The sequence below is a fragment of the Lottia gigantea genome, assembly GCF_000327385.1.
Source record: "Lottia gigantea unplaced genomic scaffold LOTGIsca_1, whole genome shotgun sequence".
NCBI lineage: Eukaryota > Metazoa > Mollusca > Gastropoda > Lottiidae > Lottia > Lottia gigantea.
Window position 1 is genome coordinate 8,803,835 of NW_008706746.1, and position 68,437 is coordinate 8,872,271.

The 68,437-nt window shown below is 34.1% G+C and overlaps 4 protein-coding genes across 4 annotated transcripts; 2 read left to right on the top strand and 2 right to left on the bottom strand.

Annotated features, from left to right (window-relative positions):
• Positions 1-28,612: 28,612 nt before the first annotated feature.
• On the bottom strand, positions 28,613-43,613 carry LOTGIDRAFT_203016 (hypothetical protein). Its single transcript, XM_009045957.1, has 18 exons — positions 43,570-43,613; positions 42,805-42,879; positions 41,886-42,034; positions 41,051-41,181; positions 40,068-40,203; positions 38,090-38,158; positions 37,153-37,274; positions 36,431-36,512; positions 35,930-36,097; positions 35,359-35,445; positions 34,604-34,698; positions 33,560-33,667; positions 32,873-32,933; positions 31,414-31,521; positions 30,908-30,972; positions 30,346-30,417; positions 29,814-29,983; positions 28,613-29,499 (listed from the first exon to the last, which is right to left on the bottom strand). Exons 2-18 carry the CDS (start codon positions 42,866-42,868, stop codon positions 29,267-29,269), a joined length of 1,920 nt encoding a protein of 639 aa, XP_009044205.1. The 5' UTR covers positions 42,869-42,879; positions 43,570-43,613; the 3' UTR covers positions 28,613-29,266.
• Positions 43,614-47,001: 3,388 nt separating this feature from the next.
• On the top strand, positions 47,002-51,055 carry LOTGIDRAFT_152529 (hypothetical protein; the record flags this gene model as incomplete). Its single annotated transcript, XM_009045958.1, has 3 exons — positions 47,002-47,317; positions 49,452-49,652; positions 50,907-51,055. The coding sequence occupies 3 exons, from the start codon at positions 47,002-47,004 to the stop codon at positions 51,053-51,055; spliced, it is 666 nt and encodes a 221-aa protein (XP_009044206.1).
• A 4,787-nt stretch (positions 51,056-55,842) lies between these two features.
• Positions 55,843-57,975, bottom strand: LOTGIDRAFT_152530 (hypothetical protein; the record flags this gene model as incomplete). Its single annotated transcript, XM_009045959.1, has 3 exons — positions 55,843-55,991; positions 56,871-57,071; positions 57,663-57,975. The coding sequence occupies 3 exons, from the start codon at positions 57,973-57,975 to the stop codon at positions 55,843-55,845; spliced, it is 663 nt and encodes a 220-aa protein (XP_009044207.1).
• A 7,137-nt stretch (positions 57,976-65,112) lies between these two features.
• Positions 65,113-65,982, top strand: LOTGIDRAFT_73468 (hypothetical protein; the record flags this gene model as incomplete). The annotated part of the gene is made up of 1 exon (XM_009045960.1): positions 65,113-65,982. A coding segment is annotated over one exon (870 nt), but the record flags the coding sequence as incomplete, so codon positions are not given.
• Between the last annotated feature and the right edge of the window lie 2,455 nt (positions 65,983-68,437).

A 68,437-nucleotide genomic window follows, 5' to 3' on the forward strand; every position in this document is an offset into this window, starting at 1 on the left:
TACCAGAACCTGATGAACAGTTTGAAGTTATTCTCACTAATCCTGGTAATAAAGTAGAGATTGGTACATCTAGCACTGGTAGGTATCCTTCATATTGGAAATGGTGTTTTTCAGTATTGAATGGTATTATTGAATGGTCCTTGTTATGCACTGCTTTTGTAGATCTTATGAATCAAATAATGTGACAAATAATGATCATTTCAGCACCATATTTGGTTAACGGTTCATTGCTGGTACAGGGTTAACAAGCCATAATGAAATGTTATAAGTTATGTGAACGCAATGCGAATAATACCTGACCAAGATGCTAAGAACATGACTTGCCTCACATTAATTATGTATCAATCATGTATATATATTCTCATTGTTTCAGCCACCATCACAATCCTGGCCAATGATGGAGCCACTGGTATTGTAAGTTTTGACTCTGCAGCAGATGTCACTCTGGTAGAACCAAGTGCAGATGACTCTAGTGGAAGTAAAGCTGAGATCCGGGTTGTGAGGGGCCCTGGTATATTTGGGGTTGTCAAGGTACCCTATGTTATCACCCCAGGGACTGGTGGTACCAAGGATGACCTGTCTGTGATGAATGGAGTCTTGACTTTTCAAGATAAACAGGTAAATTAATGCATCTCAACATCGTCATAGAAAAACAAAATATTTTCCTCATGGTCATTGTCGCGAGGTCAAGTTCATCTTCATGAATTACATATGGTTTAATATCTTTTGAAAATGGCTGTCCAGCTGCTGCTAATGTCCAAGTATTATTTGAAAATACAAGATGAATTAGATACCATGAGATCAAATCTTCCTCAACAGAAGAATAATTCTTCTACCAATGTCAGTAATTGTTAATTTAAATGTACGTTATTTGAAGTGATGTTTTTCAGACAACAGCCATATTGGAAATCTCAGCCTTACCAGACAACATTCCTGAATTGAGTGAAACATTTACTATAGAATTATTAAAACCTGATAATCTGGCTACACTGGGTGCTATCAAACAGATTAAATTGATTATACAAGCTAATGATGCTCCACAAGGCTTGTTTGAAATCTCGCTTGCTAACACTGGGTAAGTATACACAGACACAGAAGAGAAGGGATTTGGTGTATTAGGTTGTATGAGCTTGGGGAGGCAATTCTATGCAAACTGGGGAATACTAATGGATGAGTTTGTTTGAAAGACAAGGCATTTTATTATTTTCTTATCTTTGATATTTCAAACTATACGATGTAATTGTTCAACAATCTAGTAATTCTGTAAGATTCATGCAGAATGTATTAATCTTTTGATGGAAATCCATGTTACAAATTGATGTATTTTCTCCTTTACAGAGATTCAACATTGTCAGTTGAAGAAAACACTAAGGGTTTTATTAGTTTTGACATCAAGAGAACCAGAGGAATGCTGGGAAGGGTAACAGTTGATGTGGAAACAGAACCTCAGACAGCATCAAGTTCTCCAGATCCAAGGGAGATAACTGTAGCTCACTATCAAGAATTAATGGGAGTGAATGTATCAAGCTGGTTCAGCTATCAACATAAAAATGTGACGTATGTTTTGATGTTGACCTCTTTGACCTCTGATCAACAGTTAAAAACTCTGATACCAGAAGCCAATGGGTTTGAATCAGGTCAATCTGTCGTCTGGCGTTGGCAAGGTGAACTCATTTACTTTCAGGTGAGCTTATGTTTTTGTTTACACTGGAAAGTTTTTGTGAGAATTAATAAAAAGAAATTTTCACGGAAACTAGCATCTTATATCCAAATTGTGCCTGTCTCTACGATGCCATATAGTTCTTTCCAAGAATATCAGAATGAAAAGAGAAAGGATAGATACCCAACTTACAAATTTCAGTATTTCTTGTTGAAAAATATCTGGTACCAGTCTAGAATTGGGTTTAACATGCCATTTGGAATTTCTGATATACCACACATGAGTTGGTGCCTCTTTGATTCAGTTCATCATGCCTTTAAGAAACTCTTCTTTACTGATATTGAGTACAAGTTTGTATTGTAATTTCACTGTATATTGCAGACTATTCCTACTAATGGTGCTACAGCTGCTACAGGGTTTGAAAACAATGATAAAGGTTATGTTATAATAGCTAACAGTGGGAAGGAAGGAGCTAGAGAAACTCAATCTTCTTTATTTATTATTCAAGATGATGGAAAGTTACTGTCGGTAAAGACACATATTTTGTGCTTGTTAGATTCCCTTTAAGTCGAGGATTCAATCATGCAATATATTAAGATACAGTAGGTAGCTCATATGGAAAATGTGTCTGGTGAAAGTCAAGAAATTGAAATTGTTTGCATTAGCCCATTCAGAAGCAGAGAAAAGAATTTGGCTGGCATGGAAGATTCTACTCCTTTCCTCTTGTTTCTCATTTGTAGTTCATGTTAAAACAAACATTTATTGTCACAAAAATGCACACTCAAAATCAGTATTTGTATATAGTTTATTTTCTCAATTTCTAATTTCCAGCTTCAACAATTTAACACGAAGGGAGCGTCAGATGTAGAATATTTTATGTATAGCAGTCAGAAGTTAGTGGTGTTTACTAACTCTCTAGATGATAGTAGTTCATCAACATTAACGACAGATATGTATATCTGGGACAATACTAATCTACGATTTAACGCCAACCCTATACAGGCTATAGCCTCATTATACGCTAGATCAGCTGATACTCAAATTATTGATGGAAATCTGTTTTTATTTATCTCGAATTATTATGACAGTACTCAAAACTCTCATCAAACAAGGTATGATATGATATATATATATTTTGTATTAGGGTTCTTGATTAAGTTATATCTTACTTGAAACCCTTGAAGTGATTAAATTTGTAATTCTATAGGATTGGATTTTACTTGCAGGCTATGTCTTAAAATCTCTAGGCTTGTGATTTAGTTGTAAGCCAACTTTTGACTTGTCATGTCTGACTTGAGCTCTGGACTGTTATTAGGCTGCAATTTCAACCATTGATTATATTTACTTATCATATCTGAAATAGATCTTTAGACATTTTGAACTTTTGTCAAGGATGTAAAATCTAATTTTCTCACTTAATAAATAATGTTTCAGATCTGTAATAATGAAGATGTCAACTGACTTGAGATTCTATGAACATCAGAGAATATCAACTGAAGGTGCTGTAGATGGTGTGTTCATTGATGTTGGTTCATTGAAATTGTTAGTGATTGGAAACAATCGTCAGAACACGATAACATCACCCCAGATCTCTCAGGTTTATCGCTGGGATTCATCCATTAAAACTTTCTTACTTCATCAAGATATAGAGACAAGACGAGTTGAAAAAATATCTTCATTTCAAGCCTCTGATGGTGCAGGTAGGTCACGATTTTTACTTGTACTTTTGATGTTCATTTTCATATAATCATGGACTTATATACTTTAAAGTGTAGATAATGTATATTGGCATGGGCCTTTCATGTGCTGTTCATTAGTTCATTGTTCATTCAGTGCAAAAGTCCATTTATTAAAATTTGACCTTTTATTTCAGTGTTTTTGGTATTCGCTAATGATATTGGTAATTCAGAGATGTTCATTTGGAATTCAGAGACTACAAAGTTCTCTAGTGTATGGACTGGATCCGCCTCCCAATATCTTTATCCAATAATAATCAATCAGATATCATCCCAGTTGATTCTATTGGCTAGCACACCTGTCATTCAACAGCAGAAAGCCACAGTTTATGAAGTGTCCAGAATAACTAAAGATAGTGATTATGTTCCAAGGTATGATATAGAAATTATGGATTGAAGTTTCCAATGAACTTACTTAGGTCTTAAGCAAGTTGCTGAGCAAATAACAAATTTCCGGATTCAGAAACTAACTGACTGATCTCAACAGCATTTATATATTTAGTGCTTTTTCAAATTTGTCATGTTTATATAGTAGCAAGCAATTCATAATTCATAAAGCTGAAGCAAAATTAACTCTGCCATGTACCTTCAAATTTTCATCTATTTATTTTTAATCAATTTTCAGAAAAATAACGTTAATATTTGAAGAGAATCAGACCACAATGAGAACAACAGCAGTAGTTTTACAAGATGATAATCCAGAAGATACAGAAACATTTGCTGTGAAGTTATCAAACCCTACGGGGGGCGCTGTAATAGGTCCTCAATCCTCAGTCGTCATCAGTATTCTGTCTAACGATGATGCTCATGGTATTATTGAATTTTCTCAGGTAAATAATTCTTTCAACTTATATAATCATAGTTTGATGTGTTGTTGCTTATAACTTTTGTTTATTGTTTTTTAGCAAAGATTTTGTGAAGGCTCATTTATCAGAGATTAAAGACAAAGTATGCTTCCTCAACCTTTAAGCTAAAATCTTCAGAGTTATAGATCTATTAAGCTTCAAATTTGAAAAACTCGAATCTATGAAGATAATACATGTATTAGATATAATATTCATAATCATAAGACATTATGAGTACATGGAGTCGGCCTTTATTTTGAGTTTTGATAGTTATAGTTATATTTGTTGTAATTCTTCATTACAGGAGTCTCTATTAGTCCGAGCTACAGAACAACCTGATCGTGATTCTTCTGTTCAGTTTACCCTGGAACGTAAACTAGGTATATATGGGCGTGTTGTAGTAAAATGGTCAACCAGTGGTGATAATGATGGAGAAAATGATATCGCACCAACCTCAGGAAATGTAAGTTTCTCACTTCTGAATAATTTACATTTGATTAATGTAAACAATATCTCAGATTCAATTTAGATTTAAACAATATTTTGTGAAATGTACATGTAAATTATATATTTTTTTGATTAATGTAAACTATATATTTTTTTGATTAATGTAAACTATATATTTTTTTGATTAATGTAAACTATATATTTTTTTGATTAATGTAAACTATATATTTTTTTGATTAATGTAAACTATATATTTTTTTGATTAATGTAAACTATATATTTTTTTGATTAATGTAAACTATATATTTTTTTGATTAATGTAAACTATATATTTTTTTGATTAATGTAAACTATATATTTTTTTGATTAATGTAAACTATATATTTTTTTGATTAATGTAAACTATATTTTTTTTGATTAATGTAAAATATATTTTTTTTTGATTAATGTAAAATATATTTTGTCCAATTTCAACAATATTTTTTATTTAATATTTCAGGTTGTGTTTGGTAATGGAGTATCTATAGCAACTATAACACTAACTATCAGAGATGACAGTATTTCTGAGTTTGATGAAACAACGTTTATCAAACTAGATGAAATAATAGAAACTGGCACTAATTTAGATTCCAGAGGAGCCAAAATAGGTGGGTCTTGGAATTGGAAGTGATATATATATGCCATATATCATCTTGAAACTGATGTAAGACATAATCGTTACATACCAATCTGAAATATCTATTGTGTCAGGGTACTTTTGTATCAAAATGAGTCATTTTCTACTCTTTATTATCATGTCCCTAGATATTGGCTTCTTAAAATTTTTACAAAAGTTTGTATCATTTTGGTATTTGAGAAATTGTACTATTTTATTACAGGTGAAAACAATGTAGCAACATTGATTATCCAGGCTAATGATTCTCCATTTGGAGTTGTATCCTGGGAAAAATCACTACAGTCGGTAACAGAACCAGAAGGTACTGATGCTACAGTAACTGTTACTATGATAAGAGAACAAGGAACAACTGGCAGCATTAGAATCTCTTTTGCGTAAGTAAAAATTAATCTACCATATTAGCTAGACTTTTTGGATATCAAAACAAACCACGATATAGAATGAAAATGTTTAGCAATGTAGATATTCAAAAGGGCTGTTGAGTTGACAGACTTTTTCTTCCGAACAGATTATCCATGTGGACTCTCTGAAAGGGATACCAACTGGAAGAAAACCATGAGATTAGAAAAGCTGTTTAATTACAGATATAAAACAAAAGAAAATTTATAAATAATATAAATCTTTATAACTTCAGAACATCCAGTGCTGTAACTCTTGATCCTCGTAACCAAGCAACATCTGGTGAAGATTATGTTTCTAGACTTGGTAAAGTTACAATGGAAGAAGGTGTTACCAGGGCAACTGTAGACATTACTATTAAACATGTTAGTTTATTTTATTTGTAGTGATTTTTTATTTTTGAATTGTGAGGCAAGACACAGGATTCTGTGTGTGTTTTTCACTTTTTTGTTTTACCTTAACAGGAATTTGGTCTAGATCATGGTGGCACATGATAATCTTACCAGTATGAATCATATTGATCATTAAGTGAGGGAGCTGAGTCTACTGAGGCTCGCAGACATTACTTTTCCTTTTTTCTGGTGCCAGCACTGGTTCTTCCGGGAGTTGACCCAGTGTTTGCTTTCATCCCCAGCATTAGTTTTTTCTTAAAAAAAATTGTAGATTTAAATAAATTCTATATTTCTGTGTTGTTAGGATGATATTCCTGAAGCTGATGAAAAGTTCCTAATCAATATAACTGATGCTGAATTACTGGGAGGTAACCCTAACACTGATTCTAAACCCAGTATTAAAATACCAGGAAATGTCATGGAGATCAGAATACCAGAGAATGATAATGCTAGAGGTCTGGTGGAATTTGATGTTGAAACAGTGAGTATTAATAAAGATGTTAGATATTATCTCCCTTTCATTCTGAATTATTGCCCTTAGCTTTGTCAAAGACATAATATTGACTTACATATGTATGATTGATAATATAATTTGATGAATCTCACCTTCTATTTATTTTTATAAATCATTTCAGAATATTGAAGGTAGAGTAGATCTGTATGAAGAATTTGGTAAAAACAACACATTTTCATTGAAATTAAAACGTAGTGTAGGAGTTGTGGGTACAGTCACTGTGACCTGGGAGGCTGACCCAAAAGAAGCCACGATCTTGGATTACTTCCCTTCCAGTGGTACGATACGATTTGAAGATGGTCAAACAGAGGCTATGTTACAGATCACCATTTTAGACGACACCATTCCTGAAGACCTTGAGGTAAATACTCATCAGGGTTATTTTGAAGTTTATATCACATGTTTTTACCTACTTTTCTTATAACATGATCAAATGTTCACTTCTATGCAATGTCAGGTGCCTTTTTTTCGCACAAAAAATTTAGTCATGAAGTAATTCTCAAATATCAACACCTGGCTCATTCTGACAAAACTTTTGTTTTTCTTAAGCTTGGATCCAAAGATCATGAAAGCACAGTCCTTGGCATCAATCAACCATCTTCTATTGAATTCTTAAGAAGCAAGAAATTTTCTGGTTCTAGTTATTAGAAGGGGTTTAACAAACAAGTTGTGGAATTAAATAGAGACACAGATTCACATACCTTCATTAGGATTCGAACCCTTGGCGCCTAGAACTAGTGATAGCTCTCTAATAATGATTTTATATATTTCAGATGTTTGAAGTGAGACTAATTGCTATAAATGGTGGAGCTTCTATTGGTGCAACCAGATCTGTAATTGTGGCCATCTTGAAAAATGATTCACCAAATGGTTTATTTTTGTTTACTACTCCAGAGGTAAGTTTACTTCCTGAATTTAATCTGGCAAACCAACATAGTATAGATTATAGAATGAGTTTTTGAAATGGAAATAAGTGCAATTACGTGATTTCAGTTACTTTTTCAATAGTGAATTTTTTTATTTTTTTTACTTCTTAATGAATATAACTCTTGCAAATTGAGCAATGTTACCAAACCAAAATTACTGTGAAGGATTTTTGTAATTTTTTAAATAAATCCTGTCTCAAGTTAAGTATCTTTGTGTGCCCTTTAGTTATATTTGTGTGTTGTATGTATTCCTATTTTATTTGTAGGTTGAAATGAAAGAATCTAAGTCTGACAATGATCCTGAAGGTCAAGCTACACTACGTGTTGGAAGACAACAAGGTTCAGAAGGATTAGTTGTTGTAAAATGGCAACTCAATGCAGAGGCTGCTCCTGATTTTATGGAACCTCATGGTGGAGAAATACAGTTCAGTGATGTAAGTTTTAAATCGCCTGTTTCCACTTGAGTGTAAGTGGTATTGGATCAAATATGGTGTGGGTATTTTTTGAATCCGCTATATAACTACTGGTGGAAAAAATGTCCTAGGTCCTTTTGCAACCTTGTGGTCAGGTAGTGGATATTATCACTCATTTATGGCCCTTTTATGTTTCCTCAAGTATTTTCTCTTTTCTATGGATCAGATAAATGATAATAGATCATTAACAATTGTAAATGTGTATTTTTCAGGGAGAGACAGAAAAGGCCATCTTGTTAAAATCCAAGCCCGATAAAATCAGAGAGGGTAGAGAAGAGTTCACAGTGTCATTGATCTCAGCCACTAACAATGGGGATATCTCACCAACAATGGGTGATGCTAAGGTAGCTATCCTCCCTGATGCTGGAGCAAGTGGTACAATCTCAATTAAACCTGACTCTCAGACTGTATATATTGGTGAAATGGGAGAGTCCAATCCTGGGTATGATGGTAAGGTAGAGATTGTGTTAACGAGAGGTGATGGTATATTTGGTGAAGTGACAGTCACATGGTCTATATCACCAAGAGAAAATCAAGCCTTTCAACAACTGGAAGGAAGTGTAAAATTTGTTGATCGTCAACCAGAAGCAAAGATCATTGTCCAGGTAGGTTGTTGTTTTCTCAGTTTAATTATCTCAAGAGTGGTATATTGGGTCCTTATCAACAGAATGCTTCTTTAGTTTCTACTCATTTAGTGTGAAAAATGAAAAATTAACAACAATTGTGGATTCAAAGTGACCAATCAAAAATATAATGACCACTTTATGAGTATTTCTCTGAGAACTATTCTAATATCACACCAATACTAAAAATTGTACGTACTTGCTTCCTGCTAAAGTCGATGTATGGTTGTCAGAAATATTCGGCATAACATTATTGTAAGTTTACATTACCAAGATTTCTGATTGATTGATGCTATTGCTGATATATTGACCATTAAAAATCTAGAATTTAACTAGATCCAAGAACTCATGGTTACAGATTTTCTGAGAATAAGAAATATTTTTATTGTATCTTTTGCTTTCAGTCTAAAGATGATCTGAACCCAGAATTAAGAAAGATCTACACCCTCCAGATTAATTCAGCATCAGGTGGCGCTACGATATCCACAGACCCATCAGAGCGCAGTAGTAATATTATCTTCGTAGCCAGCGATTACCCACATGGTGTATTCCAGTTCTCACAGCCTGCTGTTACCACGGTAACAGAAGATACAGGAATGGTAAGAATTGGTTTTGTTTTTTGAGATAAGTAGAGAGAGAGAATCAACAGACTAAAAAGGGACAGAGGAATGACTGGGTGAAGGTATTAGGGCTGAATTTCAAGAAGGGAAAAACTTATTAAGTCTGAAGGCTCAAGAAATCTTTTGATTTTTCCTTCAAATATTGTAAATGTTAAGTTTATTTCATTCCTTTTTATTATTTTAATTTTGAAGACTGCAGATTTCTAATTTTTCATCCAAACGAACAACACACAGCTAAAGTATATTTTCATTGTTGTTTCAGGTTGAAATTCCAGTTTTAAGACAGAATGGTGATAATGGAAGAGTTCTGATTTCCTATACCACGTCTCCTGGTACAGCAGTAGAGAATGAGGATTATTTCCCCACAGCTGGAACCCTGACATTTGAAAATGGAGTCCGCAGTCAGTCTATTGGTGTGAACATCATGCCAGATAATACCCCAGAAGGACCTGAAACTTTCTACATCAATATAACCTCAGTTTCACTAAGTCCAAGGTGAGTCCAAGCATGGTTTGTGCTTTACATACATATTTTCACAGGATGACAGGAAACTGACACATGTCTGATCCACTGTCAAAACCTTTGGCACCCTTCATTTACAGATATTTCTCGTAAATAATGTTAAGGTCACAAGATTGGCATGATCTTATTTTGGAAAACACGAAAATGAACAACTGAGATTTTTTTTTCAAATAACACAGATGTTGCCTGGTCTGGTGCTTAAGTCAAGCTAGCTAACAGATTCCTAGTACAACAGGACATAAGAGTTCTATAATCTGATCATTTTTAGACTTGAAGTAACTTTAAAACTATAATGGTTTATTTCCAGTAACAATGACTATAGTATCAGGAATGGTTTACAGTTGGACATGGAACCAGTTTCAGGCTTGAATAATGTCATGTCTGTTGTCATAGAGAAGAATGATAATGCTGAAGGAACATTAGATTTTGCACCTGAAGCTCTCAATTTTGAAGGTAATATTTATTTTTTGTTGATATGATCTACATTAGATAAATTCTGCTTGCCTTACAAGAATAATTTAGTATTTGAATACGATACAGTGTATGTCATAAAATAAAAATAAAAACAAAGGCTGATATTTCAGAAAATGGTACAATCTATAAAGCTGTAATTTGGTGAAAAGATGCATAATATCTCTAATATAAATTCAAACATCAAAATATTAATATGGTCTTAGCTTTGATACTCTATGAATAATTTTGAAATGAAAAGATGTGTCGCTTTTCTGCAGCACCTGCTATAAATATTATTGAACTGTATTATAGTTGAAGAAGAGAGTGGTATGGCTAGAATACCAGTGATAAGAGTTGGTGGTGACCATGGAAGAGTAAGCATACTGTATCGTACAGTCAATGAGACAGCTACTATAGGGTCTGACTATATCGGGTCAGCTGGTGAAGTGTATTTTGATTCTGGTATAATGAGAAATACTATCAATATTACTATTAGAGATGATACTGAGATGGAATTTGAAGAGAAGTTTAAAGTTATATTAACTGGAGTTACAGGTATAACTTTTATTCTATTTGCTATACTGACTTATGGGTCTGGCAACCCAGATTTAAATAAGTCATTGAAGGGTAAATCAGTATAATGGACTGGGGTTGTGCATGTCTAACATTTACAGAGTCTTCATTGTGAAATATGCTTCAAATATATTTTTCTTGTCATATTATTCATTGTATTGTCGGATCTCACTTGAGTGTTATGGATCTAATTTTGACCGATGTAAAATAAAAAATTTATCATAATTATTATAATGGCAATATATATATATATAAAAAATGGTTATTAAAGTAATTGATATTTGAAGGTAATAGTTTTATATTTTATGGTTTTTTTTTTTTTTACATATTTGTAGGAGGAGCTAAGCTAGGAAGTAACACCCAATCAACAGTCACTATATTAAAATCAGACTATCCCAATGGTAAATTTGGGTTTTTGGGTCAGAGTGAGATTATTATGGCTAACCCTGAACGAGATGCGTCCCAGATGTTTGCTATTGAGAGAACTAATGGTCTACTGGGCCAACAGGAGGTAAGGAAGTTTTAATTTACATATACTTAGCTAAATTGAACAGAATTTATAAGTACATATATAGGTCTAGCTTTGTGTCCTGGGACCGCGCTTTTTCAAACTAAACCAACTTCTATATACCTCTCTCTAAATGATTTACCCGTTAAAAAACTTAATCACTGAGTGGCTTAATCTTTTCTGGACTAATTTCTCATTTTACCTATAAACAATTTTAGGAATTATGATATTATGCTAATACTTTAGTTGTTATTGGGAATTGTGGCATTTTGATCATAATATATAATCTTGTAGGTATTTTGGAGAATTATGGGACCCAACAACCCCAATCTGGTACTGGAAGATTCCAGTGACATCAGTGTGGACATTAATAATATACAGACAACCAGTGGTAGTCTTGTATGGCAAGACGGTGAATCAGGCTCTAAACAGTTTCAACTGGATGTAAAAGCCTACAGTAGTTGGGAGATACAGAAGAAGTATATAATAGAGATCTATAAAGTAACAGGTGCTCCTAGCAGTGTAGGCAATGGTGAAATCAGTAAAGACACTGGTAAAGTCAGTCTTACGGTCAGTAACAATCTTAAATCTGTTTTAAATTCAATTGTGGTCTGCTTTCTTTATTATTTTTCACCTTGTACAACATAATATTGTACTTTTGTATAATGTTTAATTGACATCGAGTTGTTCGAGGAAGATTTTGTCACAAATTGGTGACCAATAAAGTAATTATTATTATAGTCTAGTTTCTATTTCCTTGCCTTACAATATTTTTTATACCAACAGATAGAGAAATTTGGAGATCCGAATGGTGTGGTACGATTTGATACAGCAGCTCAGATAGCTAGAGATGTGGAGGAACCAGACGGCAAGAGTACAGATGTACTGAAACTGACTTTCCCGGTTAAGAGAAGGGAGGGAACTGGTATTGTGGGCACTATAAAGGTTAGAATTTACTTGTGACTGATGTCATTCTACATCTTGAATCATAGTTCCAGTAGTTCTATAGATCCTTGGTCTATCAGCTCAATTCAATTTTGTTCCCAGTTAACCACATGGGTCTAAACTCTTATCCAATCTCCCTTTGATAGGTGCCACATTTTGATATTTCCCTGTCATTTCAATGATATTTCAACTTGTAGAATTGTAGATGCTATTTGAAATTTGAACCACTAATGATTTTGGAGATCAATGTGATTGTAGAATGTCCATTCGAACTATTACTATTACTATTATCTTTTGTAGATCAACTGGGTTGTAGAAGGTCCTGTAGATTCAGAAAGTGATGTGAGACCTCTGAATGGGTCTCTATTATTATCCAATGAACAGAGGTCTGGAGATATAGTGCTAGATATTCTGGCAGACGATGTCCCTGAATTGACAGAATCTTTTACATTGAAACTAGAGAGTGTTGAGGGTGGAGCTGAATTAGATGATGTGTTTACTTCTTCAGCTTTCAGTATCAGGTAAAAAAGATGGTTGTTTTGTGTGCCCTTTCCCAACAAATCTGTATCTAATGATAGACATTGTTAGATCTCATATCATGTATTTAAGCATTCAATTTATGCATGATCTTGTGGTGGCAAAGAACACCCCCAAAAACATGTAGATTATAACCGTCAGATGATAGTAGCCAGTATTGCACAGAAGATTGATGATGAATGTTCATATAGAGAAAATGACTATACATTTATCATTGCAGATATAATGACAATCCTCATGGTTTATTTGGTGTAGTACCTAGTAGACAGGCTGTTACAGTAGACCCTGTTGATCTCTCACGTCATGTTTCCTTAAACTTTACTAGAGATGCTGGTACATTTGGTAGTGTTGTTTTAACATATACCTTGAAATATGACAAGGTAAAGTTCAATATTTTGTCTTAAATTACTGTTTTAAATGAATGTAGTTCTCTAAATATCTAAATTTCAGCTTTCTGTATCAGTTTTGAAAATTAAAACCTGACATGCAGTTGAGATTTGTTGGTACATCCAGACCATTATAGACAATCTCACAAGCAGTTATTATAAATGCAATTATCATAATTGTAATATCTGTACAAAGGAATGTAACTGATGACCCCACAGCCCTCTCAGCCTCCTACGTATGTAACAGGTAAATCTTGTGTAAGTGTATAATGTCAATATTATTTTGGATAGCCCAACTTAACTACTTCTGTTTTTTACAGCAACAAGCTGGAGTAGTGTTATCTAAAAATACTGGTACTGTTACATTTGATGAGGGTTCATCATGGAAAACACAGGTTATTGATATAGAAGGCAATGGTTTCCTAGAGCTCGGTTCAACATTTACTTTGGTCTTGATGGAAGTCAGATTCATTGGTGAAGGTAATATAGACTTCAAATATTACTGGCTAATTATTGTTTTAAAATGATCAAAACTTTAAGTTAAACTGATTTATTCATGTGTTCTATAAAAAGAAAATTAGTTTTTATTTCCACCCAACCGTTTTGATTGATTTTATATCAGAAACACAACGGCATAACAAGAGTTTATATGAGTTTTAATATACAGTTCAATGTGTTAATGTTTGGCTATAATCTTGATGGTGCTTGATTGGTGAGGTCTGCTCACATGGGATTCATGAAATCAACCAGAAGTTTAATAAATGAGTTAGAACTTTCTGTAAAGAATGACTGAGAAAGGAAAGAAGTGTAAGGTTTGAATGTAACAACATATACTGTTCTATTGATGCCCATGATGAGAACAGAAGGCACCAGTTCAGATCTCACCAATCATATGCCACCCTTGGGCCCCTCAGCGCCATAGGTGATAAGCTATTTTGGATTTATTCAGTTACCATAGAACCAGAGTTATTACCAGGACAAACCCAGGTGAAGATTTCAGTACCTGAAGAAGCAGCTAATACTAAGATTGGTTTTGAGGAGATTATAGTCTCAGTTGATGAAGGTTGGTTCTTTGGTGTATAAAATCTCAGTTCCATAAAATGAAATATATTACTTGAATGTGGCAAATATTTTCAGGCAGGCAGTTGATCAGCTGCCAACTTAAGTTATCAAAATGTCTTGGACCCTTGGTTATGCAGGTGGTTGCAATTAAAAATCTCTTCAGTTTCAATTGACCAAAGTAGAATTGAAACTAAAAAAGGCATGAATATTTTGAAATTTAAGACAAGGAGGGAAGTTTTGAATAGTTTGCCTTCATTTTAGAAACTGATATAGCAGAATTGAACGTAACACGAGAAGGGACTTATGGTAGTTTGACTATAGATTGGGAAGGTGGATATCTAGCAAACTCTCTACCAGCAGGAGTACAGAATGGTATTATAACACCTTCAACAGGTGCACTGTCAATTCCACATGGTGATAGATTTAAAACTTTCTCTGTACAGGTATGTGATTACAGATTAAGATTGATTAGGTTGAGAACTAGCACCATGCCCATGTTTCTCAAAGAGATCTTTTGAATGAATGAAATTTTGTGTGTAATTGGTAGATTTGTGAAAAGGACAGCCTTGACTGTTAAAGATACATGTTATTATCAGTCATATATGATTGAAGTATCCAAGATTTCAAGGCACATTTGTTCCAATGAGCCATTTTTTGAATTTTTGTAAATCACTCTGAATTTTGTATTTTTTATAAAGTTGAGGCCAAGTCTTGGAGTTGTGGAAATGTTTGTGATCAGATTACCCAGGCCTCCGGTTCTAACTGTCAGTGGTGGTGGACAACTAATGGCTGGTATGACAGAAGCTAAAATTGAACCAAATGGAGTAATAAGATTTTCTAAAGATTCAACTGTACCAAGTGTCACTGAATTAGACGGAAAGGTAACAAAATACTGTTCTGTTCTCATTTGTATGGTTTCATGTTCCATTCCATGTTCTCTTCTGGTCTGTTTTGTTCTTTTCTGTACTGTTCTGCCATTTTCTGTTCTGTTCTGCTCTAGGCTACTCTGTTCTGTTCTTTTCAGATATGTTTTGTTCTATTCTGCTTGTTCTGTTATTTTCCATTCTGTTCCATTCCCAGAATTTAACTTTATGTATTCCACTGTAGGTTATAATGAAAGTAGATAGAGTGTATGGTTCAGAGGGAAAGATAGAAATAACATATGATACACAGGAGAATACAGCTCAGGAAGGTGTTGATTATAGACCACCTAATGTAGGCATAATTACCCTAGAGCCTAGAGTGGTTTCAGCACAATTTGAAATTGAGGTGAGTCTTCAAACTTTATCAGCTATGTGAGCTCTCCATAAGGATTGTAGAGTATTATAGTAGCTAACACTATTAGCTCTGTGGACTCAGTTGTTATTGTAGTAGATCTCATATTAAATAAATTCATATATTCTGTGATAACTGGGCAGGTTGAGTTTACTAATGATTAATGTATGTATTATATTTAGATTGTACAAGATACCCAAGCAGAGAGAGATGAAGATTTCTTTGTTAATTTAACAAGTGTCATCAAATTTCCTACCACACCAGATAAACGTAAGATACTTTGATAAATCATTGATGTACAATCATATGACAATTATAAGTAACTTTGTTGTAATAAGACAGTTTTTATGCATAATTATTTGTCTCTTGGGTTTCAAAAATAGAATATAGCAACCTGTTTTCTGGAATATTTGACTTTGAATTATGTTTTTTTTAATTATCTTTGCAAACTAATTATGATTATGAAGTTAAGATGCCTGCATTTCATTTTGTTTATGTAAAGCCAGTACTATATAATTTGTATATATATTACAGAGAAATCTCCCAGACTGAGTTCTGTTTATTCCAACTCAGTGGTCACTATAAAACAGAGTAATGATCCCTATGGTATTTTATCATTAAGACCGTTATCTACCACTGTTGAAGAAAAATATGAAGATGTCACTCTTCGTATTGAACGTTCAGGTAAGAAGATATTTGGTGTCATAATTGAAGAATGATAGGTATACATTTTTTTTTTTAAGTAAACAAGCTCCCTTATTGTACTGTCACCATTTAAAAAGTAAGATTTGGAATATTTTAACAAGTGAAAACCTCCTTTGTTGTCTTATCATAGGTAACTTGCAGCATTACAAAAATATTTTCTATAAACTAAGTCACAAGAAATAATTGAGGTGTTCAAAATATCACAAAACAATCAATATTCATTCTCCAAAAATGGTTGTTAAGATACTGAAAAACAAAAACACCATTTTTCTGATACCTAAATACACCAAAAAAAAAGAAAGAAACTTGATGATGAAATCTATTTGATACAGGTGGTCTATATGGTAGTGTTGGTGTAAGAGTAAGAACTATTGGAGGTGGTGAAGCCTGGACAACACAAATCATAGAACGACCAGGTCCAGACAACAATACCATAGCTAATATACTGGGTAATAGAGACAAAACTAGAACAGCCAGAAATGGACGAGATTATCAAGCCATTGATAAAACTTTTGACTTTTTGGTTAGTTTTATTATATGATAACTTGTCTTTGTATTTCTTTTTTACTCTCTTTCTTTTATGGTTATTAACATTTGGTTACACTCAATGTCTGGAAAAAAATAAATTGACCTGCATAAGAAGTTTTTGGTCAGATCTGAAATTGAATGTTAATAGTTTAAACTGTTGTTGTTTTTCAGCCAAATGAAGAGGTAAAAGAATTTAAACTAACTATATTTGATGATGAACAAGCAGAACCTGCTGAAACTGTTTTAGTTTACCTCACAGACCCACTAGGTGGAGCTACTATAGCTCAGGGTCAACAACATGGTGGACGAACTGTAAGTTTTTAAAATTATAAAGTAGATTTGCCCACCCAACGACAGCAATGTTTAATTCAAATTTACAGTTATATATCATATCATGAAATTATGTGTAAAGTTATATTTTCAATTTAGAAACAATTCATAATTAATGTCTTCTAGCTATAGAGAGGGGTGGCCAAATTGTGACCGTGCACATACAAATTTTTTACAGAAAATAGTCTAGTGATATGGATTGGGCAACAGGATATCATCTGTAACCCTTCTCCATATAATTTTACTTCAATACATATGCTGTCTAAGAGTGACAAGTACAATCAAAGAGTGCTTTAATGTTCTGAATGAGAGATTTTTTTATATCCAATTTTCATCCTATTCCAGGGATTCTCTATCATCACTATAGCAGAAAGTGATTTGTTTAATGGTGTCATAGGATTCGCTCCTAAATCAAAGACTGTTACAGCCAATGAAGATACAAACCCCAATATAGAATTGACACTGGCTAGATTAAAAGTCAGTGAATTCTTCAATGAAGTTACTGTAAGTTATTAAAATTTGTTGTGTAGTTGTTGTTGATCAAAATACACATATTGTTAAATTTAAATTGAGTTATAATTGACAAAATTCAAGGTTTAAGTCATAATAAAGATTAGTAATAAAAATAAAATGAAATATAAAAATGTTGAAGGAGAGGGGATGCAATCTTCTAGACATCTAGGTAACTAACTAACAATTTAAATCAAAAACACCAAAGATTTCAATGGATAAATATTGAATTATTTTCTAGGTATCATGGAGAGCAAAGGTCTCTAAAACAAGTGATGAAGCTATGGATTCTACTCTAGCTAATCAACTAGATCAGTTAGCTAACACTATAACTTGTCCACCAAATACAGCTACCTGTACATTTATTGTTCCTTTAAAGAACGACCAGGTTTGTAGAAATATTATTTTGTAAATCAACTTCCTGAAGAAGTCCCTTATTTCCATTCTATTTCTATAGCAAGTTAGCTTAAGTTACAAGAGATGCAATGATGGATTATTGGATGTTGTGCTGTTTGCAGAAACCATTTGTCCACTATTTAAAATGATCAGGGATAGGTATTGGTCATGTTTCATGTCTATTTCGTTCGATTTTAATATCTGATTGATAGATTTGTCAATTCTTTTGTTGGATATTTCTACATTCAGGCTATGAACCTTTTTCTTGATATTTCAGACACCAGAAGAAGCGTTTAGTTTTATAGTTGTATTAACTGATGTTAGTAATGGAGCTACGTTAGATAATAGTAGTTTAATATCAACTGTTAATGTACAACCTAGTGATGATATTAGAGGTGTTATACAATTTACTGAGGCTTCTAGGTAATTAGCTATGTTCTTTACTCTTTTCAAATAACAAATTTTACTTCTACTGTTTTGTATGAGGCGTGATCAGGATATTTGTAGGATAATATATATGCAGATAGGAATATTTGGGGTTTTTTTCACATAGTGTTTATATTTATATTTTGGTGTAAATGGCATATATTGTTAACCTTTTGTCAATATTATTATAGTATTATATTATACTATTTCTTTTGGTTATTGTATAGACTTGTGATAGTATCAGAAGAAGATAGAGATGTAACATTAAGAGTGGAGAGAACACAAGGAAAAGGTTATTTGATACAAGTAGGCTATGAAACAAGACAGCAAAATAACCAAACAACAGAATCGAATATAATCATCTCTCCTGCTTTAGATGGTCAGGATTTCTCTGGAGAATCAGGAACTTTACAATTTTTACCAGGTTCATCAGTAAGTTGCATTTTATCATAAATTTTGCTTTGTAGATTTTATGATATTTTTCAGTTATGAAACATAAGATTTGAACGACATTTAGAAGCAAAGAGCACATGATATATTCCTTGTTTTTGTATTATTATGAAAAATCATCCTTGTCAAATCCTAACAAATTTTAGATGTCATAGGCCATGGAGTCTCTTTAAAGGTGAATTTGTAGTAAACATGCTAAGTTTCAGGATAGCATTACCAGAAGGTGCCCGATTATTAAATTTTTGACAACTGAGTGAACTTTGTATTTGATAGGTATATTTACTATTATTTCAGGAAGTTGGATCAATCAGTTTAATATTAACACCAGTGTTAGCCTCAGATAATCCATTACCAAAACAGTTTAATGTTTACCTTAAATTACCCAGTAATGGAGCAAGGTAGGTTACATAACAAAACAGATGACAGGTACTTTCTAATTTCACTATCCAGTTGAAATAGTATGAAAGCATGATGGATATTCAAGGTTTTGTGTTGACTTTTAAAAAGATAACACATTTTTAATGTGATTTTGAGTGATGTGTTTGTAATGTTCATCAATAAATCTCATGAAAAGCACTGTTCTGTTCAATTTACTACTCTGGACTTCAATGCAGGATATTGTCAATTTACGGATAACTGTTAGTATTGTTACCACTAAGGCATCTTGATTTCCTGTGAATTTGACTTCAAGCCAATTGGTATTAATTTAGGGTATGGATGATAAGAAAGCCAATGTCACTAGATTAAAAGTTAAGGACTTTGTTGCATTATTTATTCATCTTCTTTTAGGTTAAGTCCAGAATATTCAATGGCCACGGTTCGTATAGTGAGTAAAGATGAACTATTTATATGGAGAACTGTAAGTGGAGAGCAGTCTGGTCCTCTAACTGATGCCAATATATTGACGTGAGTAGCCATTTTTTTGAAGTCATTCTTGACATAAGTGTACATTATTGATGTTATGATACCTAATGTGTGTTCTTATTGATTAAAATACCTTCATTTCTTAATCTAATTTTCTTAATTTTTTTATCGTCCCTTTTATCTTGATGATGCCATTATAAATTGTTGAAATGTCATGTAGAATAACATTCAGGAGTAGTACACCATTATGTTTATATTGAAATATTGTTTTTATGTCTATCTTTCTATAGATTTCAATCCTAATGAATTTTTATCTATTACTTTTAGACTTCTAGGCAGTTTGGATAATGTTGCTCAAGGAGATATTTCAGAAAATGAAATGAAACTGATAGAATCAAGTTTACGTAAGATCTTGGATGAGGGTGGAAAAAGAAGGTAAGGAAAATGGTGACATGGCAAGCAAAATAGTCTATGAGTAAAGCTTTCATAGAAACTTTGGTCACAAATCAAGGGATTAACCATTAAAACTGAGAGATTCTACATTTATTTTTAACTTTATTTCAGATTTCCACCTCAAGTAGATAGACCAATGATGAACCTGTTCTGTAAATTATTAGACTCAGAAAAAGAAGATGCCACAAAAGGAAGACATTCTTTGACTAAATTATTCGAGGATTTTGCTTATATTCTAGTCACTGATACTCCTTGTCCAGCTACAGGATTGTAAGTTTATTTCATTGCTGTTAATGATAGATTGAGCTTCAACTCATTAACAAGAAGGGCTGAAAGTCAACTCTCAAAGTTCTGACTCTTTAATCCTAAATCTCTACTTGCCTTGAGGGGCATTCAAATTGCTATTCCACTGGAAACAGACTTATCCATATTATTGACCTAGAATTTATTCTATTGATATTGTTTGGCAAATCTAATGGCAAAATAATTGTCCAATGTACAGAGCAATATTGTGAAAGTATGAACTGGAATCATTAGATGGTGTATTGGTGTTTTGTTCTAATTATTTTGTGTGTATGAAAATGAATGATGGATCTATTACAGACAAACCCGTCAATGTTCATCAGCTGTAATATCAGGAGGAAGATGGACAGCTGATCAGATTGAAAATTATGAATACAAAGCTCAGTAAGTTGTTTATCTTACTTAATCTTGGTTGTAATCTATATATATATATATATATATATAATCTTCATATTTTAAAGGTTTCTTACTTATTTTCATATTTTTGAATACTTATTCCGTACTGAAAAGACTTTTGCACTGTGAAAGCTGTAGATATCATACTTTGTCTTCAATGAATATGGAATATTGATATTTTCAACTGTGCTTTTACCTACTGAATATGAATCAAAAATTAAACTTCGTAAGTAATCATGAATCATATCGACTTTTTTATTTACAGAAGACAAGATACTTTTGTTATAGCTGATGGTTTCTTACCTCCAACTAGTAGTGTGGAACAAAAGGTAATACATGTATTTTGATTCTAAGAACATGAAATTATTTACTTTGACTTACTGGGAAAATGCCAATTTCATTAAACAGAAATTCAAAAATGAAGACAATATTCTTATAGTAAATAAACTTTATTATTGTATACATGTATTTCAGTGTGAAGATTTTCATATGATAGAATATAACAGTATACAGTGGTTTAAAGAAGAAAATCAACCTGAATTACTAAATAATAGGGTGAGAAAACGTTTTAATCAATGTTGCCTGTATATATTATCAACTGACCTAATACATGCTGTGTACTTTGAATCAGTCTTACTATATTATTATGAAAGCCTTTAAGTTTTGTCTTATGAATAGTAATTATCAGCAGTCCATAAAAAAAGATTTCAATTTTTCAATATTTACATCAGAATTTTGCTGATTTAAAATAATAACCAGTATCATTTTCTAGATTTCATGTATATTTTCTTTTGTTGGTTTGAAACTTTTCAATCTGCCAACCAGCTGTGAATTCAGCCACCCCTCTGCACCATGTGATGCTCATGTTTTGTATTTGGAACATAATTCTATCTCCAGGTGGTAGCCTTTGGAATAAAAGGAAGAGATTCACAATCGATTGACAATCCTGTTAAATTTAGAATTCATACTCCTGATAGAAGAATAGCCACCAAGAGAGCTGAGTAAGTTTCAGAGATTTGAAACAATTAAAAGTGATATACATGTCATTACCAGACTTTATGTTTTTAGAAATTTCAGACATCACATTCTAATACATTCACAAGTAACATCAGGAGCCTGTATGCCTTGCTAATGTTATATCACCCTTTACAGTAATTATATCAAAGATATATTGTAGTCTGAATAGGTGCTGTATAAGTTTTGATTTTAGCTGGCCATTACTTCTCAAAGTTATGATCAATTACTGATTATATTTCATCTGTTCAAGTGAAGTTGTTTTTCTTCTAGATGTGCATATTATGATGAAGCAACAAGAAAATGGAGTGGACAATCTGATGTATGTAGTGTAACTAATAATTTAGAGATAGCAGTAGATAGCTATGTTGATTGTTCATGTAATCATATGACTAGTTATGCTGTAATAGGCAAGACCTATGAAGAGGGAATTGTAGGCTATGTTATATGGTTTTATATTGCTTGTTTTATCTGTATGGTAGGTATTCCTTATCACTTTTATGAACGAATTTCGAAACACTTGATTGTACTTATCGTTTGAGGAATCCACTTCTAGACGATCATTACTCCTGATTTTGTCATTCTTTGGAGGGAATTTGTTTTGCTTGTTCCGATTTTTATATAATTCAGACTAAGGGATTGAATACATGGTTATTTCTGTAATGTTTGTAGATTATATCCTTTCAAAATGACATGTAATATTTCATTTACAAGTCGATGGTTTTCTGTTGCACTATTGTGGACTTTATGGATTGAATATCTGTTGTAGTTTCACTGCTTATATTGAGTCAGAAATTGTATGGCTATTCTCCATAGTGTAACTAATATACTTATATATTTATTTCAGACCTGTTTAGCGATTGTTATTTTATGTCATCATGTGTGCTCAGTTCACCCAATGTTTGCAGCTAGTTTGTTGATGCATATGTGTTTTGCTGCCATGATGACTCAGGTTAGTTTTGATTTCTTATACAATTTTTCAATTTGTCCACACACAATTAACAGCTCTGATCTGGATGCAAACCATTTTATTTTGAGACTTTTTAGCATTATCCCCTTGCCTCAATTGTTTAATCTTATTTTCATACCTCTAATCTCTCATATACATAATTTTTTATTTATATTTTTTGAATTATTCTGTGGTATTTTTTCAATATTTTGTATACTGTATATTTGCATGTATAATGCGCAGTATTTGAACCTTATACATGTCTATAATAGTGAGTTCTTTAGATAATTCATATGATGGTACGTTTTCCATGTTTCAGATCTGTATAGTGGTGTCAGCCTATCTCAGTCCTACTGATATCCTGGTACCAAGCCTCACTGATAATAATTATAGATGTATTGTTATGGGTTTATTTTTACACTATTTCTTTCTGTGTCAATTCTCCTGGATTATGACTCAGAGTCTCAATTTCTGGAAGCTACTGGTTCTTAATGATGAACATACACAGAGAAAATATGTGGGATATTTTGTTCTTGGATGGGGTAAGGATAGAAGAAATTTTTGTTTTGTTGTTTTATGTTATGTTTTGACATCTTGCCCCCAACAAATTGGCCAAATAGTGTGTGATAGTCCCATGATGTAGATTACACTTAAATTACAATAAAAATCTATAGAAAGATATTTAGTTAAAAAGTAACTTTTTAAAATTATTTACATCCAGTTGAGAATGTTTCAATAGAAAAGAATTATTTATTAAAAATAGTGAAAACAAATTTATAAAGTTATGATGATTTCAGATGCAATTTCGAAGACAGGAGAATCTTTAAAATCAAATTTGATCTCTGGGAAACAACTTTTAATTAATAATTATATTTTGTAGGTGTACCAATGATATTAGTAGCTATATTCTATGCTGTAGTATATAATGTGTATAAGTATATCTATGACTTACCTTATGATTTTATTTATGGTGATGTCAATAACAATGGAGAAATGTAAGTAGTGACAAAAATTTCCGTTTTTCTACCTCGTGCTTTCTTATGAGTCTAGGTTAGATGTACATTGTGAAATTTGTGTCCCTATGAAGAGTTGTCTGTTTCTATTGTCTTGTATTTGTGTAGTGATATGGCCTGCTGAAGATTTCTATGGAACAATAAACTGAGGCCCTGTGTGCGAGAGGCTGTGCACTTTAAAGATCCCTCGACAGTTGAAAATCAAAAAAGAGCAGGCTAATGCCGCTGTCCTGGCAAAATTTCCCTCATTGTACCCTGCATGGTGTTGCCCGTCTTCATTAGCCCAAAAGATGCAGAAAAGTAGGATGTAAAACTCCATTCATTTCATTTTGCTGAAGATTTCTTATGACTACAGTCTTTCAAGTTTGGTTCTAAAGACAATTTGTATTATTCTATTTGTATTTCTCCACTGTGAGTTTTTCTTTTCCAGCGCAAATTCCATATGAATTCTATGTTACTTTGTTTGTAGGTGTTTTATTACCAATCCATATTCAGCACTGGGTGGTGTAATAATCCCAGTGTTATTAATGTTATTAGTGGTGGCTATAGTGTTTGTCAAGGCGTTCCAGTTAACACCACAATGGCAGTCCTATGATGATATTTATAGAGGAAGATATAACCTTACTGGTATGTACACTCGGTTTTCAATAATTAGTGATTGAAACTAAATTAAATTCAGTTTTAAATAGTGATATTATATATTGTGTCAATGGCTCTTAAAGAAGATAGATATTTGAAATACAGTCATGGGTGTATATCCTATTAAAAATAGAGAGAAAAGTCATGATCCTTATACAAACAAATAGATTAAATATCCTGCCTAATAATTAATTATTTTGTATTGTAGAAGTGAGATTGATGATAGCGTTTTGGATTGTGATCTGTTTAACGTGGTTATGGGGTGGATTACACATGGTGTATGGGCAACTATGGATGCTGATTTTATTCTGTATCTTCAACATAATACAGGTATATTATTCTCGTGAAGTTCAAGAGTGGAGTTTATCTATCAATTTTTTCCCCAAGGACCAAAATAACCTTTGCTTTCTCCAAATTTCCCTGTAACATGTGGATCGTGCTTGATATTAGTGGCTGTTGTCGTGCAAAGCAGACCGTTCTTACTTTTTTCGAAACACCTGAGGATATTCTTGAGGAGTCCACTAATCTCCATTTGTTATTCCCATGTTATGCTTTGGATGAGATTTCTGGTAAACAAATGTTTTGCTTGTACAGATTTTTATCAGTCCCCCTCTCCACTTCTCTCTCCTGGACTTATGATTGATAAATCACTATTGATGAATATTACACTAGTGTATCACCCATGTATTAATTAAAGTCTTGTTTTTGGTATTCAATCATCAATACCTTTTCCTTTCTAGGGTTTGATGGCATTGGTGCTGTATGCCATATTAAGAAACCCCTGCGTTACGTGTCTAGGACCATCTAAGAAAGCTATGTATGGATCCAATCATTTTGCTTCATTGCCACCTCCGTCCGCTGTTAATTATGGTTACCATGGTGATGAGTATGATACAGCACCTTCAATGAAAAACGCCAGAGCTAATCTACTTAATGAGGTATAGTATTCTTCATTGAAATTTTATTAGAAATTATGAAATGACACTATTAGGGATTAAGGATTCTATTTTGCAAAACCCTATGGTAGAGAGAGGCACTAGTGCACTGTAAAACTTGGACATGCTTTCAGCAGATTTGTTGATTTGTAATTATGAAATTTTGATTCCCCTGTAATGAAGTTATTCATTTATGGTTCTGTGTGCTGCACACTTAAAAGATTCCCTGACAATTGGAAAAAGAGTCTTACTCAGTTGTCCAAGTAAAGTTTCCCTCATTGCAAATAGCATTGCATTGTCTAACTTCATTGTCCTAATCAGGAATCAGGGTGAGAAAAGTGGGATGTTAAACTCTATTACATTTCCTTTCCTGTATAATTCTAGAGTTGGGAAAAAGAATCAGTGGGACCAAGAAGTACAATGACAGTCAAAAGAGCTTTACCTACACAAGTTTATATCAATCCACCCATAGCTGTGATCAATCCACCTTCACATCATCAAGATGTTGATGATAAAGACTTTGAAGATCTGCTACATGCGTTAAAGACTGGTGGCAGCATCACTCCGAGTGAACTTTCACGAAGTATAGACAGTACTTCCACCTTATCTGTCAGACTGGACAATTTTGAAACAAAACGAATTAATATCGCAGATACTCATTTATAAAATGAACGCGAGTGTGCTAATCATATTAAGTCTGGTTGTACAAGATCACATGTCTACAAGAAATATTTGGATTCTGGATGTTCAAGATTTTATTTCTTGTATTGGGATAAATCATCTATGTTTGTGAGGAATATGTTGAGCCTAGATGTTCAAGAGAATATATAAAGATCAGCCAATAGTGTGTGCAAGAAAAAGATTGTGACTGGTTGTCCAGAACAAGTGTAGTCTAGTGTAAGGAATATTCACATGTATAAAAATTACAACCACAGCACATGTTCAACTGCAATGTTTAACTTCATCAATAGATGTACATATCTCATGAATAATATAGTAAATATGTGAGCTAGAAGAATGGCGGTTTCATAGTGGTTAATGGTTATAAAAGCCATGTTAACGTTATATTGCTCAATGCAGTCATTAGAACAATTCATTTCAACTTTAGCAGGTTTGAAATTCATGATCCAGATCAGTTCTTGCACTTATAAAGGGCACACTGTAAATTCCATAGTGCTTATGCTATAAATATCATGGAGTTCATTCTAAATACCTGAAAAATCCAGGAAAATCAAGAGCTAGACGAGTCATTGCACAAGTGAAGAAGAATTGAGCTTCATAATGCTAACCTTTAGATGGTTATAATGATTAATTAAAATCATGTTTAGTGTATGTATATTAGATCTCATGATATAGTTATTAGATTAATCCATGTAAAAACCTTAACATCAGGAGTAAGAGCAGTTTTCTTGCACAAGTCAAGACAAAATAGAACAGCTATTATCGAGGTTCATAATGCTAACCTCTAGATGTTTATAATGATTAATTAAAATCATGTTCAGTGTATATTTCACCTCCTGAAATATAGTAATTAGATTAATTCATGTTATAAAGCTTTTTATATTTTATCAATTGTATATAAAATCACATTCCAACATTTCTATTTGAATGTACTTAATTACTTTTATAGTTAATTGTTTTGAATCTTTTAATAATATTGGTTATTTTTGGGTTTTTTTTTATTTTTATTTCCATATATTGCCTGAAATAGATGTTTGTCTGTATCCTGTCATGTTTACAGAGGAACCCAGTATAAATATTGTTGCTATATATTATATAAAACAAATAATTCAAATCAGGACCTCATTTTTATTTACACATAACTCACTCTGACTCTGATAGCTGGTCAGCATTTAGGCAATCATGATATTCTTCGTTTTAGCCATACTTTTAGGCTTGTATCATTGTATTTTTTGTGTTGTTTAAAATAGTTTATTAGTTTTTTGTTTATTTTTTGGTTCTTTACAATTTGAATGTGCAATAATATTAGATTATTATAATAGATCTTTACCTTGTGCAATATTTTTGATATTTTATAAATTAAAGTTATTTAGTTAAAATTTGTGTCAATCAAATCTTACTCAAATCTTCAGATGTCAATCAGATGTAACAGTTATCAATCAGATGTAACAATTGTCAATCAGATGCAACAGTTGTCAATCAGATGCAACAGTTGTCGATCAGATGCAACAGTTGTCAATCAGATGCAACAGTTGTCAATCAGATGCAACAGTTGTCGATCAGATGCAACAGTTGTCAATCAGATACAGCACTAGTCAATCAGATGCAACATTTATCAATCAGATGCAACAATTGTCAATCAGATGCAACAGTTGACAATCAGATGCAACAGTCGTCGATCAGATGCAACAGTTGTCAATCAGATGCAACAGTTGTCGATCAGATGCAACAGTTGTCAATCAGATGCAACAGTTGTCGATCAGATGCAACAGTTGTCAATCAGATGCAGCACTAGTCAATCAGATGCAACAGTTGTCGATTAGATGTTAAAAGTGTTGTCAATCAGATGCATTAGTTGTCAATCAGATGTAACAGTTGTCAGGAGTTGTCAATCAGATACAACAGTTGTCAATCAGGTACAACAGTTTTCAATCAGATGCAACAGTTGTCAATCAGATGCAACAGTTGTCAATCAAGTACAGCAATTGTCAATCAGGTACAATAGTTATCAATCAAGTACAGCAATTGTCAATCAGGTACAATAGTTATCAATCACGTACAACAATTGTCAAACAGGTACAATAGTTGTCAATCAGGTACAATAGTTATCAATCAGATGTAATAGTTATCAATCAGAGTTTATCAAATTTATACAGTTTAGATAATTTTACCATATATATATGTCACAGTAGAAACTAAAATCTAGGAGAATTTAAAATCCCCCTAGGACAAAGTCCAATTTAAAATTGTCCTAGGACAGGCTCCAATTACAATTTGAGTTCACCCTAGGACAAAGTTCAATTTTAGTTTCTCCTAGGACAATTTAAATAGTCCAGATTTTTTGCCATCAAATGGTTTAAGTCTGAGTTTCTCGGATTAATGTCTACTACAACTGAATGTCAGTCTTTTTACAAATGGTCAACATGTGTTTTGAATTCAACAACATAATTTAAGACTATAGAAATTTAACAAGCTTTTAATATATTATATTACATACAAATGTTTGACCTTCTAGGTGCGTGAAATTCATTAAATAAGGCAAATCTCTAAATGGTGAACTGCACCTTGCTTGGGATAAAAGATATCTGCCTAAAAAATTCCAGACCTGTATATTCTAGATCCTTCAAAAATTACCATTGTTTTGCTGCTCGCATGTCATCTTCACATTGTCTGTTACAAACTGCGTCTAATACCTTGACTGCAATAGCCACCTTTGCCGTATCGTGGAAATTTGTAAATTGTAAATACAGCGATATGGTTGGATTGTACGCTAGCGAGCCTGTCAAGGGCTTTGATTGGCTGTATCCCCTAGTATAGCGTAGCGTGTTAGTATTTTTAAACCCGAACAGATTATAACAGAACTTATCAACTACCAAATAGCACAGACTAATTCAATTTGAACTAATACAGCTACCAACTACTATGACAACTACCTAATTGGCGATCAGCGTCCGCTGGAAGCGACTGTAAACCTGTCGTCTAATTACCTACCTTACAATAGAACAGAACATGACGAAAAAACAAAACAATAATGATTATGATATGCGATTATATATAGAATACTATTATAGCACAAAGTAACATGAAATATAAAACACTAGATTAAAACAGAGATAAAATTGAAAGACAGGAAAGGAAAGACACAATGAATAAATGATGAAATGGTAATTGATTCGGTGCTGAACACGTGGGTCCAGGTTCCGGTTTGCCGGGTTTGGTCTCTTCAGCAAGTCGTTTTTTGATCCATTCATTAACATTTCTCTCCAGTAGATTTAAAGGAACTATTCCACCTTCCATTATAAATGTGTGAAAGTCTCGGATATCAAATTTGGCACCTGTAACGATATAACACGAACCTTCGAGTGAAAAAACTACCCTATTAACATCAAAATAGCATTATTATTAATCAATGAGCTTGGAAGTATCTAAACTTATTTTATTCCTTAGAAGAAGATGGTTGAAAGGAAGTGACAACTATGGGAACAACGTTTATTTTTATTGCAGTAATACTGATTAACACTGAAGCCTTACACGCACAAAAGACATTGTCTGTGTAATCTGTTTAAAATGGATTCTCCATTGTCTCACAGTAGACTAAACAGAATGTGTAGCTAATGAAAATGGATCGAAATGGTATGCATGTACCAACCTAGTTCCTTTGTAGCTTTCTCTCTGAGTTCTTTAATCTTCAATTCACCAATTTTGTAAGAACAAGCTTGTCCAGGCCAAGTGACATAACGATCTATTTCCACTTCAAGATCGGCCCTGGCCTGCAGCGTATAATTCAAAAAATACTCTATTGCCTCTTCTTTTGTCCAGCTAAAATAACACAGAAATGCATTTGTCACGTATAAACCACGATTGATCAATCGGATTAGGTATGCTAATACCTTTTTTCCAAGTACCTGTGCTTGTTTCCTGTAACTCGGTAGTCAGTGGCGTTCTATGAATCATTAACTGGACAAACAGCACCAAGCATTTAAGAACTCAATGAAAAGAAATTTGAAATCGGCATGCCCCCATTCCTTACAAACGCCAATGTCGTCAGAGACTCTTACGCAGCTGATATTGAATACCACTCACCCATCTGAATGGGCCAACAGCAACAACCTATCCTACCGGAAGTACATATAATTGTGCGATGATTCCATAGAATTATATGATTCCGATCCCATACTCACTTGTAATAATGTATGCCAGTGTCAACAACCAGTCTACAGGCTCGAAACATCTCAGAACTGTAACGCCCTAATCTGAAAAATTTATTTACTTGCATTAGACTTGATAACTCTGAGTATAAACAATTTTAAATATGTTAGCTTGGTGTAGTTGATTAATACCTTGAGATATATAATGCAGTGAGACCAAATTTAATCAGTTGCTGCTTGTAGAAGTTGTTATCCATGTATAACACCCTTTCCGATTTCAACTGCAAATGCGTTTTTAGTGCGTACAATGTGCATAAGCAAATCACATCCTCGTTTAAAGGTGTAGTATGTCAAATGTTAATTCTTAAAAATGTTGTGCATGTATATACTTCTATGTATCTACTAGATAAATCTGGATTCGTTTTAAAGGGATGAGTGAAAACTAATGTAGTTTCGAACGTGTTGATGAGACGATGGCATGAAGATAGTGTTTGAGGTATAAAATAGTAAGACTTCACTGCCCCTCAAAAGACCACAGAATCTGTTGAAGAGGTAAGATATGAAGGGAAAAAAAACTCTACATTAAAAGACTTACAGTTCAGGATCTGTTTTGTACAGGTCAAGCTCATGTCCTAGTGATTCAGCATATAATGCCCACCCCTCGAAAAGAATTAACAAAAGATAATTATGATGATTATAATAATAGTAATGATAATCAATATTCAATAATAATATCATTATTCGGGAATAAATTAAGACCAGACCTGTTTACAACATTTTAGACTAAATTTTTAAACTATGTATGATTGACACTCACAATGGTCAGTTATGGTTATGGACACGACATTTCTATGAAACTAACTCTATGTCAATTGAATTGAGTTTTGTTGTCTGTATCCATTGTAATAACTAGTGGATCTGATTTTGTGGGTTTCATCTATTTCTTCTTTTTACCTATTGACAGAATGGTTCCATCCTGGGAGACACATGTCTCTGCTGACATTTCAATGTGAAATCATGTTGTCCTACTAGCAACCAAATGAGTTAGAAACTATGGCAGTTATCTGCAATGAGAAATATAACTTGGGTTATAGTATTTACCTCAGTGGATGCTGTATATCTTGGGAAAGCAACTGGAACTTTGTATAAATAACTTGATTCCATTTTACTTCTAAAATCTGGAGAGTCGATAAATTTATTATAACTGAACTGTAAGAAGAAAAGGGTTCAAGACAAACTTATATCTTTGATAAGATTATAAATAATTATAATTTTTTAACTTCACTTAAAGCCAATCCTTATTCCCTAATTTCTATGCAATTTGTGGGGGCCTGATTAAATGGATACATAAGAAATTATGGATATCTTTTTTTTTTATAAACTGTACGCTTGAATTGTGTCGCTTTGGCCTACTTACTCTGTTACATCAGATTTAAACGACATTTAGAAGCGGAAAGCACGTATAACAAAAAACAATACAAGGGAATATATGGTATAACACAATGTACTTTGTTATTAAAAACTGGTGCTATACCATGTTTTTTACAATGATTTATGTTAAGATAAAATACATACTGGATGGTATAATCATATATCTCGAAGTATACGGTTATATAGCTAGGTATATATGGTTATATAGCTTGGAGCATATGGTTATATAGCTTAGAGTATATGGTTATATAGCTTGGAGTACATGGTTGTATAGCTTGGAGTATATGGTTATATAGCTTAGAGTACATGGTTATATAGCTTGGAGTATATGGTTATATAGCTTGGAGTATATGGTTATATAGCTTGGAGTATACGGTTATATAGCTGAGAGTATACGGTTATATCGCTTATGGTAAATGGTTATATAGCGGTTAAATAGTCCTAGAGTATATGTAGCTTTGAGTACACGGTTATGACTATGAGTGTATGGTTATATAGTTTTGACCAAGGTAATATAGCTTGGAGTATATGGTTACATTGCTTGAAGAAAATCGTTATATAGCTTGGAGTACATGGTTGTATAGCTTGGAATACATGGTTATATGGCTTGGAATATATGGTAATATAGCTTGAAGAATATGGTTATATAGCTTGGGGTACATGGTTATATAGCTTAGAGTATATGGTTATATAGCTTTGGGTATATGGTTATATAGTTTAGAGTATATTGTTATATAACTTGCAGTATATGATTATATAGCGTGGGGTATATGGTTATATAGCTTGGAATATATGGTAATTTAGCTAGGAGTATATGGCTATTTAGTTTATGGTTATACAGGTAATCTGGTTATATTGCTTGGAGTATATGGTTATATAGCTTGGGGTATGTGGTTAAATAGCTTGGAGTACATGGTTAAATAGCTTGGAGTATATAGTTATATAGCTTAGAGTATATAGCTTGTAGTGTAAGGTTATATAACTTAGAATAATTTATATAGCTTGGAAATATATTGTTAAATAGCTCGGAGTATATGGTTATATAGCTTTGGGTATGTGGTTAAATAGCTTGGAGTATATTGCTATTTAGCTTGAAATATATGGTAATATTTGATCGGGTAGAATATACCTGTAGATGATGACCGGGAGATGCTTCATGTAAAGCTAGTGGTAACATCGTTATTTTAGGACTAGAAATAGTGCACAAATGCAGAATTGTATATTGGGTAAACGACTAATTATGGCAAAATCGACAATAAAAACACAAGTATTTCACATTCTATTTCAGGATTATTGTAGGTCAATATGTTTCATTTACAGTCAATTTCTATCCTTTGTCTGTGTATTGAAACACTTAAAGCAACATATGCTCCATTTTTTTTAAAACAGACTTAACTTAGACTTGGTGAATTTTTAACTGCACATATCAGTAATAGTGTTCACAGCTCACCGTCGAAATTTGAGCCTTTTAATGCATGTGTATCCAGGATTATTCGCGTTAGAAAAAAGACGAGTCATATATAGAAATACATATTCGATTCTATAGAAATAGAAAAAGAAATCTGAGATATTTTTGAAGGAATTGTGCGATTTTCGTGCATTTCTAGTACTTCTGAAGATTATTTACATATATTCAAGACTTAAATTACAAGAAGAAAATGACGAAACTGTTTCCATTTTGAAGTCAATTGTTTTGTTATCCAAGAGAAAACAATTCAACTTGAATGGTATTTGCGATCTGTACGTCATAATTGTGGTGAAGTTAGATCTGTATTTTAACTATTCTGATTGGATCGATGATTAAAACAAATCTTACAATTCTTGAGGTCGGAGAACATTAGCCCAGAAGATACCAGGATGAGTTCCATCAGCAGACCCAGAAGAATACATTCCTCCCGGACCATCTGACGTCATCGCCTTCACCCTGAAAAAAATATTACACTTAAGTATCCAAATGTACGGAAGTATCTTGAATTTTCAAGTTACTAAATTCAAGATACTAACATGCAAATTCAAGATACTAACTTGAAAATCCAAGATACTAACTTGAAAATCCAAGATACTAACTTGAAAATTCAAGATACTAACTTGAAAATTCAAGATACTAACTTGAAAATTCAAGTTACTAACTTGAAAATTCAACATACTAACTTGAAAATTCAACTTAATAAATTCAACATACTAGCTTGACAATTCAACATACTAGCTTGAAAATTCAAGAAACTAACTTGAAAATTCAAGTAACTAACTTGAAAATTCCAGTTACTAACTTAAAAATTCGAGTTACTAACTTGAAAATTCGAGTTACTAACTTGAAAATTCAACATTCTTACTTGAAAATTCAACATACTAACTTGAAAATTCAAAAAAAAAAAAAAAAAAATGAATGGCCCTAATACGCTTCCGTACAAATGAGTACTGCAAAATAAGATAAGTATTTGATTTAAAATACTGGGACTTTTCAATCTCAAGTTTTCATTTCTAAGAACATGGCGGATTGAATGGTATGCTTATTCTTCTAGACACCTGATATTACTTTTCATTATGAAATACTTACTTAACTTATACGTTCATTCTTACTGACTTATACGTTCATTAGCCTCAACCGATGTTTCGCCAATATGTTGTTTGGGATTTTTGGTTTCGTTAGGACATGGTTTGTTTAGTCATAAATTATATAGAAACAAATAATGGAAATGGAAAATACTTCGCTTGCACAACCAGGGGATCTCTGTGATTTGGGGATTTATTATCGACAGTAGCAACTTATATATACCAGAGTACGAGGAAGTCGAGGTTTTCCACTTTATAAAAATGTATTTCGAATATTCAGATTTTGACCTTAAGACAATTGACTTACACTATAGGAAGATTAGGGAGTTTTTTAAACAGTTTGGGCAACAGTGGATCGATCTGGTTATGAATCATGTCACTGTAAGACTTGAGCATTGCTTCCTGAAAGTAAATATATATAAGATTATTTTCTTGAGATAATTCTTATCTTGTGTGATGTTAGGGAAGGGGAGAAAAGGATTAGGGTCGATGGAAGTATTATGTCAACTGAATTTTAGTTTTACACGAACATGGTAGCTTTAATTATATAAGAAAGGAAATGAACTGAAAATGAATGATGTTTTACGTCCTTCTTTTCTTCACCATGTTGGTTAATGAAGACGGTTTTCCATGAAGGGTGCAATAAGGGAAATTTCGCAGCGGCATTAGCTTGCTCTTAATCGATTCCCAATTGTGGAGGGATATTTAACGTGTTCAGCCTAAGTAAGAAAGGACCATAATGTGATTAAAAAGAGGGACCCAAGCAATGCAATGATTTATAAAGTATTTGGTGGCCGAAAAGGAAAAGTTACATTTAGCAGAACGTTTATCGTTCCCTTGAAACAATAGATTCCAATCTGTAACTTGGTTTGTAATTAGAGGTTTGATTAGAAATATTGCAAAGCGAACACATCTACATTGCACTACAATATTTTGTGCCCCCTTTCGGAAAGCCTGGTTGAGCTAAATCCTCGACTAGGTTTTTCAGTTTAAAGTTTCAACACCTATTCAAGAACGTCATATAAGTATATGAAGTAAAAATTCATCCCAGCAGCTTCTTACCGATGTGTTGAAGAACATGCTGCTGTCATTTTTCAGAAAAAGGAAATATTCAGACACCGTTCCATTGAAATTATTTCTCTCCACAATCTGAAAATAGATAAACTTCAATTAAACATCCATTTATACAGAAAATCTGTTTCGAGTGAATTCAAAGGGGCCTCCCAGGGATCATGATTTGTGTATGGCTGCGAATATGAATAAGAGCGGTAAAAAGTTTCGAACGCAATTCTCATGCAACTGAGTTGTGATTTGGTTTCGGTACTCGTGACCACTTTCATTATTCGCAACCATACGCAAGTGGTAATCGCTATGATGTGAGGGCACCTTTAATTCCAAACGCCGTCATCTTGTGCACTTATCAAACCTGTTTCGGTCGATTTCCAGTGCAAATTCATTACATTCCAAAGTCTTGCTCGATAGGAATCCGTCTTTATCTATCAGATACACATGGTTGATTTCATGTGAGAATTACAACTGTTCTAAAGTCTTCTCGATATGAATACGTCTATGTGACATCAGATCTGATAACCATAGTCATATTTCATTGGTGAATTGAAAACGTTATTCCTACCTTCATCATCTCGCTTTGTATCCTCTCAACCTCTCTCAGACCTAATTGATGAACTTCTTCGGGGGTCAAATCTAATGACAAATACCATTTTAAACAAGCTTGATAATACTCTCTACCATTCTCAAGATTTAATACACCATAATGTTTTCTAGTGTTTGGTAGGTACTCCTGAAAAAAGGGGTAATTGTAGGGATTTTTATCATCTGATTTCATGAGTTCTCAACAAAATGATTGTCATAACATCAAATAATATGTGTTTGATGATAAATCCCTCAATATTGAGAGTAGGTGGGGCATGTAAGTGGTTTTTGTTGTACTTAGTCATTTGCGGACTCCAAGCATGTTCGCCATCTGATTGTTTCGCTTTGCTGGTAGTGTCATGGTTTATCATTCGGCAATCCATGGAATTAAGGCTGTTGCAGAGTGCTAGTTGAATTTTAACGGTAGACCGTTAGATGATTTATCTGCGACGATCTCAGACAAGAAAAGAATCTAACTTACACTTTGTAAGAATGTCTTCACTTCTTGATATTTTGAGACAATGCTATCTATAGCTATCTTAGCTCTCGATATTAAATCTTCTCTATAGAAAGAAAAAGAAATTTAATCATATAATCGAGAAAATCTCGGGGATTTAGGCAAGACATGGTGAAGACGCAGGGCTGTGTGTAAGAGGATTGTTTGGTATATGAGCTCTGTAAAGTTAAGTGACAATAACTTCAATAACTTGACATCCCACTTTTCAGCTTCCATTTAATCTAAGAAAGAGATACAACACAATGCAGTGTGCAGTGAGGAACATCTTGCCTAGTCTACTCAATTCCCAAATGCTCTCACATCCTAGCGGTTCCACATGACATGGAGGAGAGGAAATCAAGATTAAAGCAGTGAAGGGATCGAGTATTCTGAGCAAGAAAGAGGGCGTCTAATTCCTTAAATCGCCATGAAAATGTCCATTGGCTAGTTGTTATGAGTTTGTGTGTTAACCAATGATAACAATGCTTGAACTTTAATATGACATTAATACTTCTATAAACCTAATACAAACAAATATTCTTGCGCTCTCACAGCCCGAATCCCGAGATTTAAAGGCAAGATTAAAGCTCTAATAGGTGCATGCATCGGTGTACAACGCTTACCACTAAGTAACATGTATAAGCTTAATCATTAGCACCAGTAAAGTTCAAAGGGAGGGTGAGAGACAAAAACAAGGATACAAGTACCTTTTCTCTGATGATATATGTATATGGTCTATAGACTTTACAAACGGTGTAAAATAACCACACTTTATTGAATAGTTAGTGGGAACTGGACAGATTTTATCTATCTGATTAAATACTAGAGTCTGCAATAGAAAATATCAATACCATCTTTAACATTGTAGTCAATGTAAATTTGCCACCAATATGAAACTGCCACCGAAAGATAGGGGACAATCTCGAAAAAATGCATTGCCTCCCTGAAAAAAATCTGACAAGCGACCAATGTCATTATTAAACACCATTCACCATTGCTCCTCCATATATATTACTTGCCCCTTCGAACAATCAAGACTGACTACCGGTCTGTACGGAAGCGTATTAGGGCCATTCAATTTTTTTTTTTTTTTTTAATTTTCAAGTTAGTATGTTGAATTTTCAAGTTAGTAACTTGAATTTTCAAGTTAGTATCTTGAATTTTCAAGTTAGTATGTGTTAGTATCTTTAATTTTCAAGTTATTATGTTGAATTTTCAAGTTAGTAACTTGAATTTTCAAGTTAGTAACTGAGTTTTCAAGTTAGTAACTTGAATTTTCAAGTTAGTAACTTCAACATACTAACTTGAAAATTCAACATACTAACTTGAAAATTCCCCAAAAAAATGAATGGCCCTAATACGCTTCCGTAATTCTGTACCGTATGAACTAGATAAATGACTGTATTTGGGAATGATCGTTTATGTGATCAGTATTTAAAAAATTATAAAATTAACACTTAATTAACGACAAATTTTATCGTAAGATTTCTTTTTTTGAAGCGGAGGAGAGAAATTGATAGACCTATAACTTGATAGCCCCTGAGCATTTTGACTGAATACGTCGGTTTAACGACATTGTGACGTCTGTATGGGGTGATATTATGAACAGATGCAAGATCTAGGTAGGATTATTATTATACTTACCAAAGATACAGCATGATAAGTGGTTTGTTTAGATATAGATAAATTAAACAAAGTAATGATCTCATCCAGCTAGAATAAAAAAATAAAATAACACTCAAAACCTACATACCCAGTTAAAGAGACTATTCTATGTTCTACTATGGGGCCAGGGGGGGCAGGGAGACCTTGATCCCACTCCCCTCTCACCCCAGAAAAAAAAGACTGGCCGGTTTGCCCCTCCCTCTTCCTTCATATAATAAAGGGAATCTGCCTGTGAACCCACTTTTGAAAATTCTGACTCGGCCCCATATCAAATGCAGATCACAATTTGTCAAAATTTCGGGAAACTTGATAAAAAGGTAAATTTGAGTCTGATTCCGCCCTACTTTATATAATATACGATGTATTGAATGTACTTCAAGCGAACCTTCAATTGAAATGAAATTAAATGAATGGAGTTTTACGTCCTACTTTTCTGCGCCATGTGGGCTAATTAAGACGGGGAACGCCGTGCAGGGTGCAATGAGGGAAATTTTGCCAGGACAGTGGCATTAGCCTGCTCTTTTTCGATTTCTTTGTGGAGGGATTTTTAACGTGCATAGCCTGTAGCACATGGGGCCTCGGTTTATTGTTCCATCCGAACGACTAGACGCTTTTTCCTTGTCAGCCCCTCTTACCTGGAGGAAACCAGGTTGAAAAGTCCGAAGGTATTATCTCGACCTATGCCTGGATTGAACCCTGGACCTTCAGGTTAGCGAGCAAGCGTCTAACTCACTGAGCCACCGCGTCTCCCATTCAATTGAAAAGAGCATTAAACTTTCAAATGACAAAAAGATACTTCTTCTTAAATATCTTATGTATGTCGCTAAGAACTAGATAAGTGGTGCGTAAAAAAAGTTCACCTGAACAGAATATTACACCGAGTCATGAATTTGATATTAAGTGCAAGTCAACGTTTGGTTCCTCAAGCACGGCAAAATTCCAAAATGAAAAGAAGTCGATGAAAACATGTTAAGAAATGTAATCAATATCAAGGACACTTGCAAATGTTTTAACTTAAAGTTCAAAGTTTTCATATCATTAAAATTTAAACCCAGAATATTTAAACCTTTATGTATGTCATAAAGAAATTTAATGATTCAGAGATATCAACCATTTATGCATCACTCTTTTTAAAAGGAAACTACCTTAAAATGGACATACAATTTGAAGTTTCAAACTAGGTCCACAAGTGTATATATTCATCAGTTGGACTTACCAGGTGCCATGATTAAAGAATAGAATTTAGACGATATATTTATGGAACTAAATGTATATTGAAAAACGCTTCTAAGCATGCTTTACAATTACTTAGTTAATGAATTATTTCTTAGTTTTAATGGATTTATTGGATTATATAGGGATTCTCTGTATAGTCCAGTAGTCCACTGATGGGCAAAAACTTATTTTGCCCAATTCAACATTTTAGTCATCCTAAGAGGTAGTATACCTTTAAGTTGACAGTTGGGTATCAAGTTTTTATACAGAAAGGTAATGGAGGGGAATGAGGCAAAACGACGACCAAGCCTTTTTTTAATTATATATTTCAATTCTACCAAGACCCCAATTTTCTTCATTTTAATTTGGAAAGAGCTACGACCTTGATTTCTATAATTAAATATGGTGGTACACGTGTGTGATACTAATGAAAAGCCCACCCTAACTCTATCATTCAGCAACACTCAGCAGTTTTCGTAAAGCTGAGCCTAATGAACCTAGAGCCCTAGCAGAGCCTTAAAGGGGCTGTAAAGAGGTTTTCTAATTTTTTTTATGTGTATCGGGGACACCAATAGCATCAATTTGCACCATCGGACTTTATATCAGCAAGGCCCTTCGCGATTGAAAATTGGTATAAAATGACGCTATCAGTGTCCCCGATACACATAAAATATTTAGAAAACCTCTGTACAATCCCTTTAAAGGTGGAGTGTTTTAACGTTTATAAAACCATAAAAAATACCTGATTTGGAAATCTTTGAAGTCTGGCCACGTAGTTTTCGAAGTCTCCAACTGTATCAAAGGGGAAACTTTTATGGAAGTGAGAAGGATTATACTGAGGACCGTCCAAAAGGTTCATCGGGTTTATAGTATTATAACTGTAAAAAAAAGAATTATATATTCTGATTAGATTTGAAAGTTACATTTTGCTGGCTATCCTCTTTAAGTTTCATGCATTGGGAAGTTTGGTTTTCAATCAAAAGACATTCCATGTCTGTTTAAACAAGATTTGCGAAAGATTTGGAAAATACAGGAATCAAATTGGTTGATACAGTTCGATTTTAAATCAACCATTGACCAATCAGATAGTTGGAATATTGAGATAATCTTCCGTTGATATTTCGTGAAGCTTGACTCAATGGCTCTTGGGTATGTAAGTGTTTACATCAGACACGACAGAGCAAATCCGTCTTACACCTTGGCTGCAATAGCAATTTTTCTTGTATCATAGAATGCAGCGATTTGATTGGGACTGTAATCATTATGGCCTATTGTCAGTGGCGTTTTTACGGGGGGAGCAGAGGCTGGCCCTGCTTTGGCCCCCTATTTTCAAAATTATTAACAATTATCATAGTAAAAGAATAGCCTGTGGCTCCCTAGAAAATTTTGTGCCCCCTGCTCGCCCCATCAACTAATTTCTCCTAGAAACTCCACTGCTTATTGCTTATAGACTGTTGAGGCCTCTGATTGGCTGTATCGCTTTATGTACAATCCGATCAACTCGCTGCATTTTCTCACTTCTGCGATACAACAAAAAAGGTGGCTATTGCAGTCAAGGTATAAGACGACGTTCGTCTTGACATTGAGAAGATGACAATCTGTTAGTTTCTTCAAAGCTATCGAGATCTGATCATAGGCTTTAACAGATCCGAATGGTCCTTTGCTCGCTCTATGCAAATGGAACGATGGTAGGTTTACAACATTTAATAACAAATAGAATCTTACTATCTCCATTTATAACCATCTAAAAAAGTCGTCAACATGTTTTCTAAAATATCATAGCTTATTTTCTCTTGTTGACTTAATTCATCACGAGTTATTCCCCTTAGTCCTGTCAGGAATACCTCGGTTCGGTTCTGGAATAAATGTGTAACAAAACAATAATAATGACTGAATGTTTGTAATTTCTCTATTATATGAGGTTACAAGGGATAGATTTCAATGCCTCGTGAAACATGTTTAAAACAGACATCCGTCAAAGCCTGACGGATTAAACATGCACAGTATCATAATTTTGGCATGCATCTCAGTCAAACAACATTACAATAGTGATTGTTGCGTGCTGTTTTTTCTGCAGATGACACTTTTTACCGTCAATGATCTGACAAAATTTTTATGTATGTTTTGTTCCGGTTAATTTGATATCCAACCAATCTATTGAATAAAGGACTTGTCTTGTCTTACCTACTTTAACAGTATTTTTGGTGTAAATTCCAAAGAACTCGATATAGAGAAGAATCTCGTAAAATCGAGGCAAATGTCGTATTTCGAAACATTCACCCTGAAGAAGTGGTGAGGGTTATCACTGTCTAGTGACAATTTTAATTTCGTTTTTAATTTTCTGATATTTGTCGTCTCCATTTTAATCTAACAAGTTGTCTACAACAATTCCGTTCAAATGAATATTGTCAACCAATCAAAGTGTACCATGTAGACCCGTTTTTAGATTTCGACAAATCATGGACAAATGGATCAGAATGAAAAGATCGAATATTGTAATATCATTTTATTTCATTAGATATTCGTAACCATGAACTAAATTTCCAGTTTTCTTACTTACTTTAGTAATTTCGAACCCCGATTCCTTCATTGAATCCAGTATATCATTGTATTTAGAAAAAGATTTATAAGTCGATTGTTCGGGCTTCTCCGACATCCTCCATTCAAAATAGTCCTTGACTAACACCTTGAGATTCATACTGGCATCACCTGTATATTGGAGAAGTATGATTCCATGATTTTAAAGGGATTATTAAGGATATGTGTTGGGGCACTGTTGGTATCAATATGCACCATTTCAATATTCTAAACTAAACGTTTGATGAAGTCACTATCGCATTATATAGCAATTAGTTTTAGTGAAATTTGCAGGAATCTCAGACGTCTGATTGACTATTGGAATGGTGCAAAATGATACATATAAACAGTTTTAAAATCCTACTTACGATCTTTTTAAATTTTGCTGCTCGAATTGGCTTTATGCAAACTTTTTGTGTCTCAGTAAATGTGCCATCGCATATCAGCAGCAGGCCTACCGAATATAACATTCGTCGTACATTCTGACTAAAATAGTTGAAATCTTAATATTTCATCTATTGGTTTTCTGTAGAAGGCTCACTTTGCTGAACAGGATCGGAGGACACTTTAGTACAATTACAACGCTACATTGATCAAAACTTGAAATGCGAGAAAATCCCTGTAACCTACTGACAACTGGAAAATATGCCAAGAAATATTAATATCTGAAATTTATGGAAGATGGATTGGAAGGGTCATCTCAACTGATTTACATCTTTCTTTGATTTGCATTTTCAAGATTCGACATTCTCAGAATGATCCATTTTGTAAATGCACGCTACACCATAAACCATAAACCCAACCCATGACCCCATCTTCACCACTTCAAGCTATTACGTAATTGTGAAGATGACTTTTTACATGCAAACAAGTACAGGGAAGGCGAAAAAAAAAAATTTTACCATCAGCGTGGTGAATATGAAATGCTATTATTCCAAACACGAGAAACACAAGTTTAATCTCCATTGTTCAGAATACTGAAAAAACAACACAGATTCTGAAAGAAATAGCTATATCAATATTTTTAGTCCTGTATCTATATTGTCTGCTTTCATCAACGAGGTTAAAACCTGTTTACTGTCACCTTATATAATTCAGTTGAGGTAAGGCAATGTTATATACAGTGGCGGCGCTAGCCTCCCGAGACTAGGGGTAAAAATAGGGGCCAAACTGAAATGGGGAGACAACTGTTGAGGCGAAATTCAAATGCGGCAACTCATTGGAGAGCCTGAGAGGGTTCTCCCAAGAAAATTTTTGAAAATTGAATTGATTTTGCGGCAAATACCCTTAAAAATAATATTTCATTATCTGTTAAAAATAATGTTGGGGTACAAGTAGGGGTGCAAAGCATTTTTCTAGGGGGCAAATCTCCAACTGGCGCCGCCACTGGTTATATATTATGGTAAGTTTGTTTCTATGAAATCCATTGAGTCACATCATAAAAATTCTTTGCATCAAGTACAAAAGGTTCAAGTCGTGCATTACATAGGTAACTTTTTTCCCATGTAACTTCATAGTCGGCATTTTCAAAGCGATCGGTGCCGAAACAGGTTAGAATCTTAGAATGAAAAATTGTCTGATGCCGTGGTCAGTGCTTTTTAGAGTAGGTTTTATGGTGTCTGCCATCCCACTTATGACAGTGATAAAGTACATAGCAAGTGTCTTACCTTGAGATACCCAGATATAGTCCCACTAAGTAGAGATAAAGTTGCCACTATTGGGATAAGGTATAACGAATATCATAACGTTTATCCTTGTCTTGTAATCCGAAATCGTCTGACTCTATATTTTCTATGTTGAGTCGAAAAGTCCTAATAGCATTGGGGTATGGGTCCAAAAACCTTTAAAGGCAGTAAAGTGGCCACAGACACACATTTGTTACAGTATAGAAGCAATTTCAAATAAATGTTAAGTCCAATACCTCTTCTCAATTTTATTGTATTGTACGTTGGCGAATACAGCCAATCAATGGGCTCTGTTTGGCTGAATTCGCTAGCGTACAATACAATAAAATTATTATATTTACAAACTTCAGTGATGGCTAGGCAGTCAAGGTGTAATAGCTTGACATTGTGAAGATAAAACATCTACCACTATGCCAGCTTCTGATAGCTATTTTGACGGTCGTCGGCTGAAGTAAGGTTAGTTAAAATTGGCCACGCTTTATGGGATTTTCCGCAACTCCGAAAGGGTTTTAAACATATTATTTATTTACCTCGAATCCACCAAACCACCAGTATTAGCAGGGAAGGAGATTGAAAAGAACTTCCATGTGCACAGTCGAATGTCTTACAGTCTTATCCACGTCATTCCTTCTAGTTTACATTACTGACGGGAAACTGGGTTCTTATATGCTTACTCAGAGGCGTCATGATCATTTAAACGTGACCTGGACGTAGAAGACCCAACGGACAAGTACAATATACTATACAATTACCGTAATCTTGGCACAGATTAGCTCCTTTATACAAACTATATATAATTATACACGTCATAATATTTAGTAATCGAGTAGATATGGAATGACCTTTTGACCTTCCTCGCACGAGTCGATCAGACAATTCATTCAAAAGTACTTTCGGCATTTCTTTGACATCGAGTTTTCCTGTATGCATAAAAGATTGACCTTTACTTCTTAATCATCGCCGTCAAATGTAACTTGATAAGCTCTCTAAGGGTTTATGGCGATAATGTTTCTTATGGCTGTCTAATATAAGGTCCATTCAAATTAAAATATGCATCTGAAGTTTCTCTACCGAATATTATTTACACATTTTTCAACTACAAAATTTGATTGTGGCAGGAGTTTCATGCTTGTGTTCATTTATACAAAATCTATATAGTAATATATCGAACTGTTAAATGCCTTGGATTCAAATAGGTTACGAATCCACCGAGGAAGAACTACGATGGGAAGCTGTTGAGGAGAGGTTAACGATCGATTACAGTGTGTTTCGATTTTTAAGATTCTTTCCTGTGGTTTTACCATCTAAATAACTCCACTTCCTGAACAGTCTAATTACAACCAGGAGAATCTTTCGTTCCATTTTTTTTTATAAGTATTCATTCTTAATATAGCCACTTGGACGTTTGTCAAATTGATTTTTTGCTAAACCTGATCAACACCGCGTCACAAAATGCTAGAGATGGAAGATATTTGATTGGTTAAAGAAGACGTACGTTTAAGAGGGTTGTCGTTAGATCGGAACGAAATAGTTTATGGATATTAGGTAAGGCTTTGCCATGTGTAAACTCGAGTAAAAACAAGAAAAGCAGCTTTTTCATTATATAAGGATTTGATTGTGATAAGCATATTTCGTGATTAATGGCGTCATCAAACACTTAGTTTTAGCATGAACAGACGTCTGATTGAAGACTGGAATTATGCGCATTGATGCTTTCAGTGTCCCCGATAATAATATATAAAATGTATAATATGTACAAAATTTAGAAAACCTCTATACAATCCTTTTAATTGTTAGCATTCACAAATTTAAATTAACAATATTCTATTAAGACATTCCATTTAGTGTAGGTTTGAATTTATCCATGAATTATTTTGTCTTTTATGGGTGAAATATTTTACTGTTATTAAGCTAATAACAAAATTTAAATTATTAATACTTCTAAGAAATTCCATTCCTGTCATCTGAAGTAACCACGATATCCGTTCCATATAACCTGTTACGTGGTATTTGTACCATTGTCTCCAAGCAATCAACTAGAGACATAAGACTAAATGAATTACAATTGTTCCTTTATCACGAAAGTATCCGCTTAAGATAAAAGACGGCAAAACAACCCAGTATATCCGAATTGAGGAATGTAAATGAATGCGAGAATTCAATAGTATATGTCTCGACTTTTTTTTATTTGTCTTGCTTTTAAGAATTTTTTTTTATTTGTCCGATTGAAAAAACTGTATGTCATTTACGGTAGCCAAAGAGTTCGTCAATTAGTCAAAATTGAAGTTTATGGAAACCATCAGATTCCTCGTAAGTGAGTGTTGAAATTGTAGATGTATAACATCAGATAATATAATCAATGCTAATAAACCATTCCATCCAAGTAAAACTTAAATAATTTGACTAACTCTCATGAACGCACTGATCTCATTCAAGACAAAAATTGTACAATTAATTTGAAATGAAGAATCGTCGCCAATAAATTAAGAAAAAGGTTAACTTCGTACCAGTTTTATAGTTTTTCCATTAAACTGTTGTTCGATATTTTTTAATTAGACACGTCTTTAGTTCAGGTGGGTGGGGTTGTTTTGTAAGTATATCTAGGAAGAATAGAGCGACTGGATTTTAATTTTATAGTTAACTATGCCTATTAATTTTACACCTAAAAAAGTTTGAGTAATAAAGCAGAGCTTGTTTGTGAAATGTAAATGACGTCCTTTCATGCAGTATTCAGTGTATATTACTAATTCATAAAAGTGAACGGTTGTCATAGGATTTATTTTAACTTGAAAGAACTTTTTAAATTCCTAGTTCAAGATAATTTTGAAGGAATTATGCTATTTTCGTACATTTCTAGTAGCCTACCTAAATCAATTCCCAAATAATGGCAAACCAGTTCCTCACAAAAAAGAAATGATTTTTATCATTTCTGAACATTCTGGGATGTTATCATGTCAAAATCTTTAGAATGCCATTATGCAAACAATCGAAATATTCAACCAATCGATTGTCTGTTCTTAGGTAAGGAACTCTGGGAAAGACTTTGTTACGAATTGATTTGACAGCTCATTTTTGAAGCCGATTTTGATTGGCTATTATGGTTTATGAAAACCTATGCCATAAACGGTTTCATTTGATTTCGATAAGAGCTTTTTCACATGCATGTTGTAGCTGGAGGAAAATCAAGAAAAGCATCTTCTTCTCAGACAAACGATTAGCTTATGTATTGAACTATTCATTTTATTTTATAGTATTGTCTTTGCGTGTTTAATGGTAGTCATTTCTTAGTTTGAGATATATTTAAAGGAATTTTGTGATTTGCACATTTTTGGTACTTCTCAAGACTATTAACTTATATTCAAGACTCAAATCAACTTCTCAAATTTGTCCCTCTAAAGGCGAAAATACGGAACAATGTCACGTCGTCAATATTTCCAGATTGTGTTTCTGCTGTTATTGTGTGTGTGTACAATTCAGTCTTTAGATCGGAGGTTTACAGCGATCCGGTTTCCACCGATGGAAGGATTAATGCCTCAAGCGGATCCTTTATTAAACGTTAAAACCAAGATTGGCTGTGCTATGTTTTGTGTCCAGGATGAAACATGTGCTTGTATATCTTACAATAAATTCGATTCATTCTGCATGCTGGTGCCAGAACCTGCTACAAATTTTGAAAAATCTACCAATATAAGCATAATGCCCCATTTATATCATTTCAATGTTCATGAAGGTAAGAGCCGATTTTGAACCAAAATTTAACTCTTCACGGAGTCATTGTATGATATTGTGCATAGAACCCTTTGAAAAAATTCTTTTGAATATCTTTAATTCTGTACAGTGGTGTAACCTATTTTCGTGCATATAAGGATTCAACATCGAATTTCGTCAAAGTTAAAAAAACGGAATTTTTTTCTTTATGTCTTAGATGATTCCTCGCATATTCTACAAAATAATTAAAATTGGTTTGTTTCGATTTTTTTTTTTTTGAATCCCCCACTTTGACCCATATTTCATGAGTAACCTACTCGACAATGGCGGCAACATGCGTCACCTATTTTCGTGTACAATGTTTGATCTATAAATAAGTCGAGAAAAACACGTTGTATGGATACCCGGCGGTATAATTAAGTAGTGTAGTGACAATTCCTTCAAAGAACCATGATTTAAAAGAAAAAATAGTGACTGACAAAATAAGATACGTGGCGTGATTTATTGCTAAAAGTCACTGAAACAACATAAGATTATGGCCTACTTTGTGTTCCGCTAGTTGATCACGTGACTTCATTCATTGGACTACATTCTATAGTAGTCGACACTTGGAATTCCGATTACAGCAAGGGATTATAAGGAAATTCGGCCGATAAAAAATTGTGAAGTTTGGTGAAGTGAATCCGCCATTTTGTATTTTGTCAAAGGATACATTAATACATTTTATCTGGCTTGAAACTACTGGAATTGTAGAGAAAACCCATGTTTATCAAAACAAGCAAATGCGAAAAATAGGTTAGCACGAAATTAGATCACATGACTGTACCTATTATTTTTGCTGCTAATAATTTGATATACAATCACTGATTCGATGACTTATGTTTCGGACAGGTTCACCTGTGCCAAAATAAAGAATTTATCATTACATAGTATTTCTCTTAACTATGGAATATCATGGGGTCTTCCACAATTGCACGTCAAGATATTTTTATTATAGAAATATTTGTAAATACACCCTATTCTCTCAAATAGCATAATTAAACAATGAAAATATCGGAGGACTTGATTTTTGTGAAGAAATCAGATTTTCTTACCAAAAGGTCATCATTATTCTGGCTCATGAAATTGTAAAACACATGTATAGGGTACAATAATGGCTTACTGACACTAAATAGTAATGACTATGTTTAATGAAATCTTTATTGATTTTACAGTCACGTTCTGTTTATGTCCAATCTATAACAAAAGTCTAGTCTTTTCATATTTGTTACAGAAACTAGTGAGTATAGAAACAAAAGTCCCAAAAGTCTAAAAACTACCGAGAGTCAAATAAAACAGGTTTCAATTTTGTCTTGAACATCGTGTGTGGGTAGGTAGGTTATTCCAAACACTAACTGCAGCCAATGAAAAAGATCGGAAACAATAAGTTTGCATGCTTTTGGATCTTAGATTTCATGACGGCACTTCTTTGCAATGAAATCATTCAATTATTCTGGACCCTTGTTTGTGGTACATTGAGGTGTCCCAGAGGTGATTTATAATCGATTCACTTCGAAACAATCAATCAATGGAGCTTCTTTAGCATTGGTCTTTAGAATTTGTTGTAATACTGGCGGTGGTATGTTTCAGAAAGGAAAATGTTACTTATTACTAGGTAGCAAACAAGTGTAGCTGTCGCAGATTCGGTAATGTCTGATACCACCAATGTTCCTGAGTTGATGATAACATTTCCTACAGACCTCGTTCGTATTCTTCTCCGCGCTTATAATGTAGAATCGAGCATCACACCCAGATTTTTTATGCACGCTTGGAATGGCAGGATGTCATTAACCAATTGTAAATAATCTGCTTCTGTTTTTTTTAACACAGAAAGTCTGGTACTTGATACTTGACCTGGTAAAGTGACAAGTAAAGAGACATCGAATCAACACAAAGTTCGGTAGTATTTTCCCCAAATCCATCCCGTAAAAGTCACCCGTTTGACAACATCTAAAACTTATTATAACAATTATGGTACCAACACTTTTCAAAACAGAATCCAACATGTCAACCATATTTTTTTCCTAAACTTTGAGCAACAAACCATCATAACAAAAAGTCACAAATTATAAATAAACCGACGATATATCAATATACAATTATTGTGTTTGTTTCAGTACGGATTGACACTAAAGAAATATTAACCCAAGGATATAGATGGCATGAAGCTCACCAAACAGCTCTGAGATTTCATTATTCCAGACCTAAGAACAATACCGAGTCAATACAACTCTGTCAGCAGGAGGGAGGAGATTTGGTTACATTACAAACTGAGAGTAAACTGAATACAATAGTTCGGATACTCAATAGCAACACAAGTAAGTTTCTCATTACGTGCTGATTACTTTTAGTAATTATTTAAGCAGGTATCAAGTATTCTAAACGACTGCTGGCAACTGGTAGCATCTGGGAGAATCAATCACTAAGCGCACTACCGACCACAGGCCCTTGAAGTTCTGTCAATGTTAATAAAATATGGGCAATGTGGAGAAAATAGTGTCAACGTTTATAAAAAAAGGAGACATTGACACTATTTTCTACAAATTGCCTATTTTTTTTAATATTGACAGAACTTCAAGGGCCACTTAAATTCGCAGTTTTTCATATTCTACTTCCTGGCAAATATGATTTCCCTTGTTTCATCAGCCAGTGCGGTGGAAATATGGAGCCAGTTGATCTTAGTTCCAAATACTGGTCGTTTAATTCCCTGATATTCACTTCAACCTTGCATACATTTTATTCGCCCACATGGGGGTGTATATTGTCGTCACTCGTCCACAATTGCTCATAAACCCTTGTTTTTTAAATGCTCATAATCACTCTAGAAGGCGTAATACTTGACGAAACTTGGTGTGAGTGTTTGTTATCACCCAGACCCTATTGAACCCTATTGAAAATCAGATATATATTTAGTATGAGTTATTGCTCTTGTTTTTAAAATGCCTATAAACACTCTAAAAGGCAATTCTTGACAGATTTTGACAAAACTTGGTGTGAGTGTTTGTAATCAGCCAAGGATGAACCTTATTGAAAATCAGAAAAAATTGAAAAATATGCAGTATGAGTTATTGCCCTTGTTCTTGAAAATACATTCAAGTTTTAGCCCGTAAACTTTCTAGAAGGCACAATTCCTGACTGATTTTGACGAAACTTGGTACGATTGTTTGTAATCACCCATGGATGAACTCTATTGAAAATCAAAAAATGTTTTATAGGAGTTATTGACCTTTTTTTTGAAAACGCTTTCAATTTTTAGCACTTAAACACTGAAAGGCGCGAATCTTGCCAGATTTTGACAAAACTTGGTAATATTTTTAAGTATCGCCCCAAAAAGTTCAAGAGAAGCTGGAAACTGGTGAATTTTATTCAAAAGCAAATCTGCCAGTGGGCGTATATTACCTTCCCTGCAAGCGTCTTTCCAAACGTTAAGGCAAGACAGACACTGTTTTAAAAGCTCCATGATGAAATTGCATGTAGTTCATACTAACAAGTACTTACATTTGGTTAAAAATAAAATTTTCCGTTTCAAATCATGTTAATTTAGAAATAACTATATTCACCATGTCTTTCAGAGTTAGCTAGTGCTGGAAAACATTTCTACTATAATCCAACTACTGATACGGGATTACCCAGTCCCCCAATGTGTAGTGTCCTCACAAAGTCTGGAACATTTGAAGAGGTGACGTGTGATACTACAATACCTTATATTTGTGAAAGATAGATGTTTCGATGCCCTTAAACATGGATAGTTAGTAAAACGATTGCAAAGAGGTCTAAAACAAATTTGCGTATCGGACACTGTTCAATTTACACCATTCACATTTTTAGTCAGACATCTGTGGTTCCTGCAATTTGTAACACAATGTATTATTAGGGTTGACTAGCATTGAGTGTCAGAACAGGTACGAATAGAATATTTTAAAGAGTCAATTAACACCTCGGCTACTTGAAATTAAATATCTGTTGTCATTGCTAATGTAGCATCTACATCTAAGGGTAGTATATTAGATAATACTACGTAGCCTTTAGTCCTTGACAATAATACATCTTTGTTCTGACCTCAAGAGTCTACCTAACTAATTAAGCTTATACTTATGAAGTATTATAAAAGATTATGCACTGAGTCAACAAATGTCAACATTCTCATAGTCAGTCCCTTGACCAATCAACGCCCTTCTTGCATTAGCTTTATCCAATCAGGTCTCAAGGATATGGACGCTTAGGTTTCAACCAATCAGAATATAGTTCATATCTTTGAGCCTGAAAAAAGGAATTGGACCTGATTTGAGATCTAAGACAGATCTAGGAGAGATCTAGGCAGAACTCTAGTTAAAGAGTCATGTAGTTTTCAGATTCCAGTTTCCCGCCCCAACTGCATGGGCCCTGCCCATTTGGTCTTGGGATGATAGAGTTTAGATGTTCCTGTATTTTACCTGTACTGATGTTCCTGTATTTTACCCTTATTGATGTTCCTGTGTTTTACCCGTATTGATGTTCCTGTATTTTACCTGTATTGATGTTCCTCTGTTTTACCTGTATTGATGTTCCTGTATTTTACCTGTATTGATGTTCCTCTGTTTTACCTGTATTGATGTTCCTGTATTTTACCCTTATTGATTTTCCTGTGTTTTACTCGTATTGATGTTTATTGTGCCTGATGTTGTCCTTCCCGAATAAATGGTATTCAAACCTTCAAAGCCGTTACGTTATTATATGTTTTGTTACAAATTCCTATTTCCAGCAATCGGTGAAGCACTTTTCCCTGTAAATGGAAAGAAAAATAAATGATACCACATATATAACAGTCTTGAGTTTCGTGCTTGAAATCCAGAGGCGGATTAATCTATACGCAAACTAGGCAGGTGCCTTTCGGCCCATTGAAAAGGCGTCCAATGACAAAATTTTGTAACAGTAAAAATTATCAAACAGTTAATAAATCTCCGCAGGCCCATCGAAAATTGCCCTTCTAGGGGCGTGATGTGTGAGAATCGGTTAAAATGTTTGAGCCTAATGGTGAAACTTCCTGCCATAAAATTGTAATCACACTGCCCCCTCGCTAAAATGAGAAATTAGGCCTTTTACTGTTCGCTTGCCTACGGCCCAACAAGTCAAATACGCCACTGCTGAAATTAATTATTACAAAACATACCGTAAGGAGTCTATGTAGAGGCGTATTGATCGGTTTCTAAATCACATTACATCATAAATATCGATCAACTCTGTTCTTAAAACGAGGTTTAAGGTTCGTTGACGCTATCAACACCTCTCAACATTTGTTGTTTTAAAGCCATGTTGGAAAATTATTGATAAGTGTATACAGAGTTATTGCTTGTTGGAAAAGTGTTGAAGTAGTTAGAAAATGAATTGCCAAAGTACTTTTTGTTGGACAAATGTTGATAGTGTATATAGGTGAAAACAAGGCTTACAACTTTTCACCAACATTCTACCAACATCAGACTGGTCATGTGATACCAACATACGACACGTGATTGACAAAATGGCAGCCATGAGATAGAGGAGTATGACTGACAAATAAAATGAAATGAATGAAGTTTTACGTCCTATTCTTCTGCAACATGTGGGCTAATGAAGACGAGCAACGCCATACAGGATGCAATGAGGACAATTTTGCCTGGACTGCGGCATTAGCCTGCTCTTTTTCAGTTTCCAACTGTCGAGGGATCTTTAGCATGCACAGCCGGTGCCTCGGTTTGTTGTCCCATCCGAACGACACTTTTTCCAGTTCAGCCACTATTTGCTTCATCACTGACCTGGTAGTAAAATTATCTCGACCTATGACGAGATGGAACCCTGCACCTTCAGGTTAGCGAGCAAGGGTCTAAATCACTGAGTCACCGCTCCCGGGTATGACTTGAGCCAAGAAAACTCTGAGTTTTCCAACAAATTTCTAACATGTTGATCGAATGTTGAATAAAGGTTGCTCAAGTATAAACAGAGCATGTTGGAAAAATGTTGTTAAAAAGTTGGACCTACCTGTGATAATGAATTTATTTAATAGTTACGAACGATGATCCACCGTATATATCTTTATGATTTATAATTGAGCTGATGATGCTGGTTATTGGAATTCTGTATCATTTGATTAATACGTCGCTAAATGAAATATATCTGTTTTGAAGTCTTATGGATCACCAATACCAAATATCGACCAGGTTTCGATAATGATATTTTACTATGGTTTTAACATCTTAATAATCCTACTTCCTGAACATTGGCGTTCGTGATAAATATGGTAGTATTGAGTATTTCAGGTGATCAATTTGCATATAAAAGTTCAGTTATCATAGTTTTTAATGAGTATATACTACCAAGTTTCTTTCTAGTTTTCATCGCTAGAAATATTAATATGTAAACCAGCAACCGTTTGGGGTTTTACAGCCTAGTCAGTGGCGTATTTAAGGGTGCAGGGGAAAGGTGTCCCTCAGACCAGAAAAAACGAAAAAATTATTCTATTTACTGCTAAAATTTCCAGTATTCACCACTTTCCTAGATTAGAAATTTGTGTACAGGCAAGGCCACCTGCAACACCCATTTCCCCGGCCGCACCCACACCATGGCTAGGGCCGAGGTGCGCACACAAATAAAGTAGACTGGACAATCGTGACCCCTCCTCCGCATTGCTTAGCTTAGTCTCCTATTTAATTACATGATCTGGACTATAGAAGATAATGATTCTTAAAATTATCAGTAACCAGAATACTACAACCATAACATAAGTCAATCAATATATTATATTTATAATAGCGATTAGCAATTAATCACAACTCAATACAGGAAATAGGTAATAAACTTCAGATTTACAAAAAAAAAAAAACACAGTTAGTGATTATCGAATGTAAATATACTGATTGAATCAGCAATTACTCACTTCTCACAGGAAAAGGGTAATATAACACACTCGAATGTAATTCACAACCATTTTGAATCTCTTCCCCGACTTAATAAGTCGAATTTCGATAAAGGTTATACTTTTCAACTCAGCTTTCAAATCACATTTAAAGGTTTAGAAATGGCTTTAAATGTAAATCGAAGGCTTTGTTGAAATATAACAGTCTTTTTTTAAAAAAAATATATATAGACATATTTATTCGAGGAAGAAATTCAAAATTGTTGTGAACTACGTTCTCGCGTGTTATTTCCAAGAAGGAACCATACGTAGGTCCGTATGATACTTCAGATTAACAAAAAAAACACAGTTAGTATTTATCGTTTGTAAATATACTGATTGAATCAGCTAAATTTTCACAAGAAACTGGTAATATAAATTAGTTCAGATTGACAAATGAACAAAGTGATTCTTGTTTGTAATTTGTAAATAAACTGATCGTAAGTAAACAAGCCGCCTACAATTTGCAAATAAATCGATAAAGATTTAGTGAAATCATGAAAAGGTTAAAGTGACAAGTTCGCCATTTTTGGGAATTGATTGGGGTATTGAATATATGTGAACACACTTCAGAAGTACTAGAAATTAAGAAAATCGAACAATTCCTTCAAAATACCCCAAACTAGTAATTTCTCTTTCTACTTCTATGATAGGTGTATTTTCTATGTATGGCAGTATCTCCAGAAAAGAAGAATCGACTTTTGAACGCGGATAATTCTGGACACATATAGATTTGAAGGCTCAAATTTCGACGTTTAGCTGTGAACACTAACAATTCCCGTTTCTGAGACTATGGTAGGAATAGTCAAACGGATGGTGAACCTGATCTCTGAAGTTGAAAAGGAACAGAATAGTATGGGAGTCAATTGCGGTCAATGTAAAAAGTGTACCATTGAACATTTGTTTTCGGATGTTAGAAATACAGATATTTGTCGAATACCATAATTTTATCAGGACAGATAACATTCAAAAGATTGGGTTCTCTCGTCTGTATTATTGAAATCAATGATCGTAATCTCTATAATCAATTTAGTCCAGAACTAAACAAATTGCTTTTGCTAGTGCGTACATATACCAATTCAAATAGACCCAATCGAACTCTATGGATGCCTATAGCGCCCATATTATTTTGACAAGAGTAGAGAACAAAGGGACTACTGCTTCCATCGACAAAAGATCTTTGTTGATGTTTCAACAACCGCGTGTTATGGGGTCCTGTAGCGTCCATTGTCCGTTTCAAATTTGAACAGAATGTTTTAAAGCCAACAGCTAAACTTCTTATAACGGTACATTTTGAGTCCTTGGTATTGTTTAAGTATATAATGTAACTATTAATAAAGATAGATTCTGTCGCCGATATCAACTACCCCAACTGATAGGCGTTATACAAAATTACAGGGTGAAGATCTTAAAGATCTTAAGAAATTTAAAGCAAATAAAAATTAATATCACAAAAGAATGGCCTCAAAGTGTCACACCTAGATCCGCACATACATTTTCTGAGAACACAACACTTTGATTTCCGCTACAGATTTATTTGATCCGTAGGTTAAGCACATGCGTGTTGATCTATCTTTCTAAATTTATAGGCATCGAAACATCTATTTTTCACAAATATAAGGTATTTCAGTATCACACGTCACCTCTTCAAATGTTCCAGACTTCGTGAGGACACTACACATTGGGGGACTGGGTAATCCCGTCTCATTAGTTGGATTATAGTAGAAATGATTTCCAGCACTGGCTAATTCTGAAAAACAAGGTGAATATTGATAAGTGAATTATATTGTAAAATAATTAAAAACAGAAACTGTTTTTGTCAGTATGCACCGCATGCAATTCGTTGCCGGATTTCAACATTCAGCTTTCAAAACAGTTTTTTTTTCTTGGCTTTATATTTACAAAAAATAAACGCTCGATAACATGTTGCAAAATGAATACAAGCAGTGGAGCCAGGTTAAAGTCCAAGGGCGTGAGGCGAAATATCTGAGATTGCCCAAATTACAAACCTAGTTATGAGATTTTGCCCGAAAAACTTGCTTTCGGGCTACGACGGGCGGATGTCCCATCTGACCCTCTCCGCCCTTTGCCCCTGCCACTGAATACGAGACTGAGTGGATAGCCCCATAAAGGTGAGATTAGATCGACAGGCGATTGACAGCATTTCATTGCATCCTTAGTCAACATGAGCGGAAAGCTCGTATCAGTAATTGTACGGCTATTATTAGAAACTGAGATCAGCTGGTTAGCTCTAGATTCGCACCTCATTGACTGAGGAGACATCAGAGTCTCTTTTTTGGTGGCAATGCGATCTGGTTGACTAAATTCATTGATTGATCAGGTTCTTCCAGATACTATAAGTTTTCTAGTGGTCGTTGATGATAATGTTCTTAAACATGGAATGGACCTAATGACTTGCTTTCGGTTAGATTTTTTTTGGCAACGAGTCTCTTCCATACTTATATAATTTTTTATATACTTTGATCTCATTGTTAATGTAATGCTGTTTTTTAGTGTTCATGTAAATCTTCAGTATTGGAGGAAATAAATATATCTATATATATCAACTTGAGTCCCACTTCTGTAACGGATAAAAAGGGAAGTAATCAGCATTAAATGAGAAACTTACTTGTGTTGTTATTGAGTATCCGAACTATTGTATTCAGTTTACTCTCAGTTTGTAATGTAACCAACTCTCCTCCCTCCTGCTGACAGAGCTGTATTGACTCGGTATTGTTCTTAGGTCTGGAATAATGAAATCTCAGAGCTGTTTGGTGAGCTTCATGCCATCTATATCCTTGGGTTAATATTTCTTTAGTCTCAATCCGTACTGAAACAAACACAATAATTGTATATTGATATATTCTATGATATGTTAAACTCATTGCAATAATATTTCCACACTTTCATTTGCTATCTGGACGCCCCTAAAAGATAACACGTTGACAAACAGAGTCGCAATCAGACATATTTATGTGGAATTTCGATGTCATATTAAATAATGTCTTCGAAAACAGCAGGCCGGTTTGAAAATTCAAGCTAATATTTAGTGTATGGGTTAGTAACTATGCAGATTTAATTGAGCAGCCCAAGGGATCTGATTTACTAACAGTAAAGACTTTGTTAATACATTTTATCTACCACAAATGATCTACGAAAGTCTATTAGCTACAGGTATACGACTTGCCACCAGTAAGTGTACCCGGTACCCAGTATACCAAAAGATAGAATAAGTTAACTAAATGTTCCTCATACGAATTGTTGTAGATTAGCATATAGGTACATCGTCTGGTATATTAGTAACACATCTTAAAAGGGGGCTTTAGAGTCAATATACAACGTACTTTGCATCCTTACAAATTTCATTTCGTTTAAATTGAATAACATCCAGATAACGTATTGGTTCAAATTCTGGACTTACCTTCATGAACATTAAAATGATAGAAATGAAACATGGGGTTACTGATAGATATATCATAATCTGTAGCAGGTTCTGGCATCAACATGCAGAATGAAATGAGTTTACTGTAAGATACACAAGCACATGTTTCATCCTTGACACAAAACATAGCACAGTCCATCTCGTCTTGAACGCTTGATAACGGCATCACGGGAGGCATTAATCCTTCCATCGGCGGATACCGGAGTGCCCTAAACTTCCGATCTAAAGACTGAATTGTACACACACACAATAACTGCAGAAACACAATCTGAAAATATTGACGACGTGACATTGTTCCGTATTTTAGCCTTTAATGAAAGTTTGTTTTGATGCTGCCAGATTTTCAGATCCCAATCTGCAAATTTATTCCAAAGTTAAACACAAATCGTTAAAGCTTTCGTAACGAATCAAATCTGTTTTGCAAAAGGTTGAACCGACGTTCTTTCTACTGAATCAATGTTAGTAGTATAATCGTGTTGGTTAATATTGTTCGAGGTGTCATGCAAATATTTGTCAAAATGAAAGTTATTTCAAAAACTTATCCGAAAAACACTTAACAAAACACTGTTTTACCAACATCGGAACTAGGTGATCGATATTGTTGTAAAGTTCTTGTAGTAATTCTTGTTGATAGAGGCAGTTCGAGGTGGCCTGAAATTAAAAAAGAAACGTTATTAACACTTTGATATCTTCTTAATGCAACTGGTGGCGTTATTCGGTAGAGTTTGGTAGTGGTTTCCGATAACGTCGACATTTGACAATTTTCCAAAATTGAAATGTTCAGATCATGGTCCTTTTGTCTTAGTAGTTGCTAAAACGATCTTCTGTAGTTTTGCTCTCGCTGTAAGGAAATTCTGATTCAAAAGACCTTCCTCCAAAAACAGTTTACCAATAACCAATGCATGATACTGTAATAGAACTATCTTCTTCTTAAAATAAAACATACAAGTAATCTTAGTCCCAATCAAACTGAAAACCTTAGAAAAATTAATCTTTCTGACTCTTTATTATCTGACATATATTTAACCCAATAAAAAAAATAAATAAAACAAAAAAAAAAAATAAAAAAAATAAAACAACTGAAACCCGTCCTCCAGTAGCTACGTTTATACTTGTATAAAAGACTTGACCATCCGACAGAAGTAGAAGCTATAGCATTTGTCTACAATTCGATTGTCCTCTTACAGGTGCGTTTTTATAATGATTAGTATAACATCCGCTCTGGGCATGAAATCCTTTCAAATAGAAAAAAAATAGGAAGTTATGTAGCATGTGTTTTCTATTGATGTTCAAAATCGATATCTGCTTGAATTCGATTTTTTTTAAATTATTAAAGTTGTTATTTTAATCAATTTAAAGTTGTGGTTAAAGAAAAACTTGTTTATCATTGTGATTTTTTTGAACGCTTTGGCACTAACTCATGAAAGAGTCTACAATAAAAGACTCAGGGATAAAACTATAAAATGAAATGTTAAAATCAATACGTGTCCTAATCTGACAAAAATGCTTTACTTGTTTTTCCACAGGTTAACACATGCTAAAAGCTGTCTACGCAACAGTCATTTGATTAGTTCAATATATCAGTGAATTAGGAATTTCCTCAGATCACGGACAATACGTATCGTAACAGAAAAAGCAAGGCACATATTAAGGTTTCAACTTGAAATGATCCTAAAAGGTTCAGAATAAATGCAAATCTTTGTTTTGTGAGTTATTGAAGTACTTGACTGGAACATACCAACTTTAAAAAGTTCTTTCAAGTTAAAATAAATCCTATGACAACCGTTCACTTTTATGAATTAGTAATATACACTGAATACTGCATGAAAGGACGTCATTTACATTTCACAAACAAGCTCTGCTTTATTACTCAAACTTTTTTAGATGTAACATTAATGGGGATAGTTTCTCTATCCAATTAGACGATAAAATAAAATCCAGTCGCTCTATTATTCCCAGATTACTTCCCGATCAACCCCGCCTGCCTGAACTAAAGACGTGTCTCACTAATTGAAAAATAACAGACAAAAGTTTAATGGGAATGTTATTTATTTATCATGGAACTTTGAGGTTGTTTGACATCATATCGACTGGCATGAAAATTCAATTCCTTCAATCAATGTCCAGAGATCGATATCATTTTTGAAAGACATTTTTGATTAATGGTGATCGATCCTGTATTGATAAAATGTTATCATATGAGAATCCTCCTCGTGTTTGGTTGTTTTTGTATTCTATTTGGATTGGCACTTGTACTCCACGTGCCCTTACTATACTGATCTACGTCTCTTCAACTCATCCCAAAATGTTACATATTTCTAGCTTGTTTCAATGTGGCAGGTAAACCTAGTATTACTACCATTAGGCACTAAAATAAAGGTAATAAAATACAGCGAAACCTCGATATGTATGATATTCATAATATATCAAGTAATTTTCAAATCGGCAAATCAAAAACCCTTCTTGATAAAAAATTTTACGGTTTGTTACAATCACAAAGTCGAAATTTTTATCTGTACAGGCAACATCTTTTGTATGAGAAATGTTGATTGCTTAAAATTTACCGCCTCACATGAAGATATTTAGATAAAAAGTAACCCTTTTTTATTATTAAGAAAAATTGGTTTAATGGACGATGTAGACTGGATCAGTGCATACAATGTTAATTATTTTTGTTAAATTAGAGAAAGGTCAAGATACCAAACCATTAAATTTAAGGTCATGTTTCGCTATTTTCGGGGGTTGCTTTGCAAACATTACAAACATAATTATGTAAATAGTCTCCAGAACTACTAGAACTGCACAATAATCGTATAATCCCTTCAAATATTCAAATACTTCCAGCTAAAGTTTATTTTCTTTTACTATATGTCTTTCCTGTATATAGAGTCGTCATTTTAACTTTCAAACGCGGACACAGACATGGACTTGAAAGCTCTGACTTCGACTTTTACTGATTAGCCTAGCTAAAATCCTGTTTCTGAGACTAAGGTATGATTAGTCAAATGGATGGTGCATATGTCACTTTGAGGAGGATTCTTACCGAATTCACGTATTGGCCAAACTTAATAAATGTAATCGCTTCAATTTCAAATACGACAGAATGTCATCAAATATGTAAAGAATGACACGATACATCGCTTCGTTGATCGTGAAATGGATTCAGCCCCTGTCCGATACGACCCAAGAACGATTGAAATTTTCTAAACGATTACTTATATATTTCAATACTTTCACTTAAGAAAAAGGAAGGATCTCAGTAGGTAGCAGGTGTTCAAATGGATTTCAAATTTTCTTTCCGGGATATAAAAATAATTTCGGATTTGTCAATAACCGAATGTTGTATATCAATACAAAGTAGATTAATTAATAACAGTACAAGAATAATATACACGATCCTTCAATTAATAATTACTCCCTTTCCTGTCACAGGACTTGTCAATCATTCTCGAACATGTATCATTAATTTCACACTGAATGGTTAATCTAGCCTTTCTTTGTTGGCGATACAGGTCCACAAGAACACAAGTTGCTCGGATGTCCTGTTTGCTACAGGCTTTTTACATTAAAATCAGCATAGACTCTGTACCTTAAAGATCCAAGATTGTTCACTGAGCACTAGAGGGCGTTGTCCGTGTTCCATCTATTTTGAGTAGAATACTCAATTTGGAAAACTGATATACAAAACAATTGGGTGATGCAAAACGACGATGGAATATTTAGATAGTCGGAAACAGGCTTGTTTAGATTGAAAAATTAATCATAACTTATTATTTCAAGGTATTGTTTGAAATGGATTTTTTGTGGGGATGGTTTGAAAATATCTTCTGCATATTGAAGGTATGATTAAGGTTCCAGTACGGTGCAGGTTGGGTTAGTACCCTTAGACGTTTTAATTATCTTAGATGTTTATCGGCTGTGGTTGCCCTCGGGTACGAGTACAGTGCAGGTCTGGGGTTATTACCATTTGATGTTAAAATCACCCCGCCCCTATCTGTTCGTTGTGTCTTCTGTACGAGATGTTCTGGGTACAGGGCAGGGCAGGTCGATTAGTAACCTGTCCATAAGGCTACAAAAGCGAAATTCCCGTAAAAATGTGGACAATATTAATAAAATGATGTCGCTGTCTAATAGTTTAATAAAACGACGTAAGTTTATATCATTGATCCGATTTATTTTGCAAAAGCGGCCAGCTATAAGTGGCCGAAACCGGACTAAGTAGGTCGTAAAACATTTATATTTGTCTAACCCGTGTTAAATATTTATATGTTTGAAGATTCAATTTACATGTATATTCAATAGTTACTTGACATTTCCGAAAATACGACGTCATATCCGCAATATAATGATATGTACATTTATGTACAAATCGATGTATTTTGCTACACTTAATGGATTATTTTGGAGAAATACATGCATTAGAAGAGCGTTTTGTGCTTAACCACATATCAGCCAATTCCGCCTCTAATCTAACTGGGTTTTCAGATGCGAGAACCTTGTTGTGAATAGGTGTCCTCGGGCTGTATCGTAACGAAAGGCTGTGAGGTTCAACGGTTAAGTTGCCCTCACACCAAAACGTAACAAAAGGCTTTGAGGCTCAACGGTCAGGAGCCCTCAAACCATAGCGTAACAAAAAGCTTTGAGATGTGATGGTTAAGGTGCCCTCTCGCCATACCGTAACTTAGGGATAAAGTGCCCTCACACCATAGCGTAACAAAAGGCTGTGAGGTTCAACGGTTAAGATGCCCTCACATCAAAACGTAACAAAAGGCTTTGAGGCTTAACGGTTAAGATGCCCTCACACCAAAACGTAACAATAGGCTTCGAGGTTCAACGGTTAAGCTGCCCTCACACCATAGTGTAACAAAAGGATTTTAAGTTCACCGGTTAAGGTGCCTCACACCAAAACGTAACAAATTCTTGGAGGTTCAACGGTTAAGCTGCCCTCACACCATAACGTGATAAAAGGCTTAGAGGTTCAACGGTTAATGTGCTCCCACACCATATCATGTCAAAAGGATTTGAGGTTCAATGGTTAAGGTGCCCTCACACCATATCGTGACAAAAGGCTTTGAGGTTCAACGATTAGGGTACTCTCGCGCAATATCGTGATAAAAGGTTTTCAGGTTCAGCGGTTAAGGTGCCCTCACACCATAGCGATCACTATTTGCGTTTGGTTTCGTATAAAAAAAGGAATTGTAAAGTAGCATCCACGTGCAATTAATAGGTTTTATAGATTTGAAGTACGCAACAAGCACACGGTTGACCGCAGAAATCCACAGAATAGGTTCAGAAAATTTGAACATGTTCTGGGAAAACGATGCTTAACGAAAGACGATCCGAACAAGTACGATACTCGTTAATTCGGCAATCAGCACGCAACTCAAACGCAAATAATTACTGAAGAAAATTCTTAAAAGGTTTTTATCGAGTGTCCGAAAATACATCGACCAGGACTAACGCAACGCAAGTTGTAAGTTTTGGAACCACACGCAAATTACGGGTCGAATAGGTTGCAAAAATTGTTGATTTCAGATTTCGGCTTTGGCATACACTGCTTAAACTTTAGCATACGTTATCGTGTGAGCGCCCCTTAGGCTTCAGCATACACTATGGTTTGAGGACACCATTAGTACTGTATGATTTTTTTTACTGTATAATTTATTATATTGCCAGCAGGATCAAACACTGTTTTTATTATTTTCTTGATTAGTTTTTTTTTATAATAGAAAAGTCAATAAGTATTGTTATCAGATGCGCATTATGGTGAGATCATGCGAAACATATACATGAAAAAATTATAACCCACAATATTACAAATAAATATACTTACTTTAGTGGGTGAAATTTTTGCTTTTTCATTATTAAAATGATCCATTATCGGTAATATCAAATCTTGATCAACGTTGCTCCATTGTTCCAAAACTTTTCATAAGGTTTGTCTAGATACACAAACCCACCAGAGATAACCATAAACTGATGTTTTGCTTTTTATGCGGACTATTTAATATTAGACTTCCATTCATTACTTTTTATTAACTATTTTAGATATAGACACTTCAGTAAGGGTCGAAAGACGATACTCACAAGTATCTGAAGGACCAAACATAGGCCTCAGTGGCGGAGCCAGGTTTACGTCCGAGGGGGGAGGGGGTGGGGGCGAGATTGCCCGAATTTCTAACCTAACTATGAGATTTTTGCCCGAAAACTTGCTCTCAGGGCTGTACCCCCTTTGGTTATAACACTGTTAGGCCTAAATAGGTCACGGTAGTTTGGTCACGAGGAGGATTGATCACGAGATGAGTTGGTCACATTAATTCAGTCACAACGTATATTGGCCACTAGTCAGCCTATGAATGACAAAAATGCTTATATTGTTTCCTTTCTGATCATTTGTGATCAGTAGTCATTTCGCATAAAAGCATCAATTATATAGGACCTCTGATGATAAACACTGAAGTGATTAATAAGGTGTAATGACCACATTACCATATTGCTTCGTTCAGAAATAAACAAAAAGAGAATACCAGAACCAATATGCCATTTTCCACCCATCTTCACAATATCAAGCCATTGCAAACTCCATCTAATACCTTGACATAAATAGACACTTTTCTTGTATTGTTTATGTAGAGTTTTTAAATGCAGAGATTTGATTGCATTGTACCCTAAATAATAGAGCCAATCATATTCCTCGACAGAAAGACAGTCTTTGCATTTAAAAATTGCCATGATACAAGAAAGGTGCCTAGTGTATTCGTAATAGCTTGGCATTGTGAAGATGGTGGCCACTTAAACTACGTCGAATACATCAATTATTCACCTGCATGATTGTATCTTTTATCATCTGACACGAAACTAACGTAGATGGTGTTTTATACCCGAGGGATTTGCTGTTACTACTTAAAAAGGATTGAAAGCCCAATTTTAACAGTTAAGGTTTTATACTTTAAACGTGCTGGGTGATCCATTTAAATGTGAAAATCTATTTGAAATTGTTTCTCTGATCTGAACTCGTAAGAAAAGTTTACCTTGTTTTATAAGCTATCAAGAAGTAATTGCACGAGGTCGGAGCGTTTCATTTTGTTGAAATTCAAGTAAAAAGAAACTGAGTGAGCTGTATCTAATCAGTGAATTAAAGTTAAGGATACCCAGTAAAATTTGACGCTTCAATCCCGAGAGTTACAGAGTTAGTCGTTCTATTTCTTAGCTATCTCAAACTGAGCTTATCTTTTACGCGTTGAGAAAACATTACTATTTGACATTAGCTTCGATCCTTACCACTATTTAGAAAGAGTTAGCGAACATCTTTTGGTGTTGAGGCGCCCAGGTCAGGACCAAGGTAAAAACCTGAAATATGTATTTGGTTATTTGCGTATTGCTCATTTTACAAACGCCGTATGTCCGTGCAGCTACCGTACAAGATTATAAACACTTGTACAACAGTATATTTTTTGAATTCAACACCGACATCCTACCAGTGTCCGTTAAAGATGGTGTGGTATTATTTATAAGTTTCCATCTAATATCTATAATTGATCTTGAAGAGAAGGAGCAGACATTGATAACGTATGGCTATCCGGCTTTTGCGTGGCTGGATACTCGATTAACATGGAACATATATGAACACGCAGGTATTGAACACATCAATATCCCCCAATCTAGAATTTGGATACCCGATATAAGCGTTATGAATTCCGTCAAAGAACCGGTTCAGTTAGGTTATGACATGTTTCGATTAATGATATCCAATGACGGATTCGTCATTTGGTATCCCGCTATGCTAATAAAAAGTGCATGTGATGTGAACATTCGATACTATCCACTAGACAAACAACAATGTTCAATACAATTTGCTTCTTCGCCCTTAGAGCTAATTTTTTTTAATATTATCAACGATACTATCATATTGGACGAATATACTCCAAATGGTCAATGGGAATTGATAGAAACATCTGTATATTTTGAAAATCTGACAACTATAAGACAAATTTTCACTGTTAATTTGACATTAAAAAGACGATATCCATTTTATCTGTTAAATATGATCATACCGATTATTATTTTATCCTGCCTTGGATCTTTGGTATTTATTTTACCAGCCGCTTCAGGAGAGAAGATGTCTCTATCCACCACCGTTTTACTTGCTTACGTCGTGTTCTTGACCATCATTACAGACAACATGCCTCACACGTCCACCCAGTCGCCACTTCTGGTAATATATCTAATAGTGTTGGTGGCAATGAGCGCCTCGTCAGTCATTCTAAGCACTATTGTTCTCAGAGTCTACCATAAAGATAAATCAGTACCTGTTCCAACACCATTTGTCGTCTTCGTTAAACTCTTTGGAGGAAAAAAGTATTCAGATGTAGGCACAGCCACGACCGTAGCATCTGATGAAATTAATAGACCGGACAAACAAGATACGCCTACTAAAATCAAATATTCAGTCGACTGGACGGATGTGTCTGTGGCGTTGGATTTCATGTTTTTCATCTGTTCTCTGACATTGACCGCGACAGCTTCTACCGTTTGTTTGGTTCTTCTGAATGAATGATAATGGTTTGGGATATTTTGGGGATAAATGTTAGTTGGAGTTCTGCGCCAATTTCAAAATAACTCGATTTTCCATTCTTTCTCTTTTTGTACACATATATCAGTTTTTGTCAACATCATTTTAACAGAGGTTTTATAAAATTAATTTGCATGTATCTTTTTTCAAAAAAGGCCATTGAATACAGATACATATGTAAGGTGGATACAGGTGGTTCATTTACCTTATCATCTTCACAACTCAAGCTATTACCTTGACTGCAATAGCCAACTTTCTTGCATCACTAACGTTTGGAAATACAGCGGTTTGATACAGCCAAATTGTTTATAGTTTTTCTGTCGATGGCTCTGATCGGTTGTATAAGCTAGCGTAAAATACAATCAAAGCCTCTCTCTTCAACTAATTTGAAACATAATTTGAATTTCGAATTTGATTTATTCAAATTTCCAGTTGAATTTTTGGAATATTTGAAAGTGTTTATTTCGTGACTTTGACCTTTAAAGACTTTAAAATCTACAGTATATAATGTCTTTGATGTAAGCTTTAAACGGTTGTCAAACATTAACTTCCGCTTAAATAGCCATCCAAAAAGTGATACATTTGCGACTTTACATAGGCCGTAGAGTTATTAATGTCCTTGTGATTCTCTTTTAGACGATACCGATTTCATAAATTATTATTTTTTCCGAAAATGCATAGTTGTCGCAGTGTCGATGTGGTTTTCATAATCATAATGTACTCTTTATCCTCTTTTGAATGTGACATAGAAGTTTTGTTTTTTAATTGTCAATTTAATTAATTTTTGCGAATTAAATTCAGGTGTGAAGATGACTGATAGCTGTGAAGATATGGAGGTCAATTTGCGCCATTAATTCATACTCTACCGATTTGTCTAATACATAAAGACAAATATAAATTATCTTAATACCTATTACTTATAATTCAAACATCATAATGATGGAAATTCTAAAATCAATTGTTTATATTCACATGTAACTTAACTAAACTCCATTCACATAATTCCTTTAGCATCTTTCAAAAATCTTAAATAATATACCACCGTCAGATTTGATAAATACCAGAAGTTTATTTTCAACTGTAAAGTGTCATTTGTAAATTGGAAAATGTTTGTAGTAAACTGATAAGTGCAACTTGTTTTGTGTATTATGTCTTCTGTTTTATCTCAAATGAATTATCTTTTATGCAAATTAGTAGAGTCGCGACCCTATTTAATATTCAGCATTGCTACGTCATTTTTTAAATACATTTTCCAAGTTATAAATGACAATTTACAGTTGAAAATGTATTTCTGGTATTTATCAAATATGACGATGGTTTATCATTTAAGATTTTTGGAAGATGGTAAATGAATTATATGTAATACGTGATAATGTAGCAGACGACGCTTTAGAAGGATGCCATGATGCCGTAGGTCACCTTGGTAGAGAAAGGACATTGTCCTTATTAAAGGAACGTGTATATTGGCCAAGAATGTCAACAGATGTTGATGAATATATCAAGAGCTGTCAGAGATGTTTAGTGAGGAAAACATCAACTAATTCAAGAGTTCCACTTGTAAACATTCAGACCACTCAACCGATGGAATTGGTAAGTATAGACTACCTCAGCCTAGAAGACTCTACGGGGGGTTATAGTTACATCCTTGTGATAACTGACCATTTTACCCGCTATGCACAAGCTATTGCTACACGAAACATGACAGCCGACACAACAGCAAAAGCTTTATATGAGCAATTCATTGTCCATTATGGTTTCCCTCGAAGGATCCATAGTGATAAAGGCGGCAGTTTTGAAAATAAGATCATCCAAGAACTTTGTCAGTTATCAGGAATGAGAAAGTCACGAACAACACCGTACCATCCAAGTTGCAATGGAACTTGTGAACGATTTAACAGAACTCTTCTTGATATGCTAGGTACTCTCGATCCAAATAAGAAACATGATTGGAAAAGCCATCTGCCGTCCGTAGTTCATGCCTATAACTGTACAAAACATGAAAGCACTGGTTATTCTCCATTTTTTCTGTTATTCGGTAGGAAGCCTCATCTCGCACTTGATGTCATGCTTGGTTTGTACAATCAGGAATCAAGTAATAGTTATGGTAAGTATGTGTCTAATTTAAAAGAGTCTTTAGAGAATGCATACCAACTAGCGTCTGCTGAAATTTCGAAAGCTCATA

Coding starts and splice junctions, on each gene's coding strand:
- LOTGIDRAFT_203016 (XM_009045957.1), bottom strand. CDS start 42,868: ATGGAGATTAAACTTGTGTTTCTCGTGTTTGGAATAATAGCATTTCAT. Junction 36,098..36,430: donor TGAAGACATTCTTACAAAGT/GTAAGTTAGATT, acceptor CCCTTTTTTCAG/GAGTACCTACCAAACACTAG. Junction 32,934..33,559: donor GTTCTCCGACCTCAAGAATT/GTAAGATTTGTT, acceptor CACTATTTCTAG/TCCTAAAATAACGATGTTAC.